The sequence below is a fragment of the Quercus lobata genome, chromosome 10 (genome assembly GCF_001633185.2).
Source record: "Quercus lobata isolate SW786 chromosome 10, ValleyOak3.0 Primary Assembly, whole genome shotgun sequence".
Classification (NCBI taxonomy): domain Eukaryota; kingdom Viridiplantae; phylum Streptophyta; class Magnoliopsida; order Fagales; family Fagaceae; genus Quercus; species Quercus lobata.
In genome coordinates, this window is record NC_044913.1 from 6,236,320 (window position 1) to 6,308,408 (window position 72,089).

The 72,089-nt window shown below is 34.8% G+C and overlaps 3 protein-coding genes, 1 long non-coding RNA gene and 1 pseudogene across 11 annotated transcripts; 3 read left to right on the forward strand and 2 right to left on the reverse strand.

Annotated features, from left to right (window-relative positions):
* Positions 1-1,434: 1,434 nt before the first annotated feature.
* On the forward strand, positions 1,435-7,151 carry LOC115963373. Of its 8 annotated transcripts, none has more exons than XR_004085803.1 (5): positions 1,435-1,566; positions 1,886-2,004; positions 2,890-4,581; positions 4,916-4,990; positions 6,074-6,196. It is a non-coding gene; the product is annotated as an uncharacterized LOC115963373 (long non-coding RNA). The 8 variants fall into 8 exon arrangements; XR_004085804.1 differs by having other exon boundaries at positions 2,890-3,005; positions 3,367-4,990; XR_004085808.1 differs by having other exon boundaries at positions 2,890-3,005; positions 4,407-4,990.
* LOC115963372 (cytochrome P450 71A1-like) lies at positions 5,840-8,174 on the reverse strand. The gene is made up of 2 exons (XM_031082341.1): positions 7,117-8,174; positions 5,840-6,758 (listed from the first exon to the last, which is right to left on the reverse strand). Exons 1-2 carry the CDS (start codon positions 8,026-8,028, stop codon positions 6,117-6,119), a joined length of 1,554 nt encoding a protein of 517 aa, XP_030938201.1. The 5' UTR covers positions 8,029-8,174; the 3' UTR covers positions 5,840-6,116.
* A 6,617-nt stretch (positions 8,175-14,791) lies between these two features.
* Positions 14,792-23,138, reverse strand: LOC115964263. The gene is made up of 2 exons (XM_031083611.1): positions 23,064-23,138; positions 14,792-15,115 (listed from the first exon to the last, which is right to left on the reverse strand). Exons 1-2 carry the CDS (start codon positions 23,136-23,138, stop codon positions 14,792-14,794), a joined length of 399 nt encoding a protein of 132 aa, XP_030939471.1.
* Positions 23,139-28,802: 5,664 nt separating this feature from the next.
* Positions 28,803-29,724, forward strand: LOC115964028 (RNA-binding protein CP33, chloroplastic-like). The gene is made up of 2 exons (XM_031083312.1): positions 28,803-29,264; positions 29,356-29,724. The coding sequence occupies exons 1-2, from the start codon at positions 29,022-29,024 to the stop codon at positions 29,377-29,379; spliced, it is 267 nt and encodes an 88-aa protein (XP_030939172.1). The 5' UTR covers positions 28,803-29,021; the 3' UTR covers positions 29,380-29,724.
* Positions 29,725-48,592: 18,868 nt separating this feature from the next.
* On the forward strand, positions 48,593-60,602 carry LOC115964264 (annotated as a pseudogene).
* Positions 60,603-72,089: the final 11,487 nt, after the last annotated feature.

A 72,089-nucleotide genomic window follows, 5' to 3' on the forward strand; every position in this document is an offset into this window, starting at 1 on the left:
TTTTAGTGGGCATGACCTTTACCTTTTGGGTAGAGATTTTTTATTTTTATTATATATTTTTTGAAGAATCTTGTGAAGTGATTTTAGAAGGCATGGGTTGCTTGACCCCTACCTCTTGCCACCTCAATTCACACTCAACTCAAAGATCAAAAGTTGCAGTAAGCTTAACTAATAAAACTTTTTTTTTTTTTTTTTTCAATTTTGAGGTTCAATCCTCGATTATATCAAAAACCAATTGGTGTATTGACTTAATTATAAAAAGCAATTATCATAGAATGGATTCCATATGTTTAAAATGCTACCTTCTCCACACAAAAAAAAAAAAAAAAAAAAAAAAAAAATCTTCAGTAAATCAATAGCCCAAAATCTTCAATAATTACGACTGATGAACACTTCTAAATTTAAAATATTTCAACAATCGTACAAAAAACATGTTTGACATTTATTAAAAACTTGCTACTCTGCTAAAGCTCTTTGCCCACACTTTCTCTTCATAGACTGATCGTTGACTTTGTGTCATATTACATTTTTTACTCAAATCAATTTAGTTTCCTTTCTAACTTTTTGCATGGATTGCAAATTTAGGGTATATTTTCCAATTTAAGGCTTTTCAATGGTTTTAAAAAGAAAATGTTTTTCATATAATTGTTTTAATAACAATAAATATTGATAATCTTTAGTGCTAGTCAAGCTACAAAAAAAAAAGGTCTTTTTTTTAAACTAATTTTTAAGATCATAATCAAACACAAAAATGAGTCAATTTCGTTGAAACAACGGACTGTTATTTGAAAAATCTAAATCATACAAACAAAAATGAAAATAAAATAGGCTAAAGTTTGAGTGTACTATTTATAAATTAGCTAAGCAAACACAAAATATTACCACCTAAGACTTAATTGTTTTGAAAAAAAAAAATTCTGTTTATTTTTTGGCCTTTGTTGTAATGAAATTTTTTTATCAACGAGATATATATATACACACACACTAGTCCCATCACAAATGCATTGCACGTGCGATTAAGTTCTTTTTTATTTTTTTTTATCTATCTAAAAAAATATATAAAATAATTGTGAGTATTTTTTAAACAATGTTTAAAAATGAGATAAAATAATGTCCATATTTTTTGAATCTTTCTCTACGTGAGAGTTGATAAAAGTTTGAAACTTTGCATTTAAAATAAATTTTGGTATTTTTCTTTTGAGAAACAAAATTTGGTAATTTAGAGAGAAAAGAAAAAACCTAAAATTTAAGAACTTTTTAAAAAATAGTAAATTACCCTTTTAATCCGTTTGTATTTTAAAATTTCAAATTATTTAACTAAAAAATATGACTATTTTAAAAAGTTTAAAAATTTGTGTGAAGATATATATATATATATATATATATATATTTTGTGGCAATAAACAAAAAAATAATCCAAAAGAAGTGGTTCTTACCAGGATTGATGCTGTTCCGAGCAGAACATTATCCTGGATAAGCATATCCTTACTTTATATATTCAAGTGTCTTGCTCTTTTTTAGACTATTTTCTCTGAAACTCTGACCCTCTTGAAAACCCAAGTTTTGGTATGCAAAATTTCCAACTTTTCCTTGTTCTGATTAATGGATGGGTTTCGTTTATTTTTTTTATGGGTGTTTTGTTTTTGTCTATGTTTGGGTTCTAAGAAGATGAAAGAAAAGAAAAGAAAAGTTAGAGTTTCTGTGTTTTTGGTTTACTTGATGACAAATTATCAGCTTGACTGAGAGAATATGCTGTGAATTATGGAAGGCTTAGGATTCAATATTGAGTTTTCTTTTGCTATATTTTCACAGTAACCAATGGACCTTTTGTGGTTGTTATATTGCTCATTGTTTCTAATGTGGGTCGTCTTTGTATCTAATTCAGCATTGGAGTTCTATCCAAATGAAAGATATGGCTGCTGCCAGGAAGAGATGGGAAGCTCTGGTGTTTTGAATCCCAAAGTAACAGCATTTACGTCTTTCTTTTGGGCCTGGAGTAGATGGGTTAGTAAGGAAACTAAATGTTGTTTTTGCTAACTGAGCACTTTGGTTTTTAAGGATTGCAATGTCTTGATTTAAGAGAACTATGGTTTTGATCACTAGCATGAACCTGCCTAAAATTGAATTTATTGGGTCTGCTTATAATTGAAGTCACCATTAATTAAGTGGTGGTTCGGTAATCTATAGACTATATCACATTGCTTGGGAAGATTCCAATAGATAGCAAAATTAACAAGTGAAAGAAAATGGGATAATCTGGATTCTCGCTAAAAATGTGTTGACTTTAGCATGTGCTGGCATGTAGAAATGAACATAAAAGATGATATATGTCACCATGTCAGTATTGTCAAACAATCGCTCAGGAAGTTCATAGGCAATGCCCTTCTCATCTGAACAAGGCACCACATGTATAGGTAGACTGTAGTATTTTCAGAAATGATTTTCGATTATAATGAAATTTAATGATAATTACTAAGAAGATTGTTTAGATACTCATTTTTTAAATTAATTATTAAGAATCTTGGACCAGACATTTATTTGCAAATCATTGGTTGTTAAGAGTTCATGAAAGGTATGAGTGCTTTGACATGTATGATCTCTAAGATTAATATTTCAGTTCTTTGGGGCTTCACTTGACATTCTGACTCTATATCCATTGTAAAAGAGGTTGAGCAAGATGAATAATTTGAGATTTGTAAAGACCCCTTTGTCTTTCTTGGGCCATATCTTGGCCAATGAGGCCTAACTTTGCAGCCATCATTTAGATAAATTGATTATGCTGATCTTTGTATCAATTACAGCTTATTCACTTTGAGGTGATCAAAGCACCTCTTTCCAAATGAATTCAAATTGCAAGGCTCAGGAACATGTTTTTACTGTTTTCCATAGGTCAGGGAAGAAAAAGTGAAAGTTCCTACACCTGGGGAAGCTGGGTATGCAATTCAGCTATCTAACAAAACCCCACCTGATGTTCATCCCTCTACTGAACACAAAATGGTGGACAGGTCTACTCTCACTTTTTGTTTTTGAATATTATTTTTGGCTCAATGCTTATCAGTTCCACATAAACATGCAATATCATTCAACAAATTTTATGCGTTTTATAGTTTATTTGGTGATTGTTGTGATAGCTTGCAATAGTGGTAAAGACCATATATTGCCCGCATCTTATCCAATTATTGTGGTAGATTAATTAGTCTCATGTAAATATTTCTCATTGCTAAACTGGTTCTCTCAATTTTTTACTCTTGTACTATGTTCTATTCCTTTTTCCTTTTCTTAGGACATTATTACAAAGAATAATGTCTCTACCATGACTCCTGAATTATCATTTCCTTTTCCCTCTTTTGATGGCATGGGTTAAAGGCTCAACCTGTATTCCAATCTTTGATGTTGATAACAAGCTTGACGCTGGAACTCAGTTGCGACATATCACAACTTTTGTGATGGGTATCGAACAACTATTTCTATCCTGCCTTCCATACTTGATTTTGGTTTTAATGCATCAGTAGTAAAGGATCACATCATGAATACTTATATATATAAAAAAAAAGGATCACATCATGAATGGTCATTGATTAACATCAATATAATGTCTCACTTGCATCAAGATAGCAGTAATTGTGGTGTTTGGAGGCTTGTATGACATGGAATATGCCATATTTGACTATAATGAAAACGTAGTTCCTTTGAAACTTTTTTTGGGTTTTAATAAAATAGGGAACCTTTCAAAAGAATATCCCTTTGGAGTCACCTCAAACTAGTAAGACTTATGGGTAACTGACCCCATCTGCCAAAACTAGGTGCCAAGTAATCTAGGTGCGTTCACCCTTGATGGGTTTAGCATTTTATGCTCATGCCCAAGAGACTCCTTTGAATTATTAGGATAAGTTTCCTTGGAGGCATGGACTTTGTATGTATTATGTTTCGTTATTCTCAGAAAATCATTACATTCACGAATATATAACAAAGATTTTATGTTGTCTGCTTTATTATGTCTCCCAACTTTTCACACAGGCCCTGCTTATTCTTGTATTGTGTGAATATATATAATAGTATATTTAGAATTGAATGTGTGGAATTGACGGGACTGTTTGAAATTCAAGGAATGTCCGAATAACGCTAAACCATTGGCTGAAAAGGCTTTTAGTAATGGTGATAGAAGTTAATTTCTTAGCCTATGAAGATTGCACTAGTCAATGCTTATATTTTCTTCACAAAAACTATCTTATGGAGAGATCTTAGCGATCCATTAAAGCCATAGAGGCTGAGTCATCACTGAGCATGAAACACTAATATAAGGGATAAGCAAGTATAATGTATACTTCCAGTTTTGCAGATTTTTATTTATTTATTTATTTTTTTATGAATTCAATTCAGTTGTAAACCATGTGATCTCTCTGCAGACAGTGGCTGTCCCTTGGTCAGGTTCTATATTACTTACCTCTGTTGCTTGTTTAGGTTTGAATTCATGTTCTTGGAATAACATGAATTCCAACCTAAACAAGCAACAGAGGTAAGTCATTTAGAACTTGACTAGATGTTGAATAACATGAATTCCAACCTAAACAAGCAACAGAGGTAAGTCATTTAGAACTTGACTAGATGTTGAAGAATCATACTTGAATATAATAATGGGTGTAACAAACAGAATGTTGTATGCTATTTCATCACCTCTCATTCTGGACTATATTACACTGGCAGATCTCTATAGCTGCTTGTGAACTAATGTATAATGCTGGAGAGGAAGTATTTGTTATGAGTGGTCGAGGGACTTCTTTTTTATAATGATTCTATTTCACGTTCTTTCTTATTTTTATGATTAGTAATAAATTCCCTTTTCTTTCTTATTGCTTTCTGTCGATCAAAGATGAATTGGTGAATAATATAATGAGTTTCATCTTGTGTGGTGCAGGATCTTATGACTTTTCAGAGAAGGTCCTCAACCTTTTAAACTTTGTGGAATTGGCAGGGGCTTTGAATTTCTTGGGTAACAATCTAATCTATTTTTTTTCCTATAGAAAAATATAATAAAAGGAGAAAAATAAATTGACTGAGACTTCTTGTTTTATTTTTTATTCAAATGGAAAAATATATAATTCAGTGCTATAGATCAATAAAATATAAGGCATTGTTTGTACTTGGTGTCTGTTTCTGTGCTTAGTGTTATATATTTTGTTCATAACCAATCCCAAGCCCAGGAAAAGGAGGAGGGTAGTGGTAGGTTGACGGCCAGCTCTATTATTATGCATTAAAGCATGCATGCTAGTTGCCCAATTCACAATCTCACCAAGCATTCTACCAAACCAGAAGATGATGCCAACACTAGCCTTTGCTGATTTATTGTACTCACTTTGAACCATGAAAAGCTAGGGCTTGTCTTGTTGCTGGTTGGAACGCAAATGACTTATTGAATTAAAGTCCATGACTTGGCGACTGTGTCCTCATTTCCTTGTGCCAATTAGATTTATCTCAAAAAGCACCTCCTCCCTCCATTAGAGTGGAGTGGAATGAAGGTGTGTTTGTGGGTTGAAGATCTAATGATTGCGGGTGTTAGCTTACCAAAGTGTCTACATTTCTTCATCGAGTACATCTTTAGCTTGGAAGACAATAAGTGCTTGACTTCATTTTTGATTATTATTTTCTGTAACACAATTAAATTCTTTATCCTTACGTGATTAACATATACTACCGTGTGAATTGATGGAATTGTTTAGGCCTTTAGGTTCATATGCAGATGCAAGCTCAATAATTACCAGTTTCCTTATTTCACTAAGTCTAGGACACAAATTTTTCATAAGTTAACACGATCTATTATGATTGATGCATAATAAAGTAATGTCCACATAAAATTGAAGTTTCATTATCAAGCTCACATCTTGGCACCTTAACAAATTTGAAAAAAAAATTGTCCTTAGTATTGCTCTCGTTTCAAATGTAGAAAATGCATTATAGGAGATTAAGGCAAGACATCAGATATTTTTATTCCATAATACCTTGTGGGCTACCTCCCCTGCTTGCTCTAACATATTGATTAGGAAAGTCAATATCTATTTCTTCTCCTGTTTGGCAGAGTACTTTGTTTTTCTCCTCTTTTGGCATGGATGAACAGATGACTAAATCTTTGGATTATCATTTGCATGATCCAAGGGAAAGCGTGGTTTGGCAATCACAATCAGATCAGCTATCCTATGCATTGTGATGCCAAAAACCTCTGTCATATCTAAATCTTTAGCTGTAATACCGGGGGGAAGCTCCCAATCAAAGCTGTGGAGAAGTTGAGCCAGAGCAAGCTCAATACTTGCTGTTCCAAATGTGATAGCTGGGCAGCTTCTTCTACCGGCACCAAAAGGTATCAGCTCAAAATTCTGTCCCTTGAAATCAACAGTGCTACCCATAAATCTTTCTGGTTCAAATACATACGGATTTTCCCAAGATTCTGGGTCTCTCCCTATTGCCCAAGCATTGACAAAAAACCGTGTTTTGGCTGGGATATTGTAGCCGTCAATGTTCACTTCTTCCATGGATTCTCTTGGGACTAATACTGGAGCAGGAGGATGCAATCGAAAGATCTCTTTGATGAGAGCTTTCATATAGTGTAGCTGAGGCAGATCACTCTCCAAAACAGCTCTTCTCTCCCCAACAATGCTTCGGACTTCAGCTTGTGCCCTTTGCAGGACTTTAGGGTTCATGATAAGTTCTGTCATTCCCCAGTCAAGGGTGATGAAAGTTGTATCAGTTCCTGCAGCAAACATATCCTGCAATTGCAGTAACAATACTAATCAGTGTAACATGCGTGCTAAGACTTTCCAATAAGTCTTAAATCACAAAATTATTTTACAATTAGTGAAGTGACATGTTATGGTTGGTGCTAATATGTAAAAGTGATTTCTCCTATGACAACATGTGATGTCAGTAATTTATGAATAAGATAAGACTGAAGTAGCATTTTGTGATTGGTGCTAATAAAAGTAACGAGTTCATATGGAAGTGATATTGCTTCAATTACAAGTAGGTTGGATGTTGTGAAATTTTTTATCTAACATTACCCAAAACTATTCAACAGCAATTTGTAAGTTGGGACTTTATGGCTATGAAGAGTAAGTGTTCACTGACCAAGATGATGGCTTTAATATTATCCGTGGTGAGTGGCATTTCATCAGAGCCATCCTTCTGTATATCGAGTAAAACATCCACAAGATCCTTATTCTCCTCTTTTTCTCTATTGGGATTTGCATGCTCAGTCAGCAGCTGGTCAAAGAGTTTATCAAAGCGTTGAAAAGTACTCTGAAGTCTTGATTTCATGCCTGTTAAGCTGTGTATAAACTCCATCGAAGGGAAGAAATCTCCTATGCTAAATCCCCCAAGCAAAACTTGATACTCCTCAAGCATCTTTTGGAAGCCATGACGATCATATTCTCCTCCTGCTGAGAAATCCCTCCCAAATGCAACCCTGCAAAGGACATCATTTGCATATAGTCCAAGCATCTTGGTTAGATTGGTGGTGCTGGGATATGATTCAGCAACTCTACATACCAAACGTGCTACTTCTTCTTCTCTAACAAAGCTATATGATTGAACCCTTTTGGCACTTAGTAGTTCAAGTATGCATATTTTTCTAATATGCCTCCAATATGCACCATATGGGGAAAATACAACATCAGTGCAATCATAGAAGAGGTGCTTGGCTGAAAAGATTTGTGGACGGCTTGACAGTGCTAGATCATGGGTTTTCATTACTTCCTTGGCTAGTCTAGCTGAGGAAACCACAACTGTTGGGACCTCACCAAGTTGAAGGTACATGATTGGTCCAAACTTTTGAGCAAGACACTGGAGAGAGAGATGAGGCATGTTGCCAAGTTGGTGAAGATTACCAATGATAGGTAGCTTTGGAGGATTTGGTGGGAGATTGAATTTTCTTTTTCCTGATTTCAACTTCAAGAAAATATTCAGCAACACCACTAGGAAAATGGATGCGATGAGTAAGAAGGGTTGGAAGCTCTCCTTTAGCCATGCAAGAAAAGCCATTGGAGTCTTAATGGATATAAAAGCAAGTGTATGATTCCTCTTATTCTATAGATAGTGATCTATTTATATTTGCAACTGTGCTTTCTCAATAACATTTGTTCATGGACTTTTCTCTGCCATAGTTCTAATTTACAATTACTTTTTTATTTATAAAAAAATAAATAAAATAAATTTATTTTTATTTTTTGTGTGTGTGTTAAAGTTTTGCTTTCCCACTTAAGCTTTGAAGACGATTCTTCTCCAGATATTTGTGATAAAATTTCAGCAACAGCACAGGCCAATACTGGTGGCTCATAATTTTGCATTAAAAACAAAAATACTTAATACTTATAATCTTTGCAAATTACGAAGAGGGTTATGAAAAATTGGTTAATAAGTCTAATAACTATTGAGGTGATAGATTGAGATTGATGTATAATAATAGTGATGTGATGATCTTATGTGTAAGTGAAGTACTAATTATGATTTATCAACAAGTTCTAAAAAAAATTATGAAATTTGTTGTCTCAAATATTGTTGATGGTTGATTTTGTATTTGTAACAGAAATTCTTCCTATTTATCCTTGTAGCATGATCTATAGTTTATTATACTTCTCTAGGATTTTGTGTTGCAGAAAATTAAGTAAAACAAAAAGTTTAGAAACACGCACTTTGACACAACTTAGACACATGACAAGTGATAATATGATTACTTTTCACTGAGTTCAGTGGTGGGCTGTGTGTACACATCAACAAATGTCCAAATTGTATGAAATCCTAAGAAGAAAATGAGTAAGTTGGAGAGAATTTAGTGGGTAGAAAGTAGAAACCTAACTCTTTTTTCTTTCTCCTTATTTGTTTTCTTTCGTTATCTTTGGCTCAGTCAATAAATCAATGGTCCATCCTTGGATCCCCCAAAGAAAAAAAAAAAGATTCTATATCTGATTGGCCTTCCTTTGGAAATTAGCGGAACAAACTTTCCATGCCAATTTCTACCATTCCACTTAACCATGATGTGATCAAGATGGAAAATTATCCAAGTATTTCTCCAATATTATTGAGGGTACTATTTCATACCGATAAATACAAAGAACCTAATATAAAAACTATCTTTTTTCGCATCTTTTTTGAAATTTATGTCCAATTTTTATAATAAACAAGTTGATTTTATTATTGTGAATTATCACATAAGGTGTATTTCAAAAATCCCAAATAATACCTCGATCAAGATTGTAAATAATATGCAAAAGAAAGAAATTTGAGTAATAGACTCCCATTTTGAAGGAAGGAGTCGAAAAGTACTTTAGTTGAGATTGACAAACGTTCAGCAATTTCACTAAAAGAACTTTTGAAAACAGCTTTTTCAAGGCAAAAGTTGAAATTTTGAGATTTTAAGACTACAACTCACATTTTATGGTGTATTAAATCGAGATGTTTAAAACACTATTTACTGTAACTAGGGCTTAAAGATTCCTCTCATATTACTCATTGTATTATTTACTATTTATCAATTATTCTATATAATATGCTATAACTGATTGACTGATACTTTCACATAGACCCCTCAATTTTTGTCCACCCTTCATGGCCAGCGATGGGATAGAATTGGCAAACTGTGGTATAAAGTTTATGGTCTTAAATTTTTTTGTAGAATCATACACGACTTGGGGGCCATGGTCCTTGTCTAGTTACAGAGGACAGTTCAACATGGATGATTCATTTTTTTTCCAGATGGGGTGGCTTCTCTTTGACTGATGACAAAATATCATTGTTAATTAAGGATACTGATAGAACAATAATGAAAGCTATCTCGAAGAAGATTTTTCTAGACACATACAGTGATGCCAACTTGTTAGGCTGCAACAATGTTAAGACTTTATCAAATAACACAACTTTTATTATAATTTATGCACATTTAACTAGTTGTGTCTATCTTCTTTCGTAAAAAAAAAAAAGAAAAAAAGAAAAAAAAAAAGAGTTGTGAATTTATATGGATCCACTATTTTTTATTTTTTTATTATTATTATTTTTTTTTCGTTTATTTACAAATTCATTATATGAAAAAATTGTGGCTAAACATTGTGTTGACTTATAGTGGCACTAACATTTTTCGGTATATGACTATGCCAAATTGCCAATCATATTTAATTTAATGAAATTAGGCTACGGACTAAAATTCCCGATTGAATAAACTCTACAATTTTAGTATTTTATTGAGTTTGAAAATTAGCTTTTCCAAGGAAAGAAGTTGGAAGTAAGGTATCTATCAATCTCTTTTCACACCTCATAAAAGAAGTAATTTTGTGTAATAAGTATGGCATTTATCGGTTATATGAGGGCATTCACATTGAACCCTTTTGAATTGATGTAAAATAGCACCATAGTTAAACATCACGGTACAAAAGAAATCTTACACTCGAATGTCCATCATTATTATTATTATTATTTTTAAAAGAACTGAAAAATAAAGTATTGTAACTTATTGTATATCTTCCATCCTCTCTCTGTCTCTCTGTCTCTAGCATGGGGTGTCACTTACAATGACAGATTCGTGTAGTTGCAATAGTTGTTAGCTGAGGGGATTTGGATCTAGTGCAATAACACCATACAGTACCACTCTATGTGAGATGTACAAGTTAATTAGATAATTTTCTTTAAAAAATTATTTATTTATTTTTACATTATCAATTTTTACATCTTACATGAAGGTGGTAATTGCATGGCACAATCTATATATTACTAAAAGTTGAAGCGTAGCGTTTAATGCTGCTGTGCTCACGTTGAGCCACGTCAGCGTCCACGTCATTATCTTTTTTCTTTCCATTTTTTTATAATTTTTTATAATATTTTTTTATTTCATATTTACACTTCTCCAACCTTTCTCCCTCCCTTACTTTTTCATCTCCCCAATAATTCTCCAACCTTTCTCCTTCTCTCATTCTCTCACCTTCTCATCTCCCCACTACCCTCTACATTAATATCATTCTTCATCTTTGCGTTCAATTTCCTCTATTTTTGTCTCTTCTTATTCACACTCTCTTACTATAAATTTGTCACTATCTCTTTCATTCTATGCATAGTTTTCCCTTAAAAAAAAAAAAAGTTCTCTCTCTATTTATCTCTCTCTCTCTCTCTCTCTCTCTCTCTCTCTCTCTCACACACACACACACACAATTTTTGAGTGGATTTTTATTTTTTATTTTTCTTACATCTTCATTTTAGGTTGGTAATTTTTTATATTCTTTAATCTACTTTAGGTTAATGCGATTTAGTTTTTTTTTTTTTTTTTCTTCTCTCTCTTTGATTGTTAAATGTTATCCTATTGCGTTATAAAGGATTAAATATAAAAATATAATATTATTCTACTACATAGCATGATTTGGATAATTTAATTTGGTAGTTACTGTAATTTGATTGCATGATTTTTATAGTGCTCAATTTAGATGTTAAACTATGAGACTTTAATCATTTTTGTTTATTTTTTAATCCTTTGTAGTGGACAAAGTACTCTTAATAGTGTTTGAAGTACTCTATAATGCAGTTTATTTAGAGAAAAGCAAAGGTTGGCTAAACAAAAGTTATTGGATGAGAGACAAATTTTATCTTTCACAATTTTACTTTAATTATTATTGTTATTATTTTATAACAATGCATATATAGAAATTTAATTCTTAGATTTTGCTAATAATTGATTATTTGATAATATGTTTTAGGTGGAAGAAATTATAATTTCCGCAAAGAAAATAACCTTAGTAGATTATAAATAACAAATTGTTTTCCTAATTGGTCCAATTAATCATAGTTAAGTTTTATTAATTTTTTTAATTACTTTTTTTAGTGTTTTGGATTGTAGGCAGAAAAAATAAGTTTGAGAAAGTTTATTTAAAACTAAAAGAATAATTTCCAAATTTTATATTGTTTTTAATGATTCACAAAATGTTATAAATAACTTTTATTAAAAAATAAATATTTTCGTTAAATTGCCTTTTGAATTTCTGAGAAAAATTGTATTTTTTTTTTTTTCATTTTAGTACAACAAAAATTATTAAATTTATGATTTATGATTGTTCCTATATTACATTTATGATTATTCTTATAATAAATAAAAATAATTACAAAATATATTACTCTTTATTAAATTAGTTTAAATTGTATAAAAAAATTAATAAAACCATCATAAAAATAAGGGATAATTACACATAACCCACCTGTGGTTAGGGCGAAAATCACTTTGCCTACTCGTAGTTTGAAAAGTATTACTTAACTCACCTGTGGTATGTTTCCGTCAATCTCCGTAACCCACCTCAAGCCCAGCCGTTACAAAAATACCTCTTAACACCAAAACACAACATAACACGAATCAAAACACCCAAAACTTAGAAACTTTTCAAGAGAGAGACTTGTGGTGAGATCAACGTGTTCTTCGTGGTTTTTATATCTCTTTTTCAGCCTGTCCTGGCTCGGTGGTTTCATCTCATCACGGTGGTTCTGGCTCTCCATAAGTGGTTACAAATTTTCTCGCCATTAATGAGTTGTGGCTCTCCATTTGGTGGTTTTGTGTCACCATTTGTGGGTTTTGTTGGTTTCTGCATTTGGGTGTGCTTTATTTTTTTTGGCAGAAATCACGATGGCCAGTGGTTATGGGTTCACAATAGAGAGAAAAGAAATATAGAAGTTTTCCCCATTGCCTCCCTCAACCCTTTGGCTAACTCCTCGAATTTAAAAAAAAAAAAGAAAAAAAAAGATTGGAAACCAAAAAGCATAACATAAACTACATTTGGGAACCATTAACAACATAAACTGCTGCCAGCACCACCATCACCACCACCACTACCTTCACCTCTCCCACCAGAACCTCCATAGCCACCCGACCCACCATTTGAAACTGTAGAAACTAGAAAATGATCAAAACCCAGTTACAGTTACCACTTTTTGATTTTGTTTCTCTTGCATTTTTGCTTTATTTTTTGTTTTGGGAGGAGAGAGACATAAAGTTTGAGCCACCGTGACGACATAAAACCACCAGGCCGGGAAAGGCTAAAAAAGAGATCTAAAAACCACGAAGAACACATTGATCTCACCACAAGTCTCTCTCTTGAAAAGTTTCTGAGTTTTGGGTGTTTTGATTCGCGTTATGTTGTGTTTTGGTGTTAAGAGGTGTTTTTGTAACGGCTGGGCTTGAGGTGGGTTACGGAGATTGACGGAAACATACCACAGGTGGGTTAAGTGATACTTTTCAAACCACGGGTAGGCAAAGTGATTTTCGCCCTAACCACAGGTGGGTTATGTGTAATTATCCCTAAAAATAATTATTATGCGCAACGTGCAAGTTCGCGGCTAGTTATCCTAATTATTGCACAAGATCTCAATCCGATCGAGAGTTGCTAGATGTGGGTGGCCTAGGGTGAGACTTGAGAGAATTGGACATTGGGGATTGTGGGAAAATATATAAAGAAGAATTATATTTTAGAATATTTTAATAGAATGTCTTATAAATGAAGAGTGGGATACATATTTTACTAGAGAAATTGATTCTTGAAAAAAAAAAAAAAAAAAAAAAATCAGACGTGAATGTCAACACTCATGTACAGAGAGCAACACCGAAAGGAAGCTCTCTCTGTTACAAGCTAATCAACACTCATGTACACATTACACAAATGTCACATAGCAAGTAACCACTCGTGGACACCTTAATTTGCTTACCTACGCCTAAGTTACCACTCAAAGCAAAGTACGCTAGTCTCGCACCCACAAAGAAAGCTTCTCCCAAAGCAAGCAAATTACCACATATATATAAGCAAGAATTTGGTTTGCTTACTAGTAATTACCACATATATATTAATTTAACAAACTTCTTGATTCATCGTATTTATACTAGTAATAATTAAGTTGGTTTACTTACTTTAAGAGTGTCACAAAATAAGATACTGTTCATGTGTATGTATACAATATACACACAGTACACAATTTTGTTCATTGTAGATTTGTTTTATTTATCAAAAAGATATTGTTGATTCGGCTTATTAGAAAAAACAATACAATATTGTGTTTAAATCTTCATTGTTAAAGCAAAAGTCCCATCACCACTATCGGGCTCTCGAATCTTATCGATCTTATTATTTCCTTAGCAATCCCGACACCAAATCGTATAGATGACAATGTTAATTCATCAGCAGCATCAAAAGGAATATCAGAACCCAAAAAATCCTCACCGACCGAAGAATCCTCCTCTCTCTAGCTGCTACAGCTCCAAATCCTCACAAAATCAAGAAGATCCCAATGATTCCTCCACTCTTGACTCGTTAAAAAGATCCCAATGATTTCTCTACTATCACTTGATGTGGTTTCAATGTGTCCACGCACACTCAAAAGCTTTTTTTTTATTTATTAAAAAATAAAAATAAAATACTCATGGGTCATGTGGACGATTCTCTCCCTTGCCCTCAAAAAAATAAAAATAATATATATATATATATATATATACACACACTATTAACAAATGTTAGAATCCCAATAGAGAGAGAGGGTTTAGCATAAGCTGGTTTTTCTTATTCATGTCCTTACTCATTGCTTGATTACACTTATATCCATATTCCGATTGTTAATGCAATCACACCAACTAACAGGTCTAACAGCTTAACAACTTGCTTTACCCGTAACTAACTTCTAATAACTATCTTTAACTGTCTAAAGCACACACAACAATTCTAATTTGTTACAATGAGCTAATTACACTTGTTGCTGACAAGGCCAGTGAGTTGGACTCTTAACATACTCCCCTCCTTTAAAGAACCTTGCCCACAAGGTGAGGGTATTGATTCTGTAACTGGTGTAGTGATTCCCAAGTAGCATCTTCAGTGGTGGTGCCATGCCATTGAACCAAAACTTCAGTTATAATCCTATTCCTTAGCTGCTTAGATCTCTGCTGCAACACAGCTATAGGCTTAGGTGACAAAAGACCTTCTGCATCAATAGGAGGAAGAGTAGGCACAGGAGAAGTATGTTGGCCCAATTTGGGTTTGAGCAATGAAAGATGGAATACAGGATACAACTTAGACTCTGGAGGAAGGTCCAATTGATAAGCAAACTGGTCAATCTTCTTAATCACCTTAAAAAGGGACATACAATTTGGGAGACAACTTCCAACTCTTTTGATGGGTCAAAGACTGTTGCCTATAAGGCTGAAGTCTTAAGTAAACCCAATCCCCCACTTCAAACGATGTCTCACTCCTGTGTTTATCAGCTTGAAAGTTCATTCTCTCTTGAGCAATGATTAGATTCTGCTTCAACACTTTTAGAATTTGAGCTCTAGTGCTCATATAAGACTCCATAGCCTTAGCCTTAGTTAAGCCAAGAATGTAATCAATGAGCTTGGGAGGAGGAATGCCTTAAAGAGTCTCATAAGGTCTAAGTTTGATGGCAGTGTGAAAATTGGTATTGAACCAAAATTCTACTAAAGCCAACCATTCACTCTACCTCTGTGACTAATAAAGGATCTCAAATATTGTTCTAGGCATCTATTTACAACTTTTGTCTGACCATCTGACTAAGGGTAGTAGGCAAAGGACATAGCCAACGTAGTACCTTGTAATTTGAACAGCTCAATCCAGAAGGTGGAAGTAAATGTGGCATCTCTATCACTCGCTATGCTTTCTGGGCATACCATGAAGCTTAAACACCTGCTGCATAAAGAATGTAAAAAAAAAAAAATTGAAGACTATTTGCATTCTTGAGTAGGCATGAAATATGCGTATTTGTATGAGTCACTGTATCATGCAATTTCAAGTTTGCAAACACATATGATATGATTGAATCACTATACTGCTTTGTCTTTCTATTTTGATTATAAAATAGAATACTAAAGATTACAATTTTTTGGAAGGAAAATTATTGAATTTTTTTTTGATACATTGATAGTTGGGGTGAGGTGATTTTAATCCTAAGTGTTTTTGATAAAAATACCAGAATGTGCCCACTAATTGAGCTCTCTTAGCAAAAATTATTGAAATATTAGAGGAAATTAATAAAAAGTGGCATTGCACATTGTGCAGGAACTTAGATAGTTTTTAGTAATTGACAAAGGTGAATAATCAACCGCGATCAACCTGATCTACAATAAATAGCAACTGTAGCTATTTAATTTTGGTCTCCTAAATTTCTCAAAATACTTGATGCAATTAAATGTCTCAAAAATAAAATTTTACCGAAAAGTCCCCAAAAACCGAGTTTTAATTGAAAATTTGACCATCCAATTAGAGCAAGAACGGTTCCATGATAAAGGGCAAATTATCTTCAATTTGACAATTCGTGGGTATAATCGGGATAGAATTTAGTCAGATATTGTCAAAATGTAGAAAAAGTTAGTTATTCCTTTAGGAAACTTGCTGAATTTTATCTAAAATATATTTTGACAGTTTAATGTAAAACGGATTCAGGTGATTTTAAATATGAGTATTATTCTAATAGGTTTGGCTTACTTTCAGTACTTTTTCAACTGAAAATATTATTTTGTTTTAAATATACAATAATAAGTAGTAGTAAGTTTTAATCTCTACATTTTATTTAGTTAATGGAAGATGTGGCAGTTTCTCATTAAAACAAAAGGAAATTCTATTTAAAAAAGAATTGAAAGTAAGCCAAACTCTATTCTGATTATCTCGATACACATGTTTTTAACATCCATTAAATTGCATCCATATTTATCGAAGGAAATTGTCTAATCTTTCTTGGAATACATGTTGCTATTTTTATTGGGTACACCTTCATCTAAGTTATTCTTTGTATTTTATTAGAACTAGATGCAGACTCATGTGATGCAATTTAATTTCATGATTTATTTATTTTTGTTAAGTAATGTTATAATTATTTTCTAATTTTATTATTTTTTAACAAAGTATAGTTGATACAATATATTAAGTTGTCTAAATTAAGAAATCTATATATATATATGTGGGGTCCAATAATTTATGGCCCTGACCCATTTTTTACATTGGGACCCAAGGCCCTAGCCGAGGAAGTGTGTAGCCGAGGATAGGTACTAAAAGTCCAAATAATCGTGAGACACAGCCGAGGATGATTCTGTCCTCGGCATATCTGAGACTCCCCTGGAAGGAGGGGCAAAAGCGGTCTAGGAACAGTTTGGGAAAAAATCTAAAATATCTATGTCAATAGAGAATGAGACGCTGGATAGTACAACGACCAAGGACAAAGGGAAGGCTGCCATTACTGACATTCAAAACTCTGCACCTGACAGAGTCATACTTTTCAACTTTTTCAACCTCCCCCAACCACTCTAGGTATGGGTTGATAGGACAAGTATCAGTCCTGGAAAGTCGAACTTACACGTGGACGTTGAATGAGGAATACAAGCCAATATAAAAGGGGAAGTAAGCGGTCTAGAAAAGTGGCTGGGAAAAATGGCCAAAACCAGAGTCTCCCAGCCCGCCTCTAGGAGAAAAACTTCTAGAGCGAACACGATTTATTTATGTATGAACACCACGGAATACCACGGTCTGGTGACCAAGGTCTAGCCTTTCAAACCCACGCTCTATAAGTGATATTGTTTGGGCCTTTTTACGTGCGGACCCAACGTTGTTATGGGTCGTTACAAATCGTGTCCTTACAATTGGCGCCGTTTGTAGGAAAAACTTGTGTGTTGGCACAGGCGGTAGGTCGAGACAATCCCCTTGTCATTTCTAAACAGCCGGTTGTATTGTTCTAGCGTAAAGTTCCACTAGGGGCTATGTTTCTTTACTAGGGGCTGCGCTTCGTAGCGTCAGCAGCACGGATGGTTCTAGGGGCTTGGCCGAGGAGCTAATTCCCCTTAAACCAAGGTCCCGTGCCATAACCGAGAGGTTAATTCCCCCAACTACTTATCAAAATCAAGTTTTGGACAGAACCAAGGTATTGCATGGTCCTCGGACTCAAACCTATGGGGAAACCAACTACTTATAAAAATCAAGTTTTGGATAGAATCAAGGTATTGCATGGTCCTCGGACTCAAACCTATGGGGAAACCAACTACTCATAAAAATCAAGTTTTGGACAGAACCAAGGTATTGCATGGTCCTCGGACTCAAACCTATGGGGAAACCAACTACTTATTAAAATCAAGTTTTGGACAGAACCAAGGTATTGCATGGTCTTCGGACTCAAACCTATGGGGAAACCAACTACTCATAAAAATCAAGTTTTGGACAGAACCAAGGTATTGCATGGTCCTCGGACTCAAACCTATGGGAAAACCAACTACTCATAAAAATCAAGTTTTGGACAGAACCAAGGTATTGCATGGTCCTCGGACTCAAACCTATGGGGAAACCAACTACTTATCAAAATCAAGTTTTGGACAGAACCAAGGTATTGCATGGTCCTCGGACTCAAACCTATGGGGAAACCAACTACTCATCAAAATCAAGTTTTGGACAGAACCAAGGTATTGCATGGTCCTCGGACTCAAACCTATGGGGGACAGAACCAACTCAAACTTATGGGGAAATCAAGTTTTGGACAGAACCAAGGTATTGCATGGTCCTCGGACTCAAACCTATGGGGAAACCAACTACTTATCAAAATCAAGTTTTGGACAGAACCAAGGTATTGCATGGTCCTCGGACTCAAACCTATGGGGAAACCAACTACTCATAAAAATCAAGTTTTGGACAGAACCAAGGTATTGCATGGTCCTCGGACTCAAACCTATGGGGAAATCAACTACTCATTAAAATCAAGTTTTGGACAGAACCAAGGTATTGCATGGTCCTCGGATTCAAACCTATGGGGAAACCAACTACTTATCAAAATCAAGTTTTGGACAGAACCAAGGTATTGCATGGTCCTCGGACTCAAACCTATGGGGAAACCAACTACTTATCAAAATCAAGTTTTGAACAGAACCAATGTATTGCAAACTCAAACCTATCAACTACTCATCAAAATCAAGTTTTGGACAGAACCAAGGTATTGCAAACTCAAACCTATGGGGAAACCAACTACTCATCAAAATCAAGTTTTGGACAGAACCAAGGTATTGCATGGTCCTCGGACTCAAACCTATGGGGAAACCAACTACTCATCAAAATCAAGTTTTGGACAGAACCAAGGTATTGCATGGTCCTCGGACTCAAACCTATGGGGAAACCAACTACTCATCAAAATCAAGTTTTGGACAGAACCAAGTTATTGCATGGTCCTCGGACTCAAACCTATGGGGAAATCAACTACTCATCAAAATCAAGTTTTTGACAGAATCAAGGTATTGCATGGTCCTCGGATTCAAACCTATGGGGAAACCAACTACTTATCAAAATCAAGTTTGGACAGAACCAAGGTATTGCATGGTCCTCGGACTCAAACTTATAGGGAAACTAACTACTTAAGAAAATTCTAAGTCGCTCAGTCCTCGGACCAAATACCAGAAAAGGTTAAGGCTGTGAAGGTTATTAGGAAAATGGCGAAACGCCTTATTACTCAGCGACCTGCAGGGGCTATTCATTTTTGGGTTACATATCCTCGGATGATTACTTTTTGCATAGCACCGAGCATTCAGCCATCACCTCATTCAGTTTGGGGCATACAACCTTTTTTCAGGTCGGTCTTATTATGCAAGATAGCTTCAATAAGTTCATAAAATCATCTTTTTTCTTAGTAAGGGTTTCGTCCCTAAGTATCATTTTTTCAGGTTGGCATTATTATGCCAGACAGCTCTAATAAGCTCATATTAACATATTTTTCTTTTTGCTTAGTAAGGGTTTCTGCCCTAAGTATCATTTGTTCAGATCGGCATTATTGTGTTAGATAGTTTCAACAAGTGCAAAGTGAGGTCTTTTTATTAACAAGGATTTCGGCCCTAAGTATCGTTTAGAATACAAAAAAAAGAAAAGAAAAAAAAGGAAGTCATGTGGTAATACTTCTATTCACGGGATAATCATTTCAGAAAGAAGAGGTAGAATATACAAAATAAAGCAGTATTGACTTTTATTAATATAAAAAGGTATTACAGCGTACAATGAAGGGCTTAAACAAGCCTATACGGAAAACGAATTGCAAAAACAAAAAAAAAAAAACAACAACAATAAACAGACAAATGACCAGAAATCTTTTTAAGTTCTGCTCCGAAATCTTTCCAAATTCTGCCCCAGTAGCACCCATATTGAGAGGAGGACCTTCTTTGATGGATGAGGAGAAGAAGTGGAAGAAGTAAAAGCACCAGGATGGATTTGGTGATGAGAAAGAAGAAGAAGGGGAGGCAAAAGGAGACACCAGTGAAGGAAGAGAGGAGGAAGCAGGGACACTTAGTCCCTGCCTCAGCCCTGACTCCTAACACGCTGGTGACATATTAGCTATGCTCGTAAGAGAGTAGTTGGTACTGATAATGGGTGACCCAGGCTCAGTTGCACCAAAAGTTTGACGCGACGAGCCCCTGCTTCGGATTTTGGCTGAAGGAAGGATGAGAAGTATCTTGAGTCTCGGCCATCCCTGCCCTGACCGAGCCATTTTAAGTTTCAGAAGAACATGGCGTTTCTGGGAAGGGTATGGTCCTTTCATTCCCACTCCTATTTCGAACGTATCACAATTCAAGGGGTAAACTGGCGGATAAAGGAAAATCTGGGGGAGGCTAAGGGTTTCAGACTTTAAAAAGGATTAAAAGGTCTTTGGGTAAGAGAAGTAACCTCTTACTTTTCTTCTTATATGAAGGGCAAAACAGGAGGCATTCAATCTATCCACATTTCCAAGAAAATCTGTAAACGAGAATATACCCACTCCACTTCCCCACGCAGTCAATAACCGTCGAAATTAAATGGCCTCGTAAAGGGAAGTCATTAAAGGCGCGTTTCGGGTAATGAAATGACAGGAATGCATCGTGAATGAATTCAGAGGAATGTCTCATAGTTTGAAGTCCGGAGCGTTTCCGGGATAGATGAGGGACACCAACATTAATGGAGGGCAGAGCTAAACGAGTCGTAATAAAGGCTTGGCATTACCAAAACCCTCCTCTCTAACTAAGAGGTCGGACAGCAGGATTTTGAGGGGTTATTGTGGGGTCCAATAATTTGTGGCCCTGGCCCATTTTTTACATTGGGGCCGAAGGCCCTAGCCGAGGAAGTGTGTAGCCGAGGATAGGTACTAAAAGTCCAAATAATCGTGAGACACAGCCGATGATGATTCTGTCCTCGGCATATCCGAGGTTCCCCTGGAAGGAGGGGCAAAAGCGGTCTAGGAACAGTTTGGGAAAAAATCTAAAATATCTATGTCAATAGAGAATGAGATGCTGGATAGTATAACGACCAAGGACAAAGGGAAGGCTGCCATTACTGCCATTCAAAACTCTGCACCTGACAGAGCCATACTTTTCAACTTTTTCAACCTCCCCCAACCACTCTAGGTATGGGTTGATGGGACAAGTATCAGTCCTGGAAAGTCGAACCTACACGTGGACGTTGGATGAGGAATACAAGCCAATATAAAAGGGGAAGTAAGCGGTCTAGAAAAGTGGCTGGGAAAAATGGCCAAAACCAGAGCCTCCCAGCCCGCCTCCAAGAGAAAGACTCCTAGAGCGAACACGATTTATTTATGTATGAATACCATGGAATACCACGGTCTGGTGACCAAGGTCTAGCCTTTCAAACCCATGCTCTATAAGTGATATTGTTTGGGCCTTTTTACGTGCGGACCCAACGTTGTTATGGGTCGTTACAAATCGTGTCCTTACAATATATATTTTAAAATAAAATTGAAAGTGTTTTAAATTTTACAATTTTTTTTTTTGAAGGAAACGTAATAAATTTTACATTCAATTATTATATAAGACAGGATATTTTGTAAATAATATAATGTATGATTGAAATTTGTTTATAGTGCTCCTTACAAATGGTTCATTCTCTATATATCTTGAATGATCTAAGAGGAAGCAAATATAAATAAATCCATCACTTATATTAGAAAATAAAAAACAAGACTTTAATAAGAAAATAAAAATATATTTTATCAAAATCTACCAACATTACGCTCAGAATGTGATATAATTGTTAATGAAACAATTCATCTTTCTACACAAAAAAATCTCCTCCCAAAGCATCACCGATTTGGACTAAATTGGAAGGAAGATGTTGATATGACTCAACAGGAGTGTAGAAATAATAAAATATTACGTTTTAGCTTTTATATATCATATAGATGATCATATCAATCTTTATCAGAATATGCATGCAATGTTTTGGGTAATTTCATTCATTTTTTTTAATCATATTATTGAGGAACTTGTCTCAATTTTATTTATTGACTTGGTTAATCATTGTTAAAATTTTACTGTCCGTATGCATTGCAACCCTTGCCTTAATGAGAATTTGCTAGCTCTAATTGAAGCCACATAAAGATCCAAGATTTTGCCCACATTTATTTTGCATAAAAAAGAAAAAAAAGAGCCACCATATATCACAAATTTTTTCCTTGGCAATTGTGCTTTATAAAATATAAAGCCAGTTACATTGATATTTGTTAAGGTTTACTATGAGAGTTATGTAATGTCACAAGATGCTAATTTGAAAAGTTTTATACTTCAACATTTTAACTAAGTTATTATGCATTATTGCTATGAAATTGTTTATGATATAACTCAAATTTTTAATGTTGGTGGAAAATCATTTGAAATGGATTGTATTGGGGAAATAAAAAAAATATATACAAGTGTCTTTTGTTCTTGGTCTCCTCATTCGTTAAACCTTTGACGAAGTAATTTATGATGATTCTAGTATCATTATTATGATCATATGTTAGATATCTATCATTGTAATATAAAGCATCTGTATTTTGCTGCCTGCAACTCTCAACTCTTTCTTGATCAGGGAATTGCTAATCTTGAATGTCAACAGATTATTTTGCGTTTGAACAGGCAGAGGCTAATTAACTTTTACTCTCCTGAGCCAAAGAAAAATTTGCTCCTTCCGGCCCATAGGTTCATATGCAGAGGCTAGCTCACGGATTATGGTACATCTTATTTCAATATACAAAATGCATTATATGAAATTAAAACATTAGAGATTTTTATTCCATAATACCTTGTGGGCTACCTCCACTGCTTGCTCTAACTTCTTGATCAGGAAGAGTACGCTGTCTTTCTCCCCTTTAGGCATGGATAAACAGAGCGTGGTGCATGACTATGTCTTTGGATTATCATTTGCATGGTCTAAGGGAAAGCGAGGTTTTGCAATCACAATCAGATTAGCTATCCTGTGCATTGTAATGCCAAAAACCTCAGTCATATCTAAATCTTTAGCTGTAACACCAGGGGGAAGCTCCCAATCAAAGCCGTGGAGAAGTTGAGCCAGAGCTAGCTCAATATTTGCTGTTCCGAATGTGATAGCTGGGCAGCTTCTTCTACCAGCACCAAAAGGAATGAGCTAGAAATGCTGTCCCTTGAAGTCAATTGGGCTATCCATAAATCTTTCTGGTTCAAATATGTCTGGATTTTCCCAACATTCTAAATCTCTCCCTACTGCTCAGGCATTAACAAGAAAACGAGTTTTGGCTGGAATATCGTACCCATCTATGTTCACGTCTTTCATGGATTCTCTTGGGAGTAATCGATACAGCTTTCATGTAGTGCATCTGTGGCAGATCACTCTCAAAAACTACTTTTCTGTCTCCAACGATGCTTCTTACTTCAACTTGTGCTTTTTCCATGACTTTGGGGTTCATGATAAGTTCTGTCATTCCCTAGTCAAGGGTGATGAAAGTAGTATCAGTTCCTGCAGCAGACATATCCTGCAGCAATGATACTATTTAGTGTAATTTTCATGCTAAAACTTAGCAATAAGTTGATGGATACAATAACTTTCACAATTTTTTTTTCAGAACCACTAAGGTGGCCAAAATAGTAATAAATCCACCTGAGAGAGAGAGAGAGAGAGAGAGATTACAATTTTTGTTGTAGAAGAATATGGAATAAATGAGAGAGGTGCATATATGAGAAGTAATTGGAAATTTATAGAAAAGAAGAAGGAGAGAAAAAGTAAAAAAATGGAGATGAATTTGGAGGAAGAGTAATGGTAACTTGTAGAATTATGGGAAAGAAGAATTGTTGGAAGAATTATAAGATTATTAAAGTTAATTACTAAGCCTTTACTATAGACAAAGTTTAGTTACAAAATTGGTTGTATATTAAAGCTAAAAACTCACTCAATAAAATAAATATTACAACATATTTTGAAAATCTAACTGTTAAATATCATGTTCTTACACTCTTAATACACATCTCAAATGTTGTGTCAATCGAATATTATTTACTATATAATCTATAAGCTTAAATTTTGTGCATAATTTTAAATTACAAAATCTTACAATTTAAAAAATTTATTAATGACATAGCTATTGATCTTTAATTTTCTTGAAATTTTGCAAGCATAGAGGATATAAGAAGAAGATGTAATCCAATGGTGGATTTGTCAAAAATCACCTCCAATAAAAAGATATTAAGAAAGTTTGTAGTCTAAGATTACAACTAATTTTGTAGCTAAATTTTGTCTCTTTACTATTATATATTGTATAAATATTAATATTTCTATATATTTAATATTATAGAAAGAAAGGAAAATTTGTTTTAAAAAAGGATGATGTGGCTGATAACATGGCATAAGAGAAGCTTTGCAAAATTAAATGCAATGTGAAAGAGAAAGTGCTCATTGACCAAGATGATAGCTTCGAGATGGATATAAAGGTGATGTTGCTATAATTACAACTTACTTTTTTACCAAATTACAACAAAGTTTGTGAAAAGTTTGTTTAATAATAAATCTATTAACATAAAAAATGTCACCTTTTTTTTTTGGGTAACAATTGAGGTTATAGATTGTATTTGTTATATAATAAAACTAGTCGCCAACCCGTGTGATGCACGGAATAGTTATATAAAATATGCAGTATCAATAACTATTCTAAATTCATAAAAACGAAAATTAAACTAAAATGTAAGTTAAGATATATACTTCCCCATATATATTTAACTATTAATAAGACCACATATTACAGATGCAAACTTATCATTATTAGAAATTATGCTGCAAAGAAAGCATGCAAGATAGGAATAACAATTAGATCAATATAAATTAAAAATATGAAGATGCACCAACAGGGGGTGGTTGAATGAAAATTTTAAAAAATGTCTCTCTTCACTTGAGACAATCATAAACCTAGACGTGGCAAAACGGGCGGGTCGGGTCGGGTTCGGGTCGGGTCAATCGGGTTTGCGGGTTAAACGGGTCACGGGTCAAAACGGGTCATTTTTAAAACGGGTCAATCGGGTTGCGGGTCAAACGGGTCGCGGGTTGAGTCGGGTCGTGAGTCGGGTCGAGTTGACCCGTATTTTTCAAACAATTTTTTTTTTGGAAATAGATGCAATCTGTCAATTGTTTATGAGTTCTTTAATTGTGATTAGATTCTCACTAGTGATATTGTTACCAATTACCACTAAACACTTGAATTGATACCCAAATTTGGTGCAACTCCTTTTCCAGCTTTCTAGAAACTAATCTTGGTATAATCTTCAATCTATTTAAAGTAGGAAGAGAAAATAAAGGTGGCAAGTAAAAAATAACAAACTATAATGGAGTACATAACATATTAAGTAAAAAAGAATAAGTAAATATTTTATAAAAATTACACCTCAATCTAAATCTACTCAACATTGGTAAACGTGGCAAAACGTGCGGGTCGGGTTCGGGTTCGGGTTCGGGTCGGGTTAATCGGGTCGCGGGTCAATCGGGTCACGGGTCAAAACGGGTCACGGGTCAAAACGGGTCATTTTTAAACGGGTCAATCGGGTTACGGGTCAAACGGGTTGCAGGTCAAACGGGTCGGGTCAAAACGGGTCTGACCCGTTTTGCCATGTCTACATAAACCTAATGCATTTGGAATTCAAGAAAGTATTCAACATTGACGAAAATAACTACAAGTGAAAAAAAACAAATCAAATGCAAACCTATTTCAGCTATATAGTAAAATTAAATTTAACATGATTACCTATGTTGGGTAACTTTTTTTTTCCTTTCTCAACTAAGAATAATATCAACACAAATTATAAATAAGAAGACCATTAGGTGAGGCAGCTATGATCACATGTGTGGGTTTTGAAGGTGTTGAAAGCTTCTGCCAATCGATGTAATCCACAAATCCACCGAAGTACTTGTAAATTCCAATTGCAAAAACAAAAACAGTTTTATAAATAAGCAAGAGAGCCATAGCTACTCCATTAAAGTAGAATTCCAATTAACAATTATTAACAGAAATTAAAAATTATTAAGAAAGTTGCTATGGAGGTGTAGTTGAACCAAAATTCATACAGTATGTTAAAATTGTTGACATCACCTCATAAGATTGATTCCCTCCCCCACGCTACCAATAACTAAGCCTTCACTCAGCAAACGAAAATCCATAGTAAAAAAGTCATCGGTGAAATCCATAGAGATTTGCAAAACTGAATCTATTACAGAGGGCACAATTCAATGATTAAAAAAAATGAATTATTGATTTATAATCACAAAAATTTTCATCATGTAACGATATTAATACAATCAGGTAATGGTAAATAAATATCTAAACTTGATTGCAAGATTTAGAACTGAACGCTATCATTGAAGGTTGAAAAATCGGCAATCAAGTGTTATTCAGTGCTTGCACCACTCATAAACATGTATTGTTGGTTGCACAGATTTGTAAAAATCAACAATCAAGTATTATTCAACACTTGCACCACTTATAAATATGTATTGTCGGTTGCACAGATTTGTAAATTGCTAATATTTATTGAACTAAACCCTAGAAATCAATATAAAAAATTTAGCAAATAGAAAAATCCTAACCTTAATTTGATTTTTCAGATGTAGCAATTGGAGAGGGAGTGCTAAAGGAGAAAATTATGAATGGCTAAAACCCTAGCTCAAGAAGAAGAAGCGTGGCTAGTCAAGTTTTTGTTTTGAAAAAGGAACATGTGTTATTTATTTTTAAAAATCAAATAATTTTATTTAAATATTGTGCTGACGTGGAAAATTATGAGAGCTTCAAAAATTTCGGTTTTATATATATATATATATATATATATATATATATATATATATAGATGATGTCAATGATAACCTCATATGAAAAATATGTTATATTATACTAATAACTATCAGCCGCCTTAATTAGTTGTGAACAAAAAGTTTTTGAATTTCTTTTTTTAATTTGATTGTGGATTTTCTATTGTTTTAGCTTGATCTTTAGTTTTGAAAATAATAATAATAATAATAATCTATATATATATATATAAAACCGAAGCTTTTGAAGCTTCCACAATTTTCCACATCAGCACAATATTAAAAAAAATATTAAAAAAATAATAATAATAAAACTTTTTAAAAACTCAAACCCGATATAAAACCTTTCTAAAACTCAAACCCGATTCTCTGCCTTCTCTTTCAAAACTCAAACCGGATATAAAACCTTTCTAAAACACCTACCCACCATACCCACATATTAACAGAGATCTCCTTCCTCAGACCCTATTGCTCCCATTCCCCTTCTCCTTTCCCGTTCCACCCACAACCACCAGAACTCAGCAAGCAGCAGCAGCAGCAGCAGCACCACCCACAACAACCGCAACCCACAAACCACCATAATCAGACCGTATCAAATCCACAACCCAAAAGCAAAAAACGATTTTGAAGATCTGCGATTTTGGGGATGTATACTAAAACGATTTTGAAGATCTGCGATTTTGGGGATGTATAGGCAGCAGCAGCAGCACCACCACCACCCGCAACAACCGCAACCCACAAACCACCATAATCAGACCATATCAAACCCACAACCCAAAGGCAAAATGCTTTCTTCCCCTGCGACGGTAACCGAATTCAACTATGCCACAAATGCTTCGCCTCACAACCAACCAACATCAGACTGCTGGAACGGCTACAGGTAAAATCTTTTATATTAATTTTCGGTGTTTAATAGGATTTAGGTTTGGCTATTTGTTTTGGTTTTGATTTAAGAAATTGGTTCAGATTTTGTTTTGATTTAGAATTGATTAATTATCCTACTTATCTCTCAAATTTTAAATGGTGGTTGTGCCTGTGAGGTGTTTGATGCTAGGTCTCAGTGGGATTCTGCATATGGGGAGCAATAATAAATTTGACAGAATTATAGAAATTTTTTATTTATTTTCTATTATCTGGAACAAAATTGAGCAATTTAGGTTTGAAACAGCAATTGAACCCTGGAGCTAAGGAAGTTTAATTGCTATTTCTTACGGTTACTTTGCTGCCATCAACAGGATTTTGCTAGAAAATCCTTTAGAGTCATTCATTATATGTTGATTTATGCAAAAGGGCTACGCTGATTTTTTTACTGCCTGCAATGTACAAGTTACAGGGCAATGCAATGGTGCAGTGTAACAATGGCTGGGTTTTTATGTTATTTAATGCAAAATTTATATTGCTTGACATTACACGGAGTTGTCATGCATTGCAATTTGTATCTCATACACATGTGAGACTTGGCTTGATTATACCCTGTTTGAGTGTTTACCCTTGGTTATAAATTATGGATAATGTTTAATTGAAAATGCAACCTGAGCACATATAAACTCAATAGAGCCTCAATCAACTGTAGCGATAGCGTTTTTCGCGTTAAAGTTGTTTGTGTGTGTGGAGTTGGCAGATGAAAAAAAGTATACCAATATATGAAAGTCAGCAAATATTTGCATATGAAAAAAAAAATTAAAGGATTAACTTAAAAATTGTATGTGTATGTGTATGTGTATGTGTGTGTGGATGGCTGGGTAATACGTTTCCAATTTCAACATGAACTTTAAAGTAAAAACTGTCAAAATAATTTACAGAAGCTTTCAAAAGCTAAGAACACATGAAGAGCGGAGAAAGTTAATGTTGTTCTTAATGATTCTGATGGTTTGACAGCAAGTTGGAGGCCGAATTGTTAAGGTGAACTTCCCAGAAGTGCCAAAGGGAGGTGAAAGGGAAGTAATGGGGCCAAAGATGTGGGGCACCAACAGGGGCTATATAGACAGCCCTCACAAGATCTATTCTGGAAACCTTGGTTGGGGCCTCACTTCCCAGGGTCTAAGAGATGCTTTTGCAGATCAGCGAGGCCTATTGAGTGCCAAAGTCATTTATGAGAGAGACACAGGAAGATCACGTGGTTTTGGGTTTGTCTCTTTTGAAACCGCCGAGGATGCAGAATCTGCATTGAGTTCCATGAACGGAGTGGTAAGATAAGCTTGGCTACTGAATTTACAAAAGCGAATCGTTCTAATGATGAATGAATAATAACCTGTTTTTTATGTAATTGTGGAATTAGGAGGTTGAAGGGCGGCCTTTATGATTAAATATGGCTGCACAAAGGGCTCAGTCTGCTTCTCCACCGGTGGTGGAAAGAAATGTGGAGAACAATCTTGACAGCAGCGATTTGCTTTCTAGCATCAGCAGCTGAGGGAAATATGTCAAAGTGTGGGTGCTTGGATATGCTTTTGGGTAAGTACTGCAAGTAGTGCACCCCTTCTGCTTCCAGAACCTTACTCTTTGTAGTCTCCAAGTCTTCCTCCGTGAACAAATTTGAGTATTGAAATAAAGCGGGTAGAAGGAAAAGCTTGTGGTAGCAGTCCTTTGTGGTGAGATTATAATTCCAGGCTGTACAGTGTTGTATGAGAATTTAAACACTGAGTAAACTTCCTCGGCAAAAAGTCATTCTTCCCCCTTGACCATAAGGCTCCAAATTGTAACTATAGCTGAGTTATTCGCAATGTACTAAAGCTGAACTGCCTAAACTGTCCTTCTCAAAAGTGGAATTCTGGAATAATCAATTGATGAATATAATTGTAAAATAGTTTACGACAAGCCCTATATCAACATCCTAACCACCATTATATCAATTGAAAATAGGGCAGCCAAGTAGGTGAATTTATAGGACAAGTCTGGAACTTTGGTAGGAGAAAGGGTGGTGAAAATGGATTATCTATGTCATTGATTTTTTAAAAATTTTGTTTAATGATTTATATATGCTTCATAATTGTTCATAAGTCACTGTTAAGAAAATTTTAGCTTCACTACTATGACATCTGGGTTTCATAATTAAATTTAGCCGAGCTTATTTTTCTTGAAATCTCATCTGGGTTGCTTTAAATGTTGATTCTTTATGTGTCTAATATAGTGATTTCTTATGCATGTGTCTATGAGGAAAGCTACTTTAAAAATTGAGCTATGGTGGTCTTTATTTCTTATTTAATTATTTTGAAGTTGATTCTCATATTGGTTGTTTTTAACTATCCTAAATTGTATTTGGCTAGAGCTTTGGATTATGGTCCTTTTGCCTATGGTAGGTGTAAAGCAATTTTTTTTTCCCTTAAGAAAAGAGAGAAGAAGTTGACAGAATTGCCTGTTAATGATACTTTCTGAGTTTAAAGAACAGGTTTTGTTTAGTAATGGTGTTTCCACATTTCGTTATCTGTTATATATGAAAATAACACCAATATGTTGTGGTTATCGCACTTTCTCAGATACTATAATTCTTCTTCTATTCTCAAAGCCCCTAACTTGGGTAAAGCAGCTGTTTTCTAGGAACTATTTCAAGGCAAAGCAAAAGGGTTTGACATGGAGAAGGCTTTATTGGCAAAGTCTATTCATGATTTTGAAAAAGCAATATCTATGGTGTCTTAGCACAAGAGACGTGGTGGGGAATGTGAGCAAGCAAAAAAGATTTATAAAACTCAATGTTTTATGTTGAATAAATATATGATGTACTCTTCTATATAATGCAGATTTGTTGTATTATATTCTTTCTCTGCTCTTTTTGAGTCATAGCAAAAGAATTTGACATTGGTAACTATATTCTATTTATTTATTATGAAAATAAGATTGCGATCATTATTGCAATTTGTTTATTTGTTTATTCATAGTATATATGTAACTATGAAAATAACTTCATTGCCAATGGACCTATGGTAGTGTATTAATCTTTTTGGCATGTATGTATTTTTATAGAGATGATAATTGCAATATTGTTTTTTTTTTTTTTTAAAAGAATCCCGTGCATCGCACGGGTTAGCGACTAGTAATAATAATAATGAAATAGTGTAACAATCAAGTTTTGAAATAGTCTAACAATATCTATCTTTTATGCCAATATCTATCTTTCCACTTAACCGGATGATGTGATCGGGATGGAAAATTATTAAATATTTCTATAATATTATATTAAGGTAATATTCCAGAGCAATAAGTACAAAACATTATATAAAAACTAACCTCTTCATCTTATTTTTATATTAAAATGTTTGTTTTTATTATTAATATTGTAAATCATCACATCACATCACATTAGGTGTATTTCAAAAACCCCTAATAATTCCTCGAAAAAGATTGTAACATGTAAGTAACATGACAAAATCTATATAACCTTTTATTCTTATTTTAATATTAAATAGTGTATTTTTATTATTGTGAATCATCACATCACATCAGGTGTATTTCAAAAATCCCTATAATTCCTCGATTAAGATTGTAACATGTAAGTAACGTGCCAAGGAGAAAAGGTTGAGAAATAGAGTCTCATTTTGAATGGTTCAAAAGTACTTACATAGTTTTTTTTTTAGGACTACAACACACTATTTTGGGAAATAAATCCAAAAGTTTAAAACACTATTTACTGCAATTTATTAAATACAAGCACGGTTTAGAGGTGCTATTAGTTGTAACTTGATACTTGTTATAAGTGTTCAACCATTGAACTACTAAGAGAACTGATTAGAGGCACTAGGGTTCAAAGATATTACTCTGACCTAAGGGCATTCTCATTTGGTCAAAACCCATAAAAATGCAAAATAAATAACACTATAACTAAAAACAAAAAAAAAAAAAAAAAAAAAAAAAAAAAAAAAAAAAAAAAAACCTAGCTCTATCTGGTTATCTATTTTGCATAAAATTATTCACAATATATACTACCATGCTTATACGTATAAGTAGCTTATATAAAACTTTTCACCCAATGTTTCATTCACGCTTTCTCCTTTATACTCCCCTAAATAGGAATATATATATATATATATATATATATATATATAAATGGTTTGTTTAAAAAGAAAAAAATTATTTTATTATGATGGTTGGTTTTGACATTGGCTGAAAAATGCAGTTTTTTATTTATTTTATTTTATTATGTAGCTTATTTTTGTTACTAGTTAGTTTATTGTTACTACTATTCATAGGTCCCGTTACACTTTTTGATATTATTCATGAGTTTTATTGAACTATTTTAACTAGTGTTTACTATTTAACTTATTTTTGTTATTAGTCAGCTTATTGTTACTACTATTTATAGATCCTATTATACTTTATGGTGTTATTCATGAGTTTCACTAAACTATTTTAGCTAGTTTTTAGTTTTATCTACTGTATTTTTAGTAAAAAAATTTCAGTTTTAGATAAATAAGTCGTTCTCAAACGGACTCGACGTGTCCGAATTTTTTTTTTTTTTAAATTGTACCTAGGAGGTGCTATAAATGCAAAATAAAAAACGTTATTTATTGGCAATATAAAAGTAGATTGTTTTTTTATTCAAAAATTTTTTTTTTTTGGTGTGCATAACCAAATAAAGGTGTACAAAAAACCGAACCTACCAAATGATTACACCGGCACCAATCAAAATCGATTGCCACAGGCAGTCTGCAGTCACCGAGTTGCCAGTCATGGTGGACTGGTGGAGGTGCAGTGCATGTGTGGGATCTAGAAAAGCTACACCTTACGGTTCAGTGACAAAATACCGCACTACATGTACCTCTACCCACTACAACCCTACACACGTCAAAAACTTTGTGCATATCAATTTGGAGTAATGGTCCTTGTCTTGTTATACTGAGGACAGTTCAACTTCGACATCATTGATTGTTTCACTCTTTTATTTTATTTTTCCAGTTGGGTGTTTTTTCTGGTGACAAATTATCGTTGTTAATACCGACGAATTCCTAATAGAACAGTAATGAAAGCTATCGTTGAGAATCTCGATGATTTTTCTAAGCCCATACGAGTTATGTGCCAACTTGTTTAGTCCGCTACGCAATCACCTTTGATTTGGTGAAATTGGGCAACTGACTAAAACTCTACAATTTTTGTTTAATAAGTATAATCTATATATCTAAAATGGCAAAATTCACGTGTGTTTGACATTAAAATGGATTTTTTTTTTTTTTTTTTCCAACTAGCTTATAATCCCATGTATATGCATAAATATACTTAAATATATATACATTAAAATGCATATTATAATTCTTACCTATATAATTTAAATATTATTGATAGTCATTTTTTTTCTTTAAAAAATCTTGTAAGAATATTATTAGGAAGAAAATGTAAATTGTCCATATTTTTAAAATTTTTTATGTTCATTAATTCTAAACTTTTTGATTTTTGTATGGTACTTTACTTTCAAGAAATTAAGTACTGGGTAAATTTTTTTCACTTTTTTTGGGGTAAATTTTATATTATTAAGTGGATTATAAATATTTAAGATATTAATTAGTATTTAGATTATAGATTGTGGAGTGATTTATCTTTGTCTTTTATTATTTTTTATTTTTTATATGGTGCTTTACTTTTAAGAAATCAAGTACTGGGTAATTTTTTTTATTTGTAAATTTTACATTATTAAGTTGATTATAAATATTTAAGATAGTAATTAGTATTTAGAGTGTGGACTGTGGAGTGATTTATCATTATCTTTTTTTCTTTTTCTTTTTTTGTATGATACTTTACTTTCAAAAAATCAAGTATTGGGTAATTTTTTTTTTCTTTTGTAACTTTTTTTCATTTATTTATTTCTAGCAACTATATTTTTCAAATTCTCAACCACTATATTTTTTAAATCTCCCAAGGTTATCATTTTTGGTAACATTTTAATTTGAAATTTATCAAATCTATATAATTTGGAATGAAATTATTCATTACTTTTTCCCTACAAAATTCATTAATTTTTTTTGCCTAGTTTTATTTTTTAGGTTATGATTATTATTCATTAACTTATCTTTATCCCTTTCTAATTTTTCTTTTAAAAAACCTATCAAATTTTAATTTAAGAGATTATTATTATTTTCATTGTTAAGTTTGTATTAAACAAAAATAATTTTGTTTTAAAAAAATAATAATAATGAGTTTGAATTTAAGTTGGACTTGTTAGAGAGATAGAGTTTCATTCCTTATTAAGTTTGGACTAAACAAAAATAATTTTATTTAAATAAAATGATAATTTTATTTAAATATTATGCTAACATGGAAAATTGTGAGAGCTTCAGAGGTTTCGGTTTTATATATATATATATATATATAGATGAGAACTAACATATCATCCACTAACTAAATAACAAGTAAAGATTAAAACTCACTACCACTTGTCATTGTATATTTAAAACAAAAGGACATATTCAGTTAAAAAAGTACTGGAAGTAAGGCAAACCCATAAAAGAATTGCGTTTTAAAAACAAAAAACCAAAAATCAAGTTTTCAATCTTACATGCTTAACCATATTTATACTAAAAATCAGTTGATTTCTTAGATTTATAATGATAGTAATCATCATATAATAGAGATAATAGATAAAAATTCTATTGTATTTATAAATAAAAATAAATAAAAAATTCACATAGTAGTATTTTTAGGTTTTTAGTATCTACAATACCCTCAATGTATAAAACAAACTAGCTAAATAAGGAATTACCTTTGTTATAATTCCTGATGTGTGATGTGTGATGTGTGATGTGTGACACTTTGTCTTTACCTGGACATGTCAAACGGGTGGGTTGAGTCGGGTTACGGGTTGGGTTGGATTGAACCATATGACATATATATATATATATATATATATATTAAAGAAAACAACATGTATTTGCCATTTGAAAAGTCACACTGCAAATTAGTTGATGTAAAATGTATTACTTTAAATTTCTTACTCATATTAAGAATGAGCTCAACTAAACAAATTAATACTTGTTTAATAATTTTAAAATTATGCAAATGCCAACATTACTAATCAAAACAAAATAGCACAAAGGATAAGTAAAATAAATACATAAGTTTTATTTTTACAAAATATCAACATTCCAAAACATAAAACAAAATTATAAATGCCTTATTGGATAACTAATTTGACAAAGAATAAAAGTATACAAGAAATTTATAATCTTGAAAACTAATTTTATAATCTATTATCAATTGTGTTTGGCACTCTCTTTTAACTTGAAAATATACATTAAAGTTTGATTGTTTACTTACTTATACATGGTCTTTTTTATAAATATCATGTCATTGTTAAGCAACACACATTCTAGGAAATATCATAATTTATTTTGAAAAGTAATTTATTTTAGATATGAATTGTTAAAAAATAGGCTTAAGCATTCATAATTTATGCTAATTTCATTGATACTTTGGCTTTAGTCTTTTCACACTTATAAATGTTTCTCATACATGTCTATAATTTTAAATATATGTTTTTAAGTCTACTGTAACCAGATTATCTTGGCATGTACTTTGTTATTTGATATCTAAAAATCTTTACTAATTACAGAATGTCTCAACCATTAATCTTTCAATTAATTTGCATGCAGTTATGTAAATGTCTCAATTGTTTCCTTAAAGCTCACAATAAACAACTAAATTAATATTGTCTTAATTTTTTTTTTGCCATTTTTTTTTTAAATCGTTTGGGTCACGGGTTGGGTTGTGGGTCAAAAAAATCAAATCGGGTTACAGGTCAACCTGTATTTGCTTCGGATAAAAAAATTCGAGTTTGAGTCGAGTATTAACTTTTGGATCGGTTTGGGTCGGGTCAGGAAATTTTGACCCGTTTTGCCATGTCTACTTTTACCCACTATAGGAGCTCTATTTGTACTTGATTTGGGTTATGTAATCTCCCTAGTTTCTTGGTAAAATTTTTCCTCCTCATCTTTTACAAACAATAGACACTAAAGATTCCTACTTCAATTATATATACATACATAGATAATGGAGAAATTAAAGGTTGCCCAAAATATTACTCCCTTGATTTATATGTCTAGTGACAATGGATTTCCAATTGTAAACTCTAATATGCAAGACTACTTTTTAATGTATTGTGAATATGTGATTACAATATCTTTAAAAAAAAAAAAAAAAATTATAGGAGTACTGATTAAAATATCATTGAATTATATGTATGCTTCTTAATAATTTAGGGTTTTTTTTTTTTTTTTTTTTTTTTGACTGTGAAGATAGAAATTTTATTGATTATTGGGTTGGAAAAGAAACCCCATAAAGTATACAAAAACTGAGAAAAACTTATAACAGACTCATCTTTTGGTATATGGGTTACAAATAGGGGCGTAGCTAGGAATACATACTTGGGGGGCCCAGGTTATAACAGAGATATACTAAATATAATTCGTAAGTCTATTGGATACAAAATTATCAATTTTCATATATCATTATATACTTGAACATGTTGGGAATTCAACCGAAATTCCAAACTTGTGAGAAACAAAAAAAATAGAGAAAACAAAATGCCAAAAGTAAAACAATCACATGCACAAGACAGTATTTACATGGTTCGGCAATTTGCCTACGTCCACAGAGTTGCAGGGATTTCACTATTATCAAAGAAAATTACAACGTGCGGCTACAATGTTTTTCTTTCTCAAAAACAACAACAAGACAAAACTCTAATCACAAAAAAAAAAAATCGGCTTTTATATCCTGCGCACAGGATTCACAATGGGCTAAAAAAGGGGCCAAAAATTTTTTGTCGGCCCAAGCCTCCACTCCATGGACTAAGCCTCAATAAATCTCCCATTATTCGGGTCAGGTTAGGTCATCAACCGGATCAAATCATGCCTGACGACGATTTTTCATGGAATAAAATTCATCCATTATCATCTCTATAGTGAAAGTCCCTGCAATTTCCTTCTCTATATAAACTATCATATTATCTGTCAAAAGCTCATCCTCCATTCTATTGCGAAGTCTTGTTTTTAACAACTTCATAGCTGAGAAAGCTCGTTCTGTAGTTGCTGTAGAAACTGGAAGGGTCAACAGAAGACGAATAAGTCTATCAATCAAAAAATAGATTTTAGACTTTCCTGAAATTTTTAATCCCCTACATAGCTCGGAAATTGTACTCATATTCTGAAAATCTGGATGTTTTATCACGTCAAGCTCATAATGTTACAATTGAGACTCCAAAAGTTCTTGTTCATGTTCAGTGAAATCTTGAGGATAATATTTCTTAACCAAATTGCATATATCATAAATTTTGAATTATATAAAAGCATCCTTGGGATTTAAAGCTGAACTAAGAATGACAAGTTCCGTTGTTAGCTCACAAAATCTACTTTTCAATTCTTGCAATTGAAAGTCTATTGCAACTGTAAATATGCCAATTCTAAAATGATGTTCCATTGTTAAATCATCATCTTGATGACGATATCTACCTCGACCTTTAGTGTAACGAGCATTCATATCAAGAATATCAATTTCATGTTGCTCACAAAATGATATAACACTAGCAAGTAAAGGCTCCCATTCATCATCTCTCAACTTTTGAATAAGTGATTTTGTAGTTGAAACTAAATGCATGGCATTTAAAACGTCTTGAGAATGTTGTTGCAAAGCTTGACAAAGAACATTAGTAATTGCCATTATCTCTTTCATCAAATGCAAGATTAAAACAAATTCAAATGATATTAATACCTGATAAGCTCCCTCGGCATCCCCGCATTGTTTATAGTTAACCCCTTCCTCAGAGATAGTGTTGATAACTTTGCAAGTAGCATCAAACATTTTAATCAAACTACAAATAGATTGAAATGAGATCCCCACCTAGTATCTCCAGCTCGTTGCAAAGTACCAATCTGGTTTGCACCTCTTCCAATCTCAATTTCATTAGAAGCAATCATATTCTCAACTTGTTCTGCTTGAGTATGTTGCAATTTATAATTACGCTTACTAGAACCAACAACAATATTGATAATATTAACCAAATGATCAAAGAATTGATGAACATCTTTTTCTTCTCTAGATGCTGTAACTAGAGCTAATTGCAACCTATGAGCCATACAATGTACATAATAAGCATATGGGCAATCTTTAAGAAAAAGAGCTTGTAATTCATTCCATTCACCACGCATGTTACTAGCCCCATCATATCCTTGACCTCGAATATTTTCAATGTGGAGGTTGTAATGAGAAAGGACAGCACATATCTCATTCTTTGAAGTCAATGCAGTAGTGTCTCTAACATGCACAACATGAAAGAAACGCTCTTTAATGAAACCTTCTTTATCAATAAACCTCAAAATGATGGCCATTTGCTCTCTCTTCGACTCATCCCGGGCTTCATCAACAAGAATGTAAAATTTTGCATCCCCAATTTCTTCACGAATAGCATTTCGCACATTACTAGCAAGAATATGCAAAATCTCCTTTTGAATTGTGGGTGATGTATATTTGGCATTTCCTGGAGCATTTTCCAAGACAACACTAGCTACTTTGTCATTGAAAGTTGATGTGAATTTTATCAATTCAATAAAATTACCTCTATTTTTTGAATCAAGGCTTTCATCATGACCTCTAAAAGCACAAGCTTGGAATGCTAGCCATCAAGCACACTCTATTGAGGTTTTGAGCCGCAACCGATTATTCTCTAATTCTTTTGACGTTTGTTTCTCAATTAGTTTGTCAATATGTCGTGAATAATTCTTTAAATCTTCGCAACATTTCACAGCAATTTTATGTGGGGAATTTGGTTCTTTCCCTACATGACGAATTAAAGGACAATTCATTCCATCTTTCACCTTTTGACAATTATTAAAACCTGTTGAAATGAATGCATTTGATCTGGGACGACCTATTGGTTTCTTACTAAAAAGGTAGCAAGGTAGACAATATATCGCATCCATTGAAGGTGAGTATTCCAACCAATCCTTATGTGAAACAAACCATGAAAGTTGAAATCGATGACGATGAGTATCATCATTGTATGGATAGTCTATGTTTTTAGGTTGATATGGACCTTCTATGAGATAAGCTCGTCGGATTTCATCTTATTTGTTGATAGGAAATTCACATATTTGTTTATGTGTTCCTGGATCACGATCTATCTCTTCAAATTGAAGTTTTGGACATTTGGAGGGGTGTTCATCAGGCATCGAAGTATTAACATTTGTTTCTACAGCCACAGGTGTCCTAATTTCTGAATTGCTAACATCTTTTTTCTTAAAGAATGCATCAATTGTTTTTTGTTTGCTCATAATTCTTTTAGCTTTAAGAATATGACTCAAAAATTAACCTGAAAAGAATTTTAAAAAATAAAATTTTAATTAGAAATTTTTGCTTAGTTATATGAATGTTATTCATACTCAAGAAAAAAACAAAATTTCCACTATAATTTAAACAGTCAACCCATTTTTAATACAACTTTAATTAATAATAACCCTTCAAACAAAAACAAAAATAATTTAATTAATTTATCTTTTATAATGTATTGGTTAATTTAATTATATAGCTTTAATTATTGTTGTTTAGCATAACAATAAACTATATTACTTTAATTTATTTGTCATTAATTATACTGCTTTAATTTGTTATATTGTTTAGCCCCTTGTACATATTACATTAAAAGAGCCGAACATTATACATTCCATGTGCAGCACAATAATTAAAGCAGTGTAATGTGCTGCACATTACATTGCTTTAATTATTGTTTACTCGGCCCCATGAGCCCATCTACCCCCTCCCCACCCCACTCAATAGACAACAGACAACAGACAAGCACAACATGCGCCCTAATCACAATAGCCAACTGCAATCAGAAAATTTCGCAATGCCAATCACAAATCACAACACAGTAAACACACGTTACACTAAAGACCAACACATTGACCAACAAAAAGGGATAAGATAAAGCCAAATTTAAAAAGACAAAACAGGAAAAAAACAAAAGCCAGCCAATAAGAGACTCACAGTTCAAAAGAGAGAGAGACTTACTGAAATGTGAGATCAGATAGGCTATTAAAGTTAAAGAATAAAGAGAGAGACGTTCATAAATTTCATTTCATTTTTTCATTCAGTGAGATAGAGAGAGAGAGAGAGAGTCAGAGAGAAAAACTTTGAAGGAGGGCCGGACTGCCGGAGGGAGCAACGAGCACCATTGTATCGGAGCAGAGGCAGAGCAATCTGCGATCTCCGATGACCGATCTACGATCTGCGAAAATTTCATTTCATTTTTTCATTTCAGTGAGATAAAGAGAGAGAGAAAAAGAGAGAAATACCTTGAGGGAGGGCCGGAAGGAGCACCGAGCACTGAGCACCGGAGTAGAGGCAGAGCGATCTACGATTTGTGATCTCCGATCTGTGATCTGGGATGAGGGGTGAATGACGACGGTACGAGGAGCGAGCTGCGGCATTGCGGCGACGTGACCGTGGGTTATTGGGTTTGGTTTGCTGGGGTTCGGTTTTGGTTTGTGTATTGGAGATTTTTTTTTTTAGATAAACACCTTTGTCACTTTGTGTTTGGTTTGCTGGAGTTTGATTTGCTTTTGCTGATTTGCTCTGTATAGGTAGTATTGGGGTTTGATTTCTCTGCCAGCGACGTGATGGGTTCATTTTCTGATTCTCTGTATTGATTTTTTTTTTTTTTTTGGTTGAGAATCCGTGGGCATGCCATGAGCGAGCTACCTCTGTAGTCTATTGGGCTCAACGTGGGCTTGGCTCTGTTAATTTTTTTTTTTTTTTTTTTTTTAAAAAAAAAAAATTTAAGGGTGTTCCTAATTTTTGATTGAGGGCTGGGAGAATGGGTGAGAAATGGGTAGGGGGGCCAGCTGTCTAATGTTGGGGGGGCCCATTTATTTTTTCTTCATAGTCTAATGGGAAATATTTTTTTTTTTGTACAGGCCATGGCCCCCCTAAGCCATTATGTGGCTCCGCCCCTGGTTACAAACCATAAGTAAATGGAAACTATTACAACAAGAACTGGTCGTGTATAGTCCCAAATTTTCTCAGCATGGTTTAGCCAAATGTCTATTCCATCGTTGGTAATCTTGTACAAGGGATGTAGCGGCCGGAAGGATGTCCTTTGGCTGGGATTGTTTTTCCTCAAAGTAGAACCTGTTCCTAGCGTTCCAAATGGACAAAGCCACTGTTGCCCAAGTCTCCATTTCCTCCCCTGTGAGCCTTTCCTCCAATTGTCGAGTCAAGCGGTAAAAACTTTGCGCCACCTCACCACATTTCTGCAACCTTCCTTGAGTCATCGCCCATACATTTCTGGCCATAGGACACTCCCAGAGCGCATGTCCAACCGTTTCGTCAGTCTGCCCACATATTGAGCACAGTGGGTCCGTTAATATTTTCTTGCGGTAGAGATTGGCGCGGGTCGGAAGGATGTCATTGCACGCTCGCCACACAAAATTTCTGAACTTTGGTGGTACATTCATCCTCCAAATCCTATTCCAAAACTTCTTCTCTGTCCTAACCATCGAGTTCTCAACTCCTACCTCTTGGTGCAATCGAATGGCCACGTGATAGGCTGTTTTAACCGTGAATTTATGGGCTTTGTTTTCATTCCAATAGAGCTTATCTCTTGTCCCTGTGTTACTGAGTTGAATGCGCAGGATAACATTTTGTGTGGCTTGCATGAAGGTGGCCTGTATCAAGGGTCGATTCCATTGCATGGAATCATGGTGGATGAGGTCCCCCACTTTCAATGTAGTGTTGGCACCTGGCTTGAAAAGAGGGGGGGTGTGGCAGCCACTTGTTGTTGGTAAGTTTTATACTCTGCCCATCTCCAATTTTCCACATAGAGCCCTCCCGAATTACCTCCCTTGCAGCCAGTAAGCTACACCACACAAATGAGGGATTTTGGCCTAACTCCACGTCCATAAAAGTGCATCGAGGAAAATATTTGGCCTTGTAGACCCGATAGAAGAGAGAGTGAGATCTGGTGACCAAGCGCCATGCTTGTTTTGCTAGCATAGAAAGGTTGAAACCGTGAATGTCCCTAAAACCCATGCCACCCTTATTTTTTGGCGTGCATAGTCTCTTCCAATTAATCCAATGGATCTTTTTCTCACTCTTTATTTGCCCCCACCAATATTTAGCCAATGCAAAGTTGATATCGTCACACACACGCCTTGGGATCTTGAAGATGCTCATAGAGTAGGTGGGTATTGCTTGACCAACAGACTTGATTAAAGTCTCCCTCCCCGCCTTTGATATGGTCTTTTCTTTCCACCCCATCACCTTTTTTGTTATTCTCTCTTATAATTCCTTAAATGTACCCACCTTGGATTTACCCCCAACCATAGGCAACCCCAAGTATTTTTCACAGTTTGTCATGACTTGTGCCCCCATTAATTTCTGAATTGCTTCTTTATCTCTTTGGTTTGTGTTTTGGCTAAAGAAGAGAGTGGTCTTCGCCCTATTTATAGCCTGCCCTGAGGCTTCTTCGTATTGTGTAAGTATATCCAGCAGTTGGCGGCACTCTCCAACCTTTGCTTCACAAAATAATAGACTATCATCGGCAAAGAGGAGATGAGAAATACGTACACCACCCTGACAAGAGTAAATACCCTTCAATCTGTTTGTATCTGCTGCCTTTCTAATCAAGGAGGACAACCCCTCAGCACAAAGCAGGAAGAGGTATGGAGATAAAGGGTCACCTTGCCTAATGCCACGGGTTGGTGTGATGAAACCCTTTGGTTCCCCATTGATGAGTATTGAATATGTGGCTGTTTGCACTGTTTCCATGGCCAGATTCACCCATTGTTCAGGCAGCCCTATCTTCAACATAATCCACCTTAGGAACTCCCACTCCACTCTGTCATAGGCCTTGCTTATGTCTAGTTTCACTGCCATGTGGCCGGTCTTTCCTTTCCTCCTATTCTGCATACAATGGAGCATTTCAAATGCAACAGTAGTATTATCTATAATGAGTCTATCAGGAATAAACGCACTTTGGGCATCAAAGATAACATTGGGTAAAATGGATTTTATCTGGTTAGCTAGGTCTTTGGATATAATCCATGAAACAACATTACTCAGACTTATGGGACGAAACTCCGTGATGTATTGTGGGTCATTCTTTTTAGGAATGAGGACAATATGTGTAAAATTCATTTTCTTCGAGCATCTACCAGAGTACAAAACAGATAATATTGCAAGTGTTACATCATGCCCAACAATATGTTAATATTTTTGGAAAAAGAAAGGAGACATACCATCTGGACCCGATGATTTTGATGGATGAATGCTGAAGAGGGCCACCTTTACTTCTTCCTCAGTGTAGGGCTGAGTTAGTGAGTGGGCCATGTCTTGAGTCACGACCTTATCCACTGCCTCCAAAACCCTTTCCATGTGCCTTAGCTGGGATGAAGTAAATAGATTGGTGTAGTATTCTTTAGCAATAGTGCTAATTCTTCTCGGGTCAGATTGCCATATACCCTCCATATCATTCAGCCCCTTTATATTTTTCTTCATGTGTCTTTGGCTTGCTCTTTGGTGAAAGAACCTTGTGTTTTTATCCCTTGCCTTTAGCCATATGGACCTAGACCGCTACCTCTAATACACTTCTTCATGGTGCAATAGAGTGTTGATCTCATTCTTCAGTTCATTTTTGCTATGAAGGTTCTATCTGTACCCTTGTTCCATCAACCCCTCTACTTCCTGTTATTTTGCATTTAGGCGGGTACGTGTGTTGCCATAAGTGTGCCTGTTCCATCCTACCAAGGTTGATTGGCATTGTTTTATTTTCTCAAATAGTCTGTTCATTGGGCTGCCAGAAGCTAGTGTTTGGGTCCAAGAGCTACGGATTATTTGTTCACACTCTGGATGTGACACCCATTTTTCTTCAAATCGATGGAGCTTATGCTATCGGTGAGGAGTAGGAGCAGTTGCCGGTGTAGTGTCCAGCAATATTGGGTCATGATTGGAATATGAGGCTATCAAATGGGTCACCTTCGCCCTTGGGTATATCTTCGACCATTCCGCTGATGCACACTCTCTATCCAGTCTCTCTTCCACAAAAGCTTCTTCAGCCCTCCCATTTCACCACGTGAACCTATATCCACTATAACCAAGGTCTATAAGTCCGCAAAAGAGCAAAGCACTTTGAAATTCAAACATGGGAGGCAATGGCTTAGGTAGTCGGCCGTTCTTTTCACTAAAGCACAAGATCTCATTATAGTTGCCAATACACATCCAAGGGAGTGTAGAGCGGCTATGAAGGTGTCGAAGTAAACGACATGTCTCAGGTTTTTGTTGTTCATCGGAATATCCATAGATACCCGTTAGTCTCCAAGGTTGGCCAGAGGGGATGAGCACTTGAGTGTCAATGTGGTGAGGGGAGTAAGTGTTCGTGTCTATGACCACTTCAGTTTTCCATAACAATGCCAATCCACCTTTTCTACCTTCATTGGACATCGCTAACATCCCCTGAAATCCCAATTCAGCCTTTATTGGTTCCATCTCTCTGACTGTCAATTTTGTTTCCATGAGAAACAAAATAGTGGGAGCTTTATTTCTCACCAGGTCGCAAGAACCTCAACTGCTCGGCGGTTCCCAAGCCCCCGGCAATTCCAGCTAATGATGATCATTGTGATCGGTGGGGCTGTGCTGCAGCCTCCACCGTTTGATCATTAGGTTGTGTTGAATCAGAAACACCCTTAAACCATTTTGTTTTTGCTTCGTCGACCTGTCCATTGATATTGTTTGCATGGTTGGAACGCCTCTTTTTCCCAACTGAGGTTGTGGAATCTGACGTGGATGGATTTTGTTTTGGTCTTATAAGTATTTTTCAGGTGGCTTTGTGTTTGACTTGTGGGACCCTTGTTGGTGTACGTGGATTTGTAGCTGGAGGTGTGACTGTGGCTGTTGTCTTCCCATAATTGATGGGTACGCAGTAAAGCTCCCCTCATAATTATCTGTTTCCATGTTGGTGCGGTTTTGATTGGACATAATATTGCTTTCCGGAAAGACAATGCATTTTAATTAACAAAGCCTGAAGTACATCTACAATATTTGATGGTACATCTTCCATCTAGACTTAACAATAAAAATAGCAATATTGTGTCTTTGAGCCAAGGCTAAAAACAATTTCCAATTCTACTGTTTAATTTCTTACCAGAAAGAGTGGCTAAGGATTATAATCCACTTGACACATGTACGCCAATTAATATACTATGCCACCATGTGTGCCAAATGCCAATACATTATTCACCACCCCTTTTCTCTCGAAATTGGTTAACATCCAATATTCACAAATAAGTTTAAAAGATAGTAAAAGATGAAGTTATTGAGGTATTTAGGTACAATTCCAATTGTTTCAAAAAAAAAAAAATTTATTGAAAACAACCAAATTAAAATTTTTAATAAATTGCAATAAATGAATATCCATGATAGAATATAAATCCTTTAAAAAGTTACAATTATCAAAATTTTAATCCAATTAAATCATATAAAGAGACTCAAATTAAGACATTACCATGTTGGTTAAACTTATATACTCCATCATCTTTTTGGTAGGATTGATGACATTAAACAATAACATGTAATTCAATATCAGCTAATATATATAAATATATTTTTTTTAAGAATTATATAAGCTAATATATATGATTCTCAAAAGAAAAAAAAAATCAACTAATATAAATGTAAGGGCACATTTTGGTTCCTAAACCCAAAAGGTAGAAGGATTTAGGCCTAAAGAGCCCAACACAATGAATTTTTAGAGAGTGGGCTGGAAACTAGGCTTCAATGAGTTGGACAACAATCATAATGGGTTAAAGATGACAAGAAAGCAAAGATAAAAAAGTTTCGTGCAAAGGAAATCTTCCTCGGCAAAGTATGAGGAGAGGAGAGCAGATCTTGTATAGGCCTCTTTTCAATGTGATTAGAAGTCCAGATCTTATTGCTACAGTGTTTTTTCTATGAATTCTCCGATGCTCTCCTGTAATTGGGGTCTTTCTTCTTTATATTACCCTTTTTCCTTCATCTCAACCCTCCGCGTGTAGATCAAGCTATTGGCTTTTATCCTTGTCCCATCAACACCTTTCTGAAGTCTTTGGGAATAACTGTAAGGCTGAATATCATTGTTCAAATATCACCTCCACATTAATGCGGTCAGAGAGTTAGCAGTAGAGTTTTTAATGCGGTGGTAGCAGCCTTTTTTTAGATATTTCTTATCTTCCCTCTATCCTATTCCCTTCTGATGTTTATCCTTACCAATGGAATCGACTGGAGTGTAGCTCCTAATGTTAGACCAAACCTTCTGGCCTCTACTCTGCTAGGCCGAGGAGGCATGTATCCTCAGACAACCTTACCAAACATTTATGGCCAAAATCCTTCTATAACTCACTGATTGGTACCTTTCCGTTAAAACCTACTTGTCCTCGGACAAAGCTCACGACCCAATATACACTCCTGGGCCCTTCATCCCTACAATAGCCCCTTGAAATTCTCCTTTTTTGCTCCTCAGAAAAAAGGAGGATTTTGATATTACAACAATTATTCTATTCTTCTCATACGTCACTTCTATTTGTGTAGGTGTCTTTTCAACTGCCCGAAGCACACTCTTGACGTTTCAGCATCTGAGACGCACCTCACAATTATTTTCTACAGCTCCATGTCCCCCACGCTCTACGGTATGATAGAGATCTGACGGCTGAAGATTTTATGGGGACTTGAGCTGGAGTTTTTCTGCTTGCTTTTCCTCCTTATATATATATATATATATATATATATATATTGCTTGAAGACTTTAACTACTTTACTTTTTGCACTCTTAAATATCAAGAGCTAGTCCGAGGAGCCTTTCTTTCTTTCCGTAAGTTATCTTTAGCGTTCTCTTCTTTTCATCTTCTCATTTTCTCTTTTGTTCCTTTTTTATCTAGAGCCCTTTCTTCCTCGGCCATTCTAACTCCATCTTGTCCACCAATTCCTTTCATCATTTCTCCCAAATGGGTAGATTCACTTACTTATTATATACTCCAGAGGGCATAGAGAGCTTCAAAGCTCAATATCAAATCTCTCTTGGGGTTTCGATTAGGTATTGTAAACAGGGGGAATGGCACGCCCTGAGGTAGGAGGGAGAAGTTGTAATCCCTATGATTGCCTTTATAGAGGGAGGGATGAGAATCCCTATAGGTAGAGTAACTAGGGATTATTTAATTGCCCATAGACTTTCCCTCACCCAATGCGCTTCTAACATGTTTAGGATCTTAGGTAGCGTAGATGCCTCAACGAGAAGATGGGTGTAAACCTCACCCATCACGACGTTAACTAGATTTACAACCTTCATAAACTAACAGGGCAGGGGTATTACCTAAAAACTAGAGTTCCTGCGGTTAAGCTCATATCGTGTCTCCTTGAGTCTAATAAAGACATGAATAAGGACTTTCTAATCGTCTCAGGGGAATGGCACAATGGGCTTTACTGTCCGACCAGAAAAGGGACACCAGGTGGGGTACTTTAGGTCTAGGCTTATGATTCTAGCAATACCTTTTTTTACTTACTAACACTCTTTTTGCTCAACATTTCTATTGGTACTTGTAGTTTACTTTTACATTCGTTTGTACTGTTTTCTAGTAATACTTTTATTTTTTTGATGAATTTGCACACAAGTATTCTGCTATTCCAAACTTCGGCCTTGTCAATAAGCCAAACCTGACCAAAATACTCAAGGCCGAGATTTTTATACACAAAGACAGGCAATTGAGGGCGACTCATCTCATCTTCGGCTACAACCTTCTGTCATCTAGCTTTCAGGCACCTAAGTACATGATCAAGGTGAAAGACTACTGCCTACACTTGATCAACATTGCTATACCGGGTTTCCTCAATTTAGGCCTTGCCCCAAAAGGTATGCAATAGATAGAATTGCCATTCCAACACATTACCGAGGAAGAAGCCACACCTTCCCAACCAACCATCAAGGAGGAAGAAGAAATAGTTGAAATCTTAGATTTCGAAGACGATTTTGAAGTCTTCAACCACCCCCAGTCCCCAGAAACTCTAGTCGGTAACTTCAGTCATCTACCTCGAGCCCAAGTAAGCCACACCTAGGAAGCTCTAACAATTCTTGATGCCATGGTACTACAGCGCAAAACCAGATCAAGCCTCCTAGACTTGTTGGAGTCCCACATAGGAGGCAATGTGTCTGAGAAGGCAATCCAACGCAAGCCTCCCACTCCCCCTTCTGGTCAGGTTCCTCAAGTTGACCCAAACAACTAAAAGAGGAAGTGAGATCAGAAGGGGAAGGAGGTAGTGGAGGAAGGAAGAGGCTTCCCATCCAAGGAAGTTGAGCCCCAAAAGGGGGCCAAAGCAGCGAAAACTGCCAACACCAGGTCCTTAAGTGAAGGACCTGTGGTGGAGAGAGGGCGTGATCACTAGAGAAAAGCCCCAGTTTGGAACCCTCCCCTGGTGCTGGATGGAGCCCCCAGCCCACTAATGCCTCCATAAGGGATTTTCAACAAGGGAAGGTGGGTTATATGGTCAATGCTTTGGAGTAAGCCGTTCTGTTTCCTGGTGACATGGCCAACCTTAGGTCCATGAAGAAGCACGAGGTGTTTCTTAGCTTGAAAAGGGATCTTGCCTCGGTAAGTGTTTTAATGCCTTTTTTTTTTTAAAGATTACAATTACTTTCACTGATCATTATATATATATATATATATATATATATGTTTAAAAGGCTATCCAAGCTACGCATAGGGCCAAGGAGTTGGTGAATAGCTCTCATTGACAAATGAAGGATGAGAAGGGGAGGCGCATTGCGGCCATGGATGCCTTCAATGTGGCCGAAAAAAGGATCTAGAAGCTGATTGAGGCGGACAGAGACAAGAAGAGCGCTGAGGTGCCTTGGAAGGAGCTGAGAGGCAATCTGAGGGTCAATGTAGACAACTTTGCTAGACCGAGGACCAGCTAACCGCAGGCGAGCAAATCAGTGTCATGAAGAAGAAGTTGGAGGAGGCTGAGAAGGCCACAGAAAAGCTGAACAATATGACTATGAGGTGGGGGTAGCCGAGACTGAGGATGCCCTCAAGGCTGAAGTCTCTAGTGTGTGTAGAATCTATTGCCTCTAAGTGTGGAATGAGGCCCTCAACCAGGTTGGGCTTGAAGCCTCCTTTGCTCTTAAGAGAGTAGAGAATGTCTACTATTGTAATCTGAGTATCAATCCCTCCAAGCTCCCAAGCTGAAATTGCTTCCAAGGAGACTGATCCTAGCAAGGATAGCCTTACCGAGGCCTTCCTTTCTCCTAACAGCCCTTCTAGGGAGGCAAAACAGACCGAGGTACCTGTAAGGGAGGAGGACACGTTCCTAATGCCACCAAACCTGAAGCTATGTCCAAGGATCCCTCCAAGGGTATAGAAGCCTACCAGAACTTTGAGATCATCCTCGCAACCCTTCCAATACCTACAAAAGATGATCCCAAGGGCAAGGGGCTAGCCTCTACCACAACTACAGCTGCCAAAGCCACCAAGCCTACAGCGAAAGATAACCCACTTCTCATGATCAATTAGGACTTAAACTAGAATCTATACACCTTTTGTCTTAAGGTGTTTGTTTGTTTGTTTTATTTTATTTTATTTTATATATATATGTAATGATTTTTTGAATTTTCAAAGTTGTAAGTATTTTTCCTTTTCTAAGGCTTAATGTAATGATAATTATGAGCTTTATTTCATACTCATGGTACTTGTGCAAATTTTGATATGACTTTCGCCTTGCTTTACACTTAATTGAGATATAATTTCATTCAACTTAACTGATATAAAAATGAGATATAATCTTATTCAACTTAACTGATATAAAAATGAGATATAATTTCATTCAACTTAAGATATATCCATATCCTTGACTGCAACAATTGTCTGTACAAGTGATAGTACAGTTGCTACACTTTGCACAACTGATAATAGGACAGGCTAAATCTTCCAAGTTTATAATCTTTAATAAGGAGTAATTTTAGCTTCAAAAACATACCTGATATGTTTGAAACAAACAAATTACATAATCATGCACGCTTTAGGCTTTCCTTCTCAACTCTAAACAATGGTAAAACATCCACTTAGCAGTAGATCCAGACAATAGTAGATATTAATTTACCCATAGTGGATGGTCAAAGGAGCCAAACATGACTAAGGTTCTGTTTAATACCTAAAGAGATACTAAATAATGTTAATTTATCCAAGGCGTATGGTCCTCGGAACCAAGGATGACCGAGGTTCTATTTAACACATGGATATTTGCTCAAGAAGTATTAATTTACCCAAGGTATGTGATTCGAGGAGTTAGGCATGACCATGGTTCTATTTAATACTTAAACAAATAGTAAGGAATATTAATTTATGTTTTATAATATAATATTATGAAAACGTTTTCACTAATATGGAAAAATTCATGTGTGTTTGGCATTGAATTTATAAAGTAATTGAATTTTCAAGAAAAAAAATCAAGTTTTCAAAAAAAAAATTTTTGATAAAAGGTTTTCAATTGGTCTCTTGACTTGATGATAAGAGTTATTATCAAAGAATGTATGTTATAAATTAAAATTTTATCCTATCTATATATAAAAATATAAATAAATCACTCATACTCACACAATTTTTCTTTAATGCACAGTATTTTTAGGTTTTCAATATCTAGAATACCCTCTAATATTTTAAAATATGATTATGTTTGATAAAAAATTTATTAATATAATTACATCAATGTAATTTATATTAATATGATGTAATTAAATATTAAAATTAATATAATTCATGTAATCATATTAAGGATAAAGTTTGGCTACAAAATTTGTTATAGCCTAAGACTAGAACTGTACTCAATATCTTTTTATTAGAGATGAATTTTGATAAATCTATCATTGAATTACATTTTCTTCTTATATTTTCCATGCTTGTAAAATTTCCTAAAAGATCAAAGATTAATAGCTATGTAATTTGTTTAAATTGCAAGTTTTATAGTCTATAATTATGCATAAAAAATAACGTTATAGGTCATATAGTAAATAATATGCAATCTTACGGTTAGATTTTCAAAATATGTAGTAATGTTAATTTTTTTTAAAGGAATTTGTAGGCATAGGTTACAACAAATTTTGTAACCAAACTTTGTCCTTATATTAATTCATATTACTAGTTCCCCTAATATTATTTAAACTAGTATTATTCCTGTATAATGTACAGCGTAATGAAGATTCAAATTTAAGCTAAAAAATTTAAAATAATTAAAACTAAATTATTAAATAAATAGTAATAATAAATTATAAAATAAGTAAATAATTTTAATAAAAAAAAATTACTTGAAGTTTTGATTGTTTAGAGTTTCATCTTTATAATATAAGTGTTTGTGGGAGGAAAGAATCTTTCCCTAATCAAGTATTGTCCTCTTTGGGATGGGCACGGTCGACCCTTGCTCCCACCTGCATGGATTTGCTCAACCCCACATCGGGGAGAGACGCCTATCACCCTTGCCTTATAACCACTTGGCCCAAGGAAGGGTGCACCATAGTGTTTATCTATTTTTATATTTTAAAATTCTCTTTACGCTTTGTGTTAATTTCTTAATATAAGATATGGAATGAGTTTGATCATTCTTATTTAGGTTATGTTTAATTTATGCCTTAACCAGTACGAACAATAATAATAATAAATAGTTCCTTAATACCAATTTTTTCGTTGGAAAAAATAAACACACTCACAACTTCAATACAGTAACCAAAACCAAAAATCAAAACATACACAAAAGAGTTCAAAAATTAAGAATAAAAAAAAATAAATAAGAACTTACATAAGAGAAGCAAGAACTTAAATGGGTGTTCATTATTTTGCTTCTTTATAATAAATCCCCTTTAGCATAATATCCTACACACACATTCAAAAGCAGAGAAGAATAAGCAAGATGAATTTATTAGTTTAAAACATAAGAGTAAGTTGTAGTTTGAAAAAAAAAAAATGTAACAACGTGGGGTGTATTGTGTGAGATTTAATTATAGGGATGACTTATTAGTTAAGAGGGATTGTATCAAAAAATCATGGTTGAATATATATATATATATATATATATATATATATATATATATAGGTTCTAAAAATTTTAATAATAGACTTTTAGTTGGAGCAGAATTTAAATTTCTAAAACTTAGTGAAATTTTTTTATCTAAATTAAATTTGAACAAAGTTTAGCTACAAAATTATACCTAAAAAAATAGAAATGAATATTGTAAGGTTGAATTTAATCAACCATCTTGTAGGCTTTATTCCGTGCCAAATTTACTTGTATTTCAGCAATTAGTAACCCTGTATTTAGGTGAGATTCTTGTAAGGGTAATGAGTGAGATAGTGTGAAGAAATGCTCAAGAGTGTGTAAGAAAAACAGAGACTCGTGACTGGATCTCGCGGGTGACTCACGGCTACAAGCCGCCAGAAGCTGCACACGTGCCAGGCATGCCAGAAGTTGAAGTGTCATGCTAGCTAGAGCACTACAAGACAAAATAGGACAACTGGCCGTTCAGTTATCTCACGGTTGGATCTCGCAACTCAGTCAAGCCGCAAGGCTAAGCCACGAGCCAGCCCTGTTTTGAAAAACCTGACTCTTCACATTCCATTCTCACCCCAGTATAAATACCCTATATACCCACGAAAGAAAGAGAGCTTCTAGAGAGAATTTTGAGAGAGAAACCCTAGACTAAAACAATATTGATTCATCCACAATCTTCATATAAGAGACTCTTCAAATTCCTCTACTCTCTTCCTCTCCATTGTTAAATCCTTGAGAGGCCTTTTACCAAAACCTTTTTTCACCATATCCATTTCTATGAGAGAGCTGTTTGGTGTTTTTGGGAAGCAGTTAGGAAGGAACCAATTTCACATTGGTTGATGCTATGGTCAAGTAGCGGAATCTGGGAAGTTAGAAAAGAAATAAGTTTGGCGCAACCTCGTTGGAGCAAGAAGTTTGGAGGGCTTAGGTACACTGGATAGATTAGGCTTGGAGGGTCTATTGTTGTTCATGTATCCCAACTACATTTTCTAGTGGATTACTTACCGCTGGGAGGGTGGCGGAGAGGTTTTACGCCGAGGGTTTCGGTTTCCTCTTCGATAACACATCGTTGTGTTGTCCTTGTGTTTGCATCTCTCTTAACTTAATTTTTGCCTTTTATTTTCTGCTGTGGATGTGGTTTTAATTGACTTAGATTGTTTACCTATTCTGTTTATATCTTGTGTTCATTTTCCGCACACTTATTGTTTGTCATAAAGCTTAAATTGGTATTTTTGTTATTGGGCGTCTAAACGTTCAAGAGTGTTTTATACACTATTTGAACTTTCAAATATTATTTTATTTAAGGTGAATTTTGATAAATCCACCATTGGATTACATTTTTTTCTTATATTCTCCAGCAAAACTTCTAGAAAATTAAAAGCCAATAGTTTTGTCATCAATAAATTGTTCAAATTATACATTTTTGTAGTTTAAAATTATGCATAAAATATAGGCTATAAATATTATAGTAAATAATATCCAATTGATACAAAATTTGACATGTGTATCAAGAGCATAAAAAATATGCAATTTAACGGTTTGATTTTCAAAATATGCAGTAATTTTTAAAGGAAGTTTTAGCCTTAGGTTACAACCAATTTTGTAACTAAATTTTGTCCATTAAATTAACGTTAAATCTTATCCCTTAGTCAAGAGTTTTGTGTCTTAATATCCTAATAAAATATTAATTTAATAAGATACAACTTGAGGGGAAAAAATAAAAACAAAAGCATGGATTATGTGGGAGTTAAGTTTAGAAATTTGTTATAATAGACTTTTATTGAATAGAATTTAAATTTGTTTTAAATTATTGTTAAATCATGCAACTTGAGTAAAAAAAAACAAAATAAAAAATGTAATTATTGTTAAATCTTATCACTTAGTCAGAATGTGAGTTTTTTTTTTTTTTTTGGTTTGGCATACCTCAAGTACTTTTTTAACCAGAATCTTCTTTGGTTTTAATGAGTGACTGTCATGTCACCCTTTAACTAAATAAAAGGTGGAGATTAAAACACACTACCACTTAGCATTATATATTTAAAACAAAAGGACATGTCCAGTTAAAAAGTACTAGAGATAAGCCAAACCCCCCTTTTTTTAGAAAGAAAAAATGAGTTTTTGTATGGGATTTAAGTTTATAATTTTTTTATAAAATACTTTTAGTTTGAATAGAATTTAACTTTGTTGAAATTTAAATGATAAAATTTTACCTAATTCAAACAGTTATTAAATATTGTCCCTTAATTGAGGAAATATATCCTAACAAAAACTATATAATTAATTTACTAATTAGTGTAAGTAATCTTGGCACAACCACGAAAAGTCATGACTGAAAGTTCAGAAAATTTTGATAGTAGACTTTTAGTTTGAATAGAATTTAAATTTCTAAAACTTAGATAATAAAACTTTATTTAAATTAAATTATTGTTAAATCGTATCTGTAAGGACTCAATTCGTAATGATCTCAAACTGGTATTGGGTTCGTACGTTAAAGGCCCAAACAATAAAATTTGTAGAGCGTGGGCTGAAAGGCTAGGCCTTGGTCACCGGACAGTGGTTCATCATGGTTTCTATAGCGATTTGCACAAGGGCCAACCTGGTGTGTCCTGAGTGGCTCCGGGACCTCGTCCGAGGAGCTTCTTGCTCTTATTATTCCCCTTTTAGGGCTCCATGGTCTGGTAGACGATTTGCCCCCCCTTTCTGAATTGCTTCTCTTTCCTTTTTATACTAGCATTTACCCTCCTTCCAACATCCACGTGTAAGCTCAACTTTCTAGGGTTGATACTTGTCCTATCAGCCCATATCTAGAGTGGTTGGGAGTGGTTGTAAAAGCATGGACCTGTCAAGCGCAAAGGTCTTTATTACAGTATTGGCAGCCTTTTACTTGGGCCGCTCCTACATTGTGCTCGTCCTTTCTTTTAGGGGCACTATGGGTTGCTGAGAACAAGATCGTCCTCGACCATATTCTTAGGTCGTTTGGACTTTCATTGTGCGTCCTCGGCAATATCTCTCCTCGGCTCGGGCCTTGGGCCTTAATATAAAGTGGGCCGGGGTCATAAATTCTCTGACCCCACATAAGCCCCTCAAAAGGAGGGTTTTGGTGATGCCAGGCCTATATCATGGTTTGCCTAACTTTGTCCTTCATTAGTGTCAGTGTCTCTTCATTTGCCTGGAAAATGCGCCTGGTTATGAGACATTCCTTTAGATTTACTCACACCGCGCTCTTGCCGTTTCAGTGTACAAGGCGCGTCTTTAATAAGTTCCCTTTATGAGGCCACTCAAATCCAACAATTGTAGACGGCGTTGGGAGTCGAGTGGAAATTATCTCGTTTGTAGCTCTTCTTGGAAATCTGTGTAGATTAAATGCCACCAAACTTACCCTCCATATAAGAAGTAAGGTAGGAGGTCACTTCCTTTACGTACAGACCCTTTAATCTTTTCAAATTCCTAAACCTCCAGCTATGCTCAAAGTTTTCATTACCAGTGCAATTAAGCCTTAGAGAGTGATATGTTTGAGGCAAAAGTGGGGGTGAAGGGACCACACCCTCTCTAGAAGCACTAGGTCTCTCCGAGACTCAAGATGGCGCGGTCAGGGCAAGGGAGACGGAGACTCAAGACAATTCTCCCCTTTCATAAGGCGGGAGAGAAGCCTCCTCCTCTTTTAGCCAAAATTCGAAGCAGGTGCTGGTCGCGTCAGATTTTTGGTGCGATAACAATGGGGTTTCTCATCGTCGGTACCATCCGCTCTCTCTCGAGCGTTGCTAATATGACACCTGCGTGTTAGGAGTCAGAACTGATGCGGGGATTAGGCATCCCCGCTTCTTCCTCTCTTCCTTCACTGGTGCCTCGTTTTGCCTCCGCTTCTTCTTCTTTCCCATCACCGGGGCCATCCTGGTGTTTCTACTTCTTCTTTTGCTTCTTCTTCCCTTCCATCAATAGGGCCATCCTGTCATGCGTAATCGCTACTAGAGCAGAGTTTTGAAGGATTTATCGTTTCCTTGTATCTTTTTCTTTTTGCTTTTGTAGTTAGCTTCTGGTATAGGCTTGCTTAAGCCCCTCATTGTACGCTATACTATTTCTTTGTCTTAATAAAAGATGATTCTATTTTATTCTACATATTCTTTCTTTTATGCAGTAATTATTTTGTGAATGGATGTGCTTTATATATATATATCTATATATATATATATATATATATATATATTTTTAACGATACTTAAGGCCGAAACCCTTGTTAACAAAAAGTTATTACTTTGAACTTATTGAGACTATCAAGCATAATAATACCAACCTACAGTAGGTTAAACATATGAGACTAACTGAGATAAGAGCTGAATGCTCTATATTGCATATGAGGTAATCATCCGAGGATGGGTAACCAAAAATAAACCATCCGAGAGGGTCGCCGAGAACTAAGGTGCTTTGCCACGTTCTTGACAACATTCATGGCCTTAATCATTTTTGGCATCCGGTCCGAGGTCCGAGGTACGACTATACCAGGCCTAAACACTCATTTCCATTAGCTTCCTTAGAATCGAGGATCCAAGGACAGGGCGGGATATCCATTCTGTCTAGAACTTAATCCATTTACCAACGACTAATCTCCCCATAAGTTTGAGTCCGAGGACCATGCAATACCTTGATTCTGTCCAAAACTTAGAATTTTCCTTAAGTAGTTGGTTTCCCCATAAGTTTGAGTCCGAGGACCATGCAATACCTTGGTTCTGTCCAAAACTTAGAATTTTCCTTAAGTAGTTGGTTTGCCCATAGGTTTGAGTTCGAGGACCATGTAATACCTTGGTTCTGTCCAAAACTTAGAATCTCTTTAAGTAGTTGGTTTCCCCATAGGTTTAAGTCTGAGGACCATGCAATACCTTAGTTTTGTCCAAAACTTAGAATTTTCCTTAAGTAGTTGGTTTCCATATAGGTTTGAGTCTGAGGACCATGCAATACCTTGGTTCTGTCCAAAATTTAGAATCTCTTTAAATAGTTGGTTTCCCCATAGGTTTGAGTCCGAGGACCATGCAATACCTTGGTTCTGTCCAAAATTTAGAATCTCTTTAAGTAGTTGGTTTCCCCATAGGTTTGAGTCTGAGGATCATGCAATATCTTGGTTCTGTCCAAAACTTAGAATCTCTTTAAGTAGTTGGTTTCCCCATAGGTTTGAGTCCGAGAACTATGCAATACCTGGGTTCTGTCCAAAACTTAGAATTTTCCTTAAGTAGTTGGTTTCCCCATAGGTTTGAGTCTGAGGACCATGCAATACCTTGGTTCTGTCCAAAACTTATAATTTCTTTAAGTTCCGAGGATTAGCCCCTCAGCCTAGGTATGAGGCGTTAAACTGATGGTGGATGACCCTAGAACTTCCTGTGTCTCTGGTGCTTCGAAGCATAGCCCTTAGTGGAATTTTATATTAGGGCAACAACAACAGGCCGTTGGAAGTGATGGAGGGGCTTTCGCAGGCCCTTGTTTGATAGGAGCTCAATCCACTGCCTATGCCAACGCACAAGCCTTTCCCACAGACGGCGCCAATTGTAAGGACTCAATTCATAATGATCCCAAATCGGTATTGGGTTCGTACGTTAAAGGCCCAAACAATAAAATTTGTAGAGCGTGGGCTGAAAGGCTAGGCCTTGATCACCGGACAGTGGTTCGTCATGGTTTCTATAGCGATTTGCACAAGGGCCAACTTGGCGTGTCCTGAGTGGCTCCAGGACCTCGTCCGAGAAGCTTCATGCTCTTATTATTCCCCTTTTAGGGCTCCATGGTCTGGGAGACAATTTGCCCCCCCCCCCTCTGAATTACTTCTCTTTCCTTTTTATACTAGCATTTACCCTCCCTCCAACGTCCACGTGTAAGCTCAATTTTCTAGGGTTGATACTTGTCCTATTAGCTCATACCTAGAGTGATTGGGGGTCATTGTAAAAGCTGAAGAGCATGGACCTGTCAGGCGCAAAGGTCTTTATTGCAGTATTGGCAGCCTTTTACTTGGGCCGCTCCTACACTGTGCTCGCCCTTTCTTTTAGGGGCACTATGGGATGCCGAGAACAAGATCGTTCTCGGTCATATCCTTAGGCCGTTTGGACTTTCATTGTGCGTCCTCGGCAATATCTCTCCTCGGCTTGGGCCTTGGGCCTTAATATAAAGTGGGCCGAGGTCATAAATTCTCTGACCCCACAGTATCCTTAGTCAAGAGTTTTATTGCTTAATCTACTAATAAAATATCAATTTAATAAGATGAAGCTTGAGGAAAAAAAAAAGTGTGGGTGGTGTAGGATTTAAGTTTATAATTTTTTATTTTTTATTTATTTTTTATAATAGACCTTTAGTTTGATTAAAATTTTAATTTGTTTTAAATTATTATTAAATCATGCAACTTGAGGAAAATAAAATAAAAACGTGGGTTATGTAAGATTTAAGTTTAGAAATTTTTTATAATAGACTTTTAGTTTTTGAATAAAATTTAAATGTGTTTTAAATTACTGTTAAATCTTACCCCTTAGTCAAAACACAGGTTTTTTTTTTTAATAAAATTAATTTACTAATTATTGAGAGTATACACTTGACGCTACCATAGTTTCTAAGCTCAACTTTTATTATACTTGAGGAAAAATACGAATACAAAAACAAAAACAAAAACGTGAGTTGTGTAGGATTTAAGTTTAGAAACTTTACTAATAGACTTTTAGTTTGAATATAAGTTAAATTTGTTTTAAATTATTGTTAAATCTTATCCTTTAGTCAAAACGTGAGTTTTTTTGTTTATTTTATTTTATTTTTTTATAAATTAATTTACTAATTAGTTAGAGTGGCCACTTGGCCTAACCACGGCTTCTAAGCCCACATTTTGTTAAACTTTAGGGGAAAAAAAAAAAAAAACGAAAAATGTGAGTTGTGTGGATTTAAGTTTAGAAATTTTTAATAATAGAATTTTAGTTTGAATATAATATAATTTTTTTTTAATAAATTAGGCAAGGATTTGATACAACTCCTATAAAATGCACACATGTCAAGTGGCTATTTGGTAAAAAAAATTCAATCTTGACAATGGAGTTTTCATTTAAATATAAGCTTGGAAATGTGTCTATTTGAGGCATTGATATGTGTGCATTTTTACAGAAATTGTTGCAACTTAGCTTGCATCAATTCACTTCCCAAATAAATTATTTTTAAATCTTATCTCTTAGTCAAAACATGAGTTTTTTTGGTTTTTATTTATTTATTTTTATATAAAATTAATTAACTAATTAGTGAGAATAGCCGCTTGGTGCAACAACGACTTTTAAGCCTAACTTTTATTATATAGCATATGATTTAATTTAATGTCAACTTTAAATTACGTGTAATATTAATTCTGGTGAAGTTTTATTTATTTATTTATTTAACATTAAACGTCATCTTATCATGTTGAAAAAAGCCATACCATATATATTACATCTTATCATGTAACAAAATTTAATGACTTGTAATTACATCTTATCAAGATTATTTCAATAAGAGAAATTTTGTCAACATAGATGGTTATCATTTATTTCTGCACCATTTTTAGTCATATATGATATGACCTTCCTTTTTTTCGATATTTCTCTTAGAGCAGCTAGCTGTAATCTGTATCGGGTAGCTTATATATGCATATACAGATATTATTTCACTAAGAATTTTATATTTCCATAAATGCTTGAAACGGTGACTTATAAACACCCCAAATCTGATACAAAGGGTCAAATTAATGTAGCAAAACATATTGCAAAGAAAAGAACAAAAACAAAAGTTTTTGAACTGGGACAATTTCAAAACGAAAGTCCCATCACAATGCCATAAACTTTATAAATATCCATATTCTCCTTTTCTTGTCTCATTAAGAGCTACCAATGTCTGCACTTGACACAACCAATCATACCTATCAATCCTACCCCCTCAAAATACTCTGTTAACTTTTCTGGGAAAACCATAGAAACAATAGTCACTGACAAAGCTTGCAAGGCAGACGAGTGGGTTCACCAAATCCTTCGAGTGGGTTCACCAAATCCTTTCTACATATGCTGGAACATCCACTGTAGTAGGTTTAGACACTGAATGGAGTCCACATCCAAGCAAAAGAGCAGCAATTCTACAGCTTTGCATAGATGAGAAGTGTCTAATTGTTCAGCTTTTTTATATGGATAGTATTCCCCAATCCCTCAAGAATTTTTTGATGGACTCCAACTTCACTTTTGTGGGAATTGGGGTTGCTAGAGATATAGCTAAGAGTATGAGCTAGAGTGTATCAAAAGCATGGATATTGGTGAGGGGGCAAAGAGACAGTGGCCAGGACGATTTCAAGGGCCTAGCTTGAAACAACTTGCCTTGGAAACAGTGGGGCTTGAAATGAGAAAGCCTAAAGATGTTTGCATGAGCAATTGGGAGACAAGATTGCTCAATGAAGCTCAAATTGAATATGCATGCATTGATGCTTACGCATCTTATAAAATTGGTCACAAGCTTCTCATGGAAGAATGAGGGGCTCTTAATCCATTTGGAAACAGTGAGTCTTTTCAAGGACTAGGTATCTGGACAAATACTAATTGTGCCACTTTTACTTTTCATGAATTATTTCTTTTCTTTGTGCTTGCATTTCGAGTCTCAATTCCTTTTCTTAGCACTTAAGTGCAAAATTTTGCTCCAATAGGCTAATAATAACCATTATAGAGGTGGATTAATTTTTTTTTTTTTCTGCTTTAGTTTCTCTGCAAAAATGTTTCTATTATTGGGCAGACATTATAATTAATTCCCTACCTGAATGTTTTTGTTATTGCGCATACATTAGATTAAAATTTTTGTTTTTGATGTGAAACTTCAATGCATTAAATGTAATACTAAGCTCTGAGTACGAGCTCACGACACACGCGTGCAGCGTGCTTAGAGGCTCTTCTATTTTTTGAGTAAGGGTTTATTTAGAACATTTATTATAATTTGGGATTCATATATTTTTCAATCACAAAAAAACCTAGGGATGTGATGAGAAAATTATTTCACCCACAAATGCTTAACACTCGTCATACTTCTAGGTTTTTTTGTGATTGAAAAATATATTAATTTCAAATTATAATAAATGTTCTAAATTAACTCTTACCCAAAAAATAGAAGAGCCTTTGAGCACGCGCATGCTCAAAAGCTAGTTTTAGGTATAAAAATTGAGAAATCCAAATAAGAGAAGCTCTTTAAATAATAGTATAGATTATTCATTTTGGATTGTTAACTTTCTAATGACATAAAAAGATATACTGGTTATAGAGTGTCACAATTATCATTTTTTTAAAAAAAAATGAGAGTTATCAATTTTTTAAAAAAAAAAAAAAAAAAAAAAATCCTAAAAGGCAACCACTTAGTCCTGAAAGGTAGCTAAAGAATCTTAGTTCTTTCACATCCATAACAAAAATTTTAAATGCTAAAGACTCTCATGCTGTAAATACAAAATTTTTTAATTAAAATTTTAAAAATGGTAGTTATTTAATTCTAAATTAATCCTAAAAGATAGGCACTTAGTACACATCCATAACTACATTTCGAATCTAGATGAAAGCAAATTCATAGATTTCTTCAACAATTCTTATGTTTCTCATCACATGCACGCTGAGCATTACTTGGAAGCTATTTATTTATTTACTTATTTATTAGATAGGGGAAACAATTTCTTTAATACTACACACTTGACATCGTAAGTAAGGGCACGTTTGGTAGACTGTAATAAACACTGTAATGTAATAGATATTCTTATGACATAACTATTCAGTTATTTGGTTATGTTTTTATTATAATGAATAGTTATTCCTTATGAATAGCTATTCTTAAAAATGAGGAATAACTATTCCTTATCAAAAGTATTGAATATCTATTCATTCACTTTATGTAATAACTTTTTCCTAAAAAGCCATTAGTTGCCACATCTTCAAAAGGAAAGAAATAAATTTTCCTTGATGTTAATTATTAGCTCTATTTTGAACACCCTAAAATAAGTATATTTTAGGAAATTTGAATTAAAAATGATTTAATTACATAAATTGTGAATTATACTTTACGTAAGTATAATTATACTATACTAATTTGTGAATGCATATTCAGAATTCTATTCCTAAATGGTCACCAAACTAATGAATAGTAATACTTATTACATTCCAACATAATGTATTCCTTGTAATACTTATTCCTATTCCCGTGCAATAATCATTACAATATACCAAACATGCCCTAAGTAATTTTTTAAGACCAATTTTTAATAATAAAAAAGGAAAAAATATATGATAAGTAATTTTTATTATTCCCATTTTATTATTGTTAGGTTCTAAGTAATTAGGAACTAATGTATTAGAACTTCATTTTGTAATGTTAGCAAACCATGATCAAAATGTTTTAGTATTGTTTAGACTTGCTCAAAGTATGTGTTATTATGTAAAGTTGGAATCGAGTTACTGCAAGATTTACTGTGTAAATTTACCTAGCTCGATTAATCGAGAATTAGATTCGATCGATCGAAAGTCGTGCCGATTGTTTTTTCTACAGAATTTCCAACTTAGCCTAAGCCTGTTTGACGTGTAGAGTTTTATATTTTTTCTTAAGTATAAAAGGGAAAACCCTAGCCACATTTTTTGGGTTGCTCTTTATGTTGTGTGTGTGAATCTTTTATGAGATTTAGAGGTGTTTGCCTTTACATACACTTAGGGTTTCCAATCTCAAGATTGATATCGAGAGTTTGGTGATCAATTCAGTTGCAAATTCAAGAGTTTAAAGATACACAAGCGGGTGCTTGTACTTGCGGGAATCTAAGAAAGAAGTAGTCCATGGACTCAGAGCTGTCACATGGTCGTGGTAGTAAGTTTCCTACTCGAGGTAGTAATAGGATGTTAATGGTCTAAGTCGCTATTGTGTAAACTTCAATTCTTTCATAGTGGATTCAGTTTATCTTGAGAACAACTAGGTTAAATCCTCCCCAAGTTTTTTACTGGTTTAGTTTTCCTGGGTTATCATATCGTTTTGTTCTTTATTTTCCGCACTTGTCTATGATATGATATATTTGTGTTAACCTAAATTTGATAATTTGACTAAGTAATCACTTGACTAATTAACTAGGTTAATCTAGTTGTGTTTTAAGAGGTCTAAAAACAAACAAGTGGTATCAGAGAGGGTTGCTCTCTTATTGTAGATCTTTTGATCTAGGAGCTTATCCTTGACCTTTGTTGTTATGGAACACGGACACTCTCTTATCATTCCACCTCACTTTGATGGGAATAATTATGCTTATTGGAAAGTAAGGATGAAAGCATTCCTGAAATCAATTGATGAGAGAGTCTGGAACTCCATTGAATACGGATGGGAGAAGCCCACTACTCCTATTAGTGAGTGGCAAACTTCTCAGAAAGAAGCAGTCGCTTTTAATAGCAAAGGTATGAATGCTATCTTTAATGCTATTTTTATGGAGGAATTTAAGAGAATTTCTAATGTTGAGATTGCTGATACTGCTTGGAATATTCTCCAAACTGTGCATGAAAGCACAAAGGCAGTTAAAATTAATAAGTTGCAGCAATTAACTACTAGATTCGAAAGTATTAGGATGTCTGATGATGAATCTTTTGATGAATTCTATGCTAAACTTAATGATATCATTAATTCTGCTTATAATTTGGGTGAAATTTATTATTAACCTAAAATTGCTAGGAAGATTCTTAGATCTTTGACTGAGGATTTTAGACCTAAAGTGACTACCATCACTGAAAGTAAGGATATGGACTCCATCCCTGTTGATGAACTCGTAGGATCTCTTCAGTCCCATGAGTTGAACCTACCTAAGACTTGCAAATCCAAATCAATGGCTCTTAAGTCTATTGATGATGTTGGTGTGAATGGATTTAATGATGTGCTCTCTACTACAGAGATTGCCTATCTTGCCAAGAACTTTAGAAGCTGTTCGTTTTTAGATCCCTTAAAACACAACCAGATTAACCTAGTTAATTAGCCAAGTGATTACTTAGTCAAATTAATCAGATCTAGGTTAACACAAATATATCATACCAATGTAAAGTGCGGAAAATAAAGTACATAAAGATATGATGACCTAGAAAACCAAACCGGTAAAAACCTAAGGAGGATTTAACCTAGCTATCTTCAAGGTAAACCTAAATCCACTACGAAAGAATTGAAGTTTACACAATAGTGACTTAGACCACTAATATCCTATTGCTACCTCGAGTAGGAAACTTACTACCATAACCACGTGACAGCTCCGAGTCCATGGAATACTTCTTTCTTGGATTCCCAACAACTACAAGCACACCCACTTGTGTATCTTTAAGCTCTTAACGCAGCAACTGAATTGATCACCAAGTTCTTGACATAATCTTGAAACTTGGAAATCCTAAGTATGTGTGAAGGCAAACACCTCTTGATCTCATAAAAGATTCACACACATAACATATGGAACCTCTCCAAAACGTGGCTAGGGTTTTCCCTTTTATACTTAAGACAAAACATAAAACCCTATACGTCAAATGGGCTTGGGCTGAGTTGGAAAATTCTGCAGAAAAACGTTCTGCCCGAGTTTCGATCGATCGAGTCTAATTCTCGATCGATCGAGCCAGATAGAATTGCATAATAAATTCTGCAGTAACTCAATTCCAACTTTACATAAAAAACATACACTTTGAGCAAGTCTAAACAAGACTAAAACTTGTTTTGATCATGGTTTGCCAACATTACAAATTAGTTCTAATACATTAGTTCCTAATCCTTAGAACTTAACAAACTCCCTTTTAGCAATCCGTGACAAAACACAAAATTAAACAAAATTGCTCAAAGTTTACATAAAAACAGCCCAATACAAAAAGATGGCCTAACACAACAAATTCAACCTAACTACTATCTATCAGTTACAAGTGTAGATAGTAGCACAACTGAATCAACTTGTATTTTTCCTAAAACACTCAACAAACGCATAAACGCATGTGTGGAAAATACAAGTAAAAAAAAAAAAAAAAAAACTTCTTGATTTCACATAACACAAAATAAAGACATATATCATGAATAACTCAGAAATATAAATCAATAAGCAATGTGAAACAAGAAACATATACAAATCAATGTATCTCCCCCTATCATGAATAACCCAATAATAAAAAATAAAAAAACAAAAATACATCATAAGCCAAAAATGTAAATACATGATGAAGCACCTAGATACAATCTAAAAAAAAAAAAAAAAAAAAAAAAAAAAAAAAAAAACTCCCCCTAACTACAAAAAACCTCTACAAATGTACTTCCCCTTTTTGTGAAGAAATGCCAAAGGGAAATCATACATCATCAAAAGGAGGTGGTGGAGGCGATCGTCTCAAATGCTCCAAATCCGCTCACAAAGCATGAAGCTTATCAAGCATGTCCACCAAAATCTGTCCATGAGCTACCTGAATGGTCATGACAGTCTCCAACATACGTCGAATGTCGAAATCATCCAAGGTAGGAGGTGGAGGAACATCAGCAGCAGCAGCATGATCAACGGGCTCCTCAGTTGTAGTATCACCTGTAGAAGAGGGAGGAGGATGTGCGACACCGGAAGTCTCTACCCTAGGCCGTTTAGAGCTAGCTCTCAATTGAGCAGCCCTCTGCCTAAGAAAGGTGGCACTTAGGGAGCAACTATGTGTACAGGCTCAGACGCGGGAAACTCAACTAAACCTAGATGTAGAAGAATCCGGTGAATAAAAACGGGGAAGAACAACGCATGAGCAGTAGAACTACTCCTATGAACCTCAATCAAAGAACAAATAAAAAGATGAGGAAAACTAATAGGAGCATCAATAACAAGGGCGTACAAAAATGCACAACATCCAAAGGAATGGTGTGCAGATGAGAGATAGGCCCAAAAGTATGACAAGCAATCTTAAAGAAAAGATAATGAATCTCAGTAAGCTCAGCAGTCGTTATCCGAGGATCAGAATCCCACTGGATAGAAGACCCAATGATATAAGACATGATGTCATCCAAGGGAGGAGACTCATCATAAGGGTAGACAGGATGCTGGACCACTAGCATCCCAAGGGCATTAGTCACTACCGAAGGGGTAATGGTGTACCCTACACCCTGTAGCCAACTCCTCACAAGAGTGTTGGCATCATAGGAGTGGACAGTGAGGTTCGAATAGAACTCTCTGATCAAGGTAGCCAGAGGTAGATGAGAAATATCCAATAAAGGTAACCAGCCCCTACGCTTAAAGTTACGCCTAATCTTAGGATCTAGCTCATCTAAAAAACCCTTTCTCTTAGCCCAAATGTTTCTCCTAAACGTGGCTAGGGTTTTCCCTTTTATACTTAAGACAAAACATAAAACCCTACATGTCAAATGGGCTTGGGCTGAGTTGGAAAATTCTGCAGAAAAACATTATGCCCGAGTTTCGATTGATTGAGTCTAATTCTTAATTGATCGAGCTAGACAGAATTGCACAATAAATTATGCAGTAACTCGATTCCAACTTTACATAAAACACATACACTTTGAGCAAGTCTAAACAAGACTAAAACCTATTTTGATTATGGTTTGCTATCATTACAAATTAGAGTTCTAATACATTAGTTCATAATCCTTAGAACCTAACATAAACTTTCTTAAGAATAATAACAGAAGGGCAAGAGGTAAAAACAATGCTGAATTTAGAAATTTTAGGATGAATGATTCCACTAAGGTTAATAACACTGAAAAACCTAAAGAGAAAGTAGGTCAACCTTCTAATAATTTTATGGGTCAACAATGTTTTGGTTGTCAAGGGTATGGTCATGTGAAATCTGAATGTCCAACATTCTTGAGGTCTAAGGGTAAGGTTATGGCTATAATCCTTAGTGATGATGAAATTTTTTATAATGAGTCTGGTAGTGATAAGAATGGAAACTTCATTATTTTCACTGCTACTGCTGTAGTTAATGAAAGTGTTGTTGTTGAAGAGAACCCTTCTGATAGAGAACTCTCTGAGGTTGCAGATTTACAAGAAGCCTATAATAAATTTTGCAAAGTTGCTGCAAAGGATGTTATGAGTGTTGAAGGCCTAAAAAAAATTACATCTCTTGAACTTGATAAGAAAAATTTGCTTGTGAAACTGTTTGATGCTAATGAATTGTTGAATTATGGAAAGACTGAGAACATGCTTTTGCTTGATAAAGTTAAGAATTTGGAACTTGAATTATCTATTGCTAGAGAACAAACTAATAGGTATGCAAGCTCCAAACTTGATCACAAGCTGAGTGTTCAAAAGTCTCCCTCTGACAAAACTAGTTTTGTAGAAAGCATCTCTGTGCTTGAAACTCATTCCACTAACTTTGTTCCTTCTTCTGAACCTCCTATGAGTGGGATTGTCAAACCGGCTGAACTTACACCTCCTAGGAAAATTAGAGTTGATCTTCAAGAATCTAAACCTAAGACTCGTAACCCTCCTAAGGGCAAGTTGCATGATAAGCCTACATGGGTTTGTCATTTTTGTGGAAAGTCTGGACACATTCATCCAAACTATTTCAAGTTACAAGCTCCTAAGCGAGCAAACAAGCCAAAAGTACCTGTGCCTCAAGCATAAGATCCTATGGTACTTATTGGTGAATTGGTAAAGGCTCTAAACCTTTATTCCAATCTTGGAGTTGGTAATCATTCAAGTGTGAATAAGAACTCCAATGCTCGAGGTGCATCTAAAAAGTTTTGGATGCAAAAGGCTCAATCTAATTGAATCTTTCTGACATGGTCCTTATGCTTCATTGCTCTACTCTTTGTGACCATTCTTCTTTGTTGCTTTTGTATTCTTTGCTTTTCCAGGATTTGCATTGCATAACATTCATGCATTTCATTCTAGGTTGTTTTTGTTATTTATTTTTTTTTTTTTAAAAAAAAGGAAAAAGGGAAGCAAAATGTGTTTTGCATTATTTGTCTTGGATTTGAAGTCAAGGTTGGCCAATCTATCTTTACATAACATGTCTTTGTATCTTGTTTAGCTTGGATGAGCTTATTTACTGCATTTTACTAGTTTGAGCTTTGTAGTACATGTTGTATAAAAAGATGTTTATAGTTTTTAATCACATGATTTTAATCTTGAAATCACATGTCTTTGATTGACGGACTTGAACTTATTGAGAAAGGCATAAATAACCATCTCACCACTGTTTACTAGCCAATCATGAACACCTTAGTGCATATCGTAAGATTTTGTACTCGAGAAAGTGTAGCACATGCACAAAAAGAACATAAGGTGTAGCCTTGGTTTAAATGATAAAATTGGTGTATACATTATTAGACTTTAAATAAACAATCAAATAAAATTGGTGTGTATATTATCCTGACTATTATTTATAATTTTTTGATCAAATAAAATTGGTGTGTACAATATGAGGAAAATCAAGAAACTTATATGATTGCAAACTTTTATTCTAGGAGATGTGGGAGTTATATGATGTAACTCTTTAGGTGATAGTCACTTTCAAATTCTATGTGATGAATTTTGTAGAAAGTGTGGTTAATTACTATTCACATATCACCTTTCATGTATCTCAAGCTTTTGCTAGTTGCACACACTACACATGTTACTCTTTGCTAAACTTAGTACATGTTATTGTGTATGATTTTGTTTTGGCCATCCAAGATTGAAAATTTCTTGATTGAAATGCAAAATATGTTTGAAGTTTGAGTATTTAAGGATAATTGATTGAAAACCTTATTTTTGAGAAATCTGGGTTCAATACTAGTGTTTTTGAAAAGCATTTCATCTCATACTTTTGCATTTTATTCATAAAATACTATACTTTGAGGAATTTCTGCATAAAATACTATACTTTGAGGAATTTCTATTTTTCAAAAAATTGTGTTTTCCAGATTTTCGATCAATCAAAGCTGTCTCTTGACTGATAAAAAATGCGATTAAAATTTTGGTTTGAATTTGACCGTTTCGATCACTACTCGATTGGTTTTGGATCAATCGAAGTCATTTTCGATCGATCGAATCTAATTTTCGATCAATCGAAAATCACATAGAGTGTTTTTTTTAAAACCTTGAGTTTTCACGTGTTCAATCACTTTCAAACTTTTCAAAACACTTTTCTCTCTCTCTTTGATCGGTCAAGGCTTCAAATCACTGTTTTTGTCATTTTTCCTCAAATTTCTTCAAGGGTTTTTGTCATCTAAGGCTGGTAAGACCTTTTTGTCCCTCCTTTTTTCATTTATTTTCATGTTCCATGCATTTTTTCATGCATTTTAGGGAGAATGTCAAACCTATGAAAATTTGGGATTTTTGTTGATTTCAATCAATTCTTTAAAAATTGGTCAATGGGTTTTTGTTATGGGATGTTATTAAACTGTTCCTTGGTGTTTAATTTGATCATTTTGGAAAAATTGGTTTTTCTAGGGCTTGAAACTATCCAATTTGGGGATTTTGTTCAATTGAGCTTAATTTGATGAAATTGGCTTGTTAGATTGATTACTTTGATCATTATTTTATGTCATCTCTCTTGTGTAATGATCAATTTGGTCAATTTGTTGGATTTTTGAAAGTGGGTGTTCGAATTTGGGATTTTTTTTATTTAAACTCTATGCTTAAGCCAATTTTGTGATTTTAAGGTGCAATTGAACCTATTCTCACTGCATTAGAGCATGCATTATGTGTTGATAATGATTGTGCATCATATAGAATTGTTATTTCTATATTTTTCTATACTAACTTGCAATCTGCCCTTGGTTTTTTTTTTCCTCTATCTCTGTTGTGTCTATCCTTTTGATCTTTAGCATTATGGTTAGGAAGACTAGAGCCCATAGGACCTCCACCTCTTCTTCTTCCCCCACCTTTGATAGTGAGAGGTTCCTGAGTGAGAAAAACTAGGAAGTATATGAGAAGTTGAACCTTTGTAGGAACATTTGGGCTGAGAGAAAGGTTTTGTTAGACGAGCTAGATGGTGAGATTAGGAGAAACTTTGCTCGTAGGGGCTGGTTACCTTTGCTGGATGTTGATCATCCTCCTCCAGCTACCTTGATCAGAGAGTTCTACTCGAACATCTCTGTCCACTCCTATGATTCCAACACTCTTATGAGAAGTTGGATACAGGGTGATGAGTACACCATTACTCTTTCGGTAGTGGCTGCTGCTCTTAGGGTGCCATTGGCCCAGCATCCTGTCTATCCGTATGATGAGTCTCCACCCCTTGATGACATTATGTCATTTATTATTGGTACTTTTATCCAGTGGGGTTCTGATCCCCAGATCACCTCTCATGAGTTGACCGAGACTCATTATCTCTTTTTCTGGATTTCTTGCCATTCCATCTTGCCCATCTCTCATTTGCACACCATCCCTATCGAGCTTTATGCGTTTTTGTATGCCCTTGTCTTTGATGCTCTTATGAGCTTTCCTCATCTTTTTATTCGTTCTTTGATTGAGGTTCATAGGAGTAGTTCTACTACACATGCTCTTTTCTTCCCTGTTTTTATTCATCGGATTTTATTACATCTAGGATTAGATGAGTTTCTGGCGTTTGAGCTTGTTCATATTTTTGCTCCTATAGGTGCCACCTTTCTTAGGTAGAGGGCTGTTCAGATGAGAGCAAGCTCTAAACGCCCTAGGGTTGAGTCTTCCGGTGTCACACCTCCTCGTCCCTCTTCTATAGGTGATACTACTGTTGAGGAGTTTGTCAATCTTGCTGCTGTTGTTCCTCCACCTTCTACCTCGAATGATTCCAACATTCGACGTATGTTGGAGAATGTCATGACCATTTAGGCGGCTCATGGTCAGCTTTTGGTGGACATGCTTAATAAGCTTCGTGCCTTGCGAGCAGATTTGAAGCATTTTAGACGGTCACCTCTGCCACCTCCTTTTGGTGATGAGTGAGTGCCCTTTGGCAATTTGTCACAAAAAGGGAGAGTACATATGTAGGAGAGATTTTGTTGTTAGGGGGAGATTTTTTATTTTTTTGGAGTTGTGGAGCTTTTAGATTGTATCTAGGTGCTTCATTCTGTATTTACGTTTTTTGGCTCATGATGTATATTTGTTTTTGATTGGGTTGTCCATGATAGGGGGAGATACATTGATGATATATGTTTCTTGTTTCACTTTGTTTATTGATTTATATTTATGAGGTTATTTATGATATATGTCTTTATTTTGTGTTTTGTGAAAGCAGGAATTTATTTTGTGTTACTTGTATTTTCCACACATGCGTTTATGTGTTTGTTGAGTGTTTCAGAAATATACAAGTTGATTCAGTCGTGCTGCTGTCTACACTTGCAACTAATAGATGGTAGTTAAGTTGAATTTGTTATGTTGGGCAATATTTTTGTAATGGCTTGTTTTTATGTAACTTTGAGCATTTTGTTTAGTTTGTGTTTTGTCATCGATTGCCAAAATGGGAGTTTGTTAGGTTCTAGGGAATTAGGAACTAATGTATTAAAACTTCATTTTGTAATGTTGGCAAACCATGATCAAAACGTTTTAGTCTTGTTTAGACTTTCTCAAAGTATGTGTTATTATCTAAAGTTAGAATCGAGTTACTGCAGGATTTACTGTGTAAATTTGCCTGGCTCGATTGATCGAGAATTAGACTCGATTGATCGAAAGTCGTGCAGATTTTTTTTTTCTGTAGAATTTCCAACTCAGCCCAAGCCTATTTAATGTGTAGGATTTTATGTTTTGTCTAAAGTATAAAAAGGAAAACCCTAGCCACGTTTTTAGGTTGCTCTTTATGCTGTGTGTGTGAATCTTCTGTGAGATCTAGAGGTGTTTGCCTTCACACATACTTAGGGTTTCCAAGTTTCAAGATTATGTCAAGAACTTGGCGATCGATTCAGTTGCTACATTAAGAGTTTAAAGATACACAAGCAGGAGTGCTTGTACTTGCTAGGAATCCAAGAAAGAAGTAATTCGTGAACTCGAAGCTGTCACGTGGTCGTGGTAGTAAGTTTCCTACTCGAGGTAACAATAGGATGTTAGTGGTCTAAGTCGCTATTGTGTAA

Bases quoted from the DNA above. Each gene is read 5' to 3' on its own strand.
- LOC115964028 (XM_031083312.1), top strand. From the start codon at position 29,022: ATGGGGCCAAAGATGTGGGGCACCAACAGGGGCTATATAGACAGCCCT. The intron at 29,265-29,355 runs GTAAGATAAGCT...TTGTGGAATTAG, and splicing joins TGAGTTCCATGAACGGAGTG to GAGGTTGAAGGGCGGCCTTT.
- LOC115963372 (XM_031082341.1), bottom strand. From the start codon at position 8,028: ATGGCTTTTCTTGCATGGCTAAAGGAGAGCTTCCAACCCTTCTTACTC. The intron at 6,759-7,116 runs GTCAGTGAACAC...CTGCAATTGCAG, and splicing joins ATATTAAAGCCATCATCTTG to GATATGTTTGCTGCAGGAAC.
- LOC115964263 (XM_031083611.1), bottom strand. From the start codon at position 23,138: ATGCCTAAAGGGGAGAAAGACAGCGTACTCTTCCTGATCAAGAAGTTA. The intron at 15,116-23,063 runs GTATTATGGAAT...TCCCTTTTTAAG, and splicing joins CAGTGGAGGTAGCCCACAAG to GTGATTAAGAAGATTGACCA.